General features: G+C 34.0%; 4 protein-coding genes and 1 long non-coding RNA gene across 6 annotated transcripts; 2 read left to right on the forward strand and 3 right to left on the reverse strand.

Annotated features, from left to right (window-relative positions):
* Window positions 1-11,344: 11,344 nt before the first annotated feature.
* LOC132295776 (uncharacterized) lies at window positions 11,345-17,365 on the reverse strand. The gene is made up of 2 exons (XM_059794061.1): window positions 17,201-17,365; window positions 11,345-12,504 (listed from the first exon to the last, which is right to left on the reverse strand). The coding sequence occupies exons 1-2, from the start codon at window positions 17,363-17,365 to the stop codon at window positions 11,638-11,640; spliced, it is 1,032 nt and encodes a 343-aa protein (XP_059650044.1). The 3' UTR covers window positions 11,345-11,637.
* A 7,248-nt stretch (window positions 17,366-24,613) lies between these two features.
* LOC132294080 (glyceraldehyde-3-phosphate dehydrogenase, cytosolic) lies at window positions 24,614-27,589 on the forward strand. Its single transcript, XM_059791807.1, has 12 exons — window positions 24,614-24,802; window positions 24,902-24,934; window positions 25,112-25,212; window positions 25,328-25,443; window positions 25,560-25,659; window positions 26,070-26,216; window positions 26,325-26,385; window positions 26,483-26,580; window positions 26,736-26,878; window positions 26,991-27,074; window positions 27,166-27,255; window positions 27,386-27,589. The coding sequence occupies exons 1-12, from the start codon at window positions 24,799-24,801 to the stop codon at window positions 27,429-27,431; spliced, it is 1,023 nt and encodes a 340-aa protein (XP_059647790.1). The 5' UTR covers window positions 24,614-24,798; the 3' UTR covers window positions 27,432-27,589.
* Window positions 27,590-28,218: 629 nt separating this feature from the next.
* On the reverse strand, window positions 28,219-40,758 carry LOC132294081 (ceramide synthase LOH2). The gene is made up of 6 exons (XM_059791808.1): window positions 40,376-40,758; window positions 34,957-35,162; window positions 33,896-34,051; window positions 31,543-31,728; window positions 31,257-31,435; window positions 28,219-28,684 (listed from the first exon to the last, which is right to left on the reverse strand). The coding sequence occupies exons 1-6, from the start codon at window positions 40,490-40,492 to the stop codon at window positions 28,665-28,667; spliced, it is 864 nt and encodes a 287-aa protein (XP_059647791.1). The 5' UTR covers window positions 40,493-40,758; the 3' UTR covers window positions 28,219-28,664.
* A 2,188-nt stretch (window positions 40,759-42,946) lies between these two features.
* On the forward strand, window positions 42,947-53,981 carry LOC132294083 (uncharacterized). Of its 2 annotated transcripts, XR_009477963.1 has the most exons (4): window positions 42,947-43,143; window positions 43,731-43,915; window positions 51,113-51,199; window positions 51,293-53,981. It is a non-coding gene; the product is annotated as an uncharacterized LOC132294083 (long non-coding RNA). The 2 variants fall into 2 exon arrangements; XR_009477962.1 differs by having other exon boundaries at window positions 42,950-43,143; window positions 51,113-53,981.
* LOC132294082 (abscisic acid 8'-hydroxylase 4) lies at window positions 47,101-50,226 on the reverse strand. The gene is made up of 9 exons (XM_059791810.1): window positions 49,925-50,226; window positions 49,509-49,830; window positions 49,092-49,241; window positions 48,744-48,992; window positions 48,508-48,597; window positions 48,338-48,416; window positions 48,098-48,204; window positions 47,866-47,984; window positions 47,101-47,495 (listed from the first exon to the last, which is right to left on the reverse strand). The coding sequence occupies exons 1-9, from the start codon at window positions 50,122-50,124 to the stop codon at window positions 47,333-47,335; spliced, it is 1,479 nt and encodes a 492-aa protein (XP_059647793.1). The 5' UTR covers window positions 50,125-50,226; the 3' UTR covers window positions 47,101-47,332.
* Window positions 53,982-69,811: the final 15,830 nt, after the last annotated feature.

Here is a 69,811-nt window from a genome sequence, read left to right on the forward strand (position 1 = left end):
ATAAACAAAATGTGAGAAAGAAATTATGTATAGTATTTATTAGCGACAAGATCAAAGTGTATAAACTTAGGTGGTTTGAGCCGTTGAATAAGAATAATTTGAATAGAGTAGGAGGGAAAGGGAGGATTCGAAATTAATATAAAATGAAATTATTGAAAATAACTTTAAAAAATTAAATATTATAAAGATATGACTTGAAAATAAAAGAATAAAAAAATAGAATTTATGTGAAGACTCTATTAATATGGGATTAAAGTAAGAATAATGATATTATTTTTTTATTTACATTTTGTTGTGAAAAAATACATATCCGTACATCATCTAACCGACCATTTTGCCCTCAAGGAAAATTATGGATAAATTTTACTTACTACTCTTGAGGTTTGTCAATATTTCACATAGATTCCTCTATATTTCATAATCCCACTTACTCTCTTATAGTGTGTTATTTTATCATTTTGCTCATCAAATGTTTGTTGTTATTTTAGGCATTGGTGATTGACCGGGGAGGTGAGTGCTTAAAGGCAATATAAATAAAATTATAAAACGTAGAAGGAATCAATGTGAAATATTAACGAACCTCAAAGAAAAATAAATAAAATTTATTAATCCCTAATAATTTATCTCGTGGGACTTCAACCTCAACCTTCTTTTATTTGGGTTAAGTAGTTTTAACATTATAATGCCATCATTTCTACTTCGTCGCATAATATAAAGTCACTATGCATCAGGTTTTTTTAATTTAAAGATTAATCGAATTAAAATTATATTATTTTATAAATGGTTAAATGTAAAGAAAGAAAAAATTATAATATACAAAATGTGCAAATCCTTCAGGCTGTTAGGGTTCACAACAACGATTTTCTCTCCTTTCTCTATCTCCCCTCTCTGTTAGGGTTTCTGAGCTCCGCCTTCCCTATTTTCCATCCGAGAGTATGGTTTTGACGGAGATTCTCACTCAGAGTGTGTGGTTTCGATGGCGATTCTCACTCATCCACATCAGGTTTCAGCGATATAGTGATTCCATAGTTTCAGAGGGAAAGGGAGGTTTTGTGAGAGACGTTAAACTGAGTTTCAACATGCTCCTCGCTACGTCGAGGTCCTCTGTTCATCAGAGTTTGGAGATGTCTCTAAGAAGGTGTGATTTTTATGCGACGGTTTCCCTCTCTTGTCCAGTCCGTAGACCTTGTCGATTGCCTGGCTGGAAGGGCACATGCGATAGGAGGCTTGTAAACTTGGGGTTTTTGCGCCTTGGAGGAATAGATACCCAATTTATGTCGAGCTTTCCTTTTGATTTGGGTATTGCTCTCCTCTCTTGTATTTCTTATTTTATTCTAATGTTTGTTCTGATTTGCAGTTTTATTGCTGTCCCGTTGGATGGTGATCGACTCAAGGATATCCAATGTTCTAATATGATGGCTATGGGTGGAGGTTTCCAGCAGCAAGCCTGTTTGTTGCTTTTTGTACAGAGCTCTATGGTTTGGCGGTAAGGGTTTAGAGCTTTGTCTGTAGTTGTCTAGATTATGGAGTCGCCGTTGGGTGATGAGGATGATAGTGATCTCCCAGTTGTAGGATGCCTCTGATCGAGTTTTTTACCTTCAGACGTTCTTGGGTTGGTCGGAGGGGGTTCACTGGTTTACGACACGTTGCGTGGGTGGCTTTGCTATTGTCGATGCGTCTCTTGCACCGGTAGACAATGGGCATGTGCGGATTTACATTATGTTTCTGGCCCACCACTTTGACTTCTTTTTAGGGCAGGCAAAACCTATAAGCTTAGTTTACAAAGTTTTTTTCTGTGTGGTTCTCCTTGAATGTCATTTGCTCTGATGTACTTCAATATCTTGCCCTTCTTAAGTTGTTTTGATGCTAACACTCCCATTTTCTCTGATATCTGATACCCTTTAAAGCTTAAGGTTTTTGTTAATCTTATTGGATATTAATCTTGTTGTGGGAGGTTTTATATCTCATGTATCAGTGGTTCCTTGATCTTGCCGTATGGCATTTCTTTGCCAGGTTAAAATAAATAATAATAAATAAATAAATTCCTTCAAGCTGTTAAAAAAAATCCTTACATTTTTCTAATTTAAGTAAATAAAGTAATTTGGTCAAAATTGAACAATGAAATGACTAAACCGCCTTAATATAATATATATAAAAGAATAGATAAAATACAGTTTTCTTGGGATGATAAAGTTTGTCCATTTTTGTTGGACAAAAATAACATCATTAATAACTGTGGGCATATATGTAATTTCAAAACCCATTCCACCTTTCATATTCTTCTACAGTCATGTTTACAGAGGTAGCGGCGGAACGACAACTACCACCACAACCTCCACCATCCAATCCCCATAACCGTCACCACTATCTCCACCCCACAACCCAAGCGGCGCCACTAGGACTATCTCCGCCGCCGCCACCACCACCATCCTTAACCCTACCCCACCACCACCACCACCACCATCTCCAGACCACCACAATGCATATTCCGGATAATGAATCACCATCACTACAATCATCCTCAACCCCATCCACAACTATCCCCACCAGTATAATTGCCATCACCACTATGTTTATTCCGGCCAATGAACCCTGTAGTCTACAGTTAAATCCCCATTGCACGGTGGCGCCGATCTATGGAGTTGACTCATCAGTCATCACGTAATCTAACAGACATATACAACTCCTCATCTGTATTCGCCACCAACCCCTCATGTCTCTTGCATCGTAACCCTCCAATTGGCGCGATTTGCTGTGGAATTGAGGAAACTATTCACGCAATTAATCAAATCCATTACTAAATTCTTAGGTGTTGTTTTCGGTTAATCAAACCCATTACGCGAATAATCAAACCCATTATGTATATGTGTTGAGATTTTATCTCTTGTAGTGCAGCTGTACGATTGAATTATTTGCTCCTTGATTTAGGGTTAATTGGTAGGTAATTAGTTACCTATTTTAGCTAATCATATTCCATAAAATTGGATGTAATACTCATCGAATAAATGATCGAATAGAGTTTTTAATGCTCATATTATTTCTCTGAATTTCAAGATGGTATCAGAGCCATCATTGAACCGTAACTTTGAATCCCTTTGAATTTTTTTTTTTTTTTTTAAGTTCACATACCCATACACAGACCCATACACATACAGACCCATACCCAAACCAAAAATTACCAACCCTGAAATTCACCAATCTTCATCACAAGCCGCAGCCACTGCCATCACAAGTCTTAGTTGTCGCCGGACCAATCTCCATCACAAGCTGCAGCCACTGCCATCACAAGTCGCTGCCGTCACAAGCCACAGCCGTAACCAAACCGCTGCACCTCGACGGATCTGTGTTGCATCACCGGTTCTTCGCCAAACCAAACTGCTGCCTGTCGACAACGAACCACTGCACTTCGCCAAATCATCTTCGTGGCCGGATTTTCTTCACTGACAGTCGCCGCCAGATCTGCAGCCCTTGACTACCAAACCGTTGTCCATATCGTCGCTAAATCCATCTCAGATCGCTGGCCGCTCTGCCGAACCGAACCAGCCGCCGTCTCAATCATCGCTGTCGGATCTATCGTCGCAATCGTACAAGGAGGAGAACCTCCAGCTGCTCTCTCATCCTTTGAATATATTTTGTTATATATATATATATATATATACATATATATTATAAATATATAATATTTCAAAAAAAACAAAATTCAAAACCCTCTGTTTGGCCACAAGTGTACTCCTATTCCAATTCTGGATTAGACTAAACCAGTTTTTGTAACCTCATTTGAAAACTGGTTCTATGATAAACCAGTTCCAAAAAAAAAAAAAAAAAAAAATTGAGTGAAAAAAATATTTAATCATCTAGAGCAGACAAGTCTACCTACAAATGCACTCATTGCAACCAGACTGGTCATACCAAAAGTCGTTGTTTCAAACTTGTGGGATATCCGAAATGGTGGGATCTTCGCCGTTGGAAGAAGAATTCAACAAAGACCTCCACTGCAGCAGTTGTTAAGACAACAGATATTGGTGGTAAGAATTTCAATATTTCTACACATGTTGCTAATAGTGCATGGATAATTGATTATGGTGCAATAGATCATATGACATTTGATTCTAGACAGGTCTCACCTCTTACTTCATCCTCACACAAATTTATTTCTACTGCCAACGGGACTTCGACCCCAGTTATTGGGGAAGGATCTTTAACACTCACTGATAATCTGCATTTAGATTCTGTTTTAGTTTTTCCATCTTTAGATTCTAATCTTTTGTCAGTTTCCCAAATAACCACAACTTTATCTTGTGTTGTCATTTTTTGGCCTGATTTTTGTGTGTTTAAGGACATCCAAACAAAGCAGACGATTGGCTTTGGTATTCGGGGAGGGAAACTGTATTACTTGGACTTGATGTCTAAAAGTTACGACAAGCTACGACAAGCATTGACAGTGGATGATTCTGAGGGGGAGAGAAAAAAATCTGAAATTTAGCTATGGCATCGACGTCTAGGGTAAGCTTCCTTTGGCTATCTGAAAAAATTATTTCCTAGTTTGTTTGCAAAATGTGATGTTTCTAGTTTTCGCTGTGATGTTTGTGAACTAGCAAAGAGCCATCATGTTTTGTATCCCTTATGTTTGCATAAAAGTCCACTTCCTTTTATGATTATACATTCTGATGTTTGGGGGTCACTACTTTAGGTGGATCCCATTGGTTTGTTACTTTTATTGATGATTGTACCAAGATGACCTGGTTGTGCTTGATAAAGTCCAAAGGTGAAGTGAACTTATTGTATCAGAAGTTTCATAAAATGGTTGAAACTTAATACAATGCACATGTTCAGGTTCTCCGTAATGACAATGGTGGAGAATATCAAAGTTTTAACCTTCAACAATATTTGGAAACATATAGAACTATTCATCAAACCACTTGTTCCAATACACCCCAGCAGAACGAGGTTGCAGAGCAAAAAAATTGACACTTGTTGAAGGTTGTTCGTGCTTCATTGATAGAAGCACATATGCCATTATCGTATTGGGAAGAAACACTTACCTCTATAGCATATATCATTAATCGAGTACCTTCCAGCTCTATTGTCTTCCGGACACCATTGCAGGCTCTCACTGACGCAATTGTTGCCCCAACCGTTGCAAATCTACCTCCTCATGTCTTTAGTTGTGTAACATTTGTACACCTCCATAAGCATCAATGTAACAAACTAACTCCTCGCGCATTGTGATGTGTTTTTCTCGGACATACTACTCATTAAAAGGGGTATCGCTGTTATCACCCTCCCACTTGACGAATGTTTATCACAATGGATGTTGTCTTCCATGAAGACTCAATGTATTTTTCCTCTGTGTCTGAACTTTAGGGGAAGTACCAGAACGAAATTCAGACTCTAGATTATGATTATCACATTTTTTAGGACAGTGATTCTAGTGTTAATGACTCACAAGTTGGACCAACCAATCAGGAATTAGGCGAATTGGATTCGAGTGGTATAAGTTTGGATCAAAGTGGTGATGAACGCCCAGAAATGGACAGTATGGCGCCAACCCCATTGAGATACCCCTCGAATCCGAGACACGGGTTGATCAGGCCCAGGCCCAAACCCGAGGGAATATCAAACAATTAATATTTTATAATGAACACGAAATACAAAATAAATTAAGAAATGAAATTAAAGCTGGAAGATACTAAAAATAGAATCCGCAAAATATTATAATTATTAAAATCCATCAAACCCAAACTCCAAAACTCCATCAGTTTACAACTTGGGAATCCATCTCTAGTGGACCCCTATTAAACATCCAAACGGAAAATAGAACAAAAGTAATAAACGTCCAGAAATAAAACTATAGAGAGAGCCCTACATCGTCGGAAGAGTGAATAGAGACCTCTGCTCAGTACGAACACGTCTAAGCCTGGAACTGTCGTGTACCTAAAAAATAGAAGTGGGTCAGGCCCACGCGCAAGTTCTATACTACTACAATCCAAACAGAGGCCCGATACGCATGTACATCCTAAACAATTCAACAATAGCTAATAGTCCGTAAATATATATATAGTCACACTAAAGGACTCTCACTGGACTACAGGCCGGTCTCAACCTGAATAGAGGTAACATACTAAAACGCACACGAAGTGGGCATATGTACCTATACCTAAACAGGGTACACCTCCAACCATCGTAGCCAGCTACACATCCCGATGCATATACACTCCCTAGCCATCGGTCCTGAGGCTCTAGCTCATACCGAGGCACCATAACAGTACATATATAAAATCCATCCAAAATCCCTGGTATTGCCGCTCAACAAGTAGTTGCCATGACAATACAAATCCACGGGACTTAACTTTTAGTTAATCCCATCCTTATTCCAAGTAGGTGGGTAATGGTATTGTTTTAAAAACCAAACCCATCCTTAGTATGCCACCGTCCCATACCGGTGCCTACTTTCCAATCCTCCAGTAGTCAATAATACCAATAAATCAAGTATATATCAACTAAATTCCAACATCCAACATTCAATGTTAGCAGTGATAAAATAAGCATTGATAAACAGGGTCACAACAACAACATATACATGCCCAATTTAAGTTATTCCCTTTGGTCTGATATAAAGACAGAATTAATTAAAACTTCCATTTAACACCTTACAAATGACATATAGATATGTAGGGTATATATCACAAAATCCTAACCTCCACAGTTGATACTAACTGTGATAATGTAAGCATCAAAATAATATTCACAGTATGTATGTAAACATGCTCAAATTATAGTGTTCCACAAAACCAATCTAGTGTTAAACTCAAATCCTCCTAGTATTTAAGTTCCAACAGTTGCTATTACAGAAGTTAAGATAGCTATCATCTAGACCCATCCTTCCAATAATTTATACTAGCAGTGGTAAAGAAAAACGTGAACCACAGAACCACAATGATCCACAAATATGCTTAGTCTAGGTTGAACAAGCATACAACACTACTGTAACTACCAGTTTCATAGCAAAACAGATATCATTTTAGTTTGGTTTAATCTTCATTAATCCTGGAATCATTTAAGAGTGCAAAGAGTATGAAACCTAAGGGAAAGAGTAAGGATAGAATCTTGCCTCAGAAACTTTTGTTCAAAGTTTCAACGTCGTCTTCTTAAAAAATCCCGGCAAGTTCCAAAACCCGGTTACTGTTCACGAGTACGAAATACTGTTCCCGAGGTCAAACTCTGATCTCCACCGTTCAGATTGTGCATCACTGAGTCGTGAAACTCTCCTCCAAAATTTAGCTCGATCGGACCACGGACGAAGCGGAATCGGATGTTTGATGAAATCTGGGCAGAATGGAAAAAACCTGTGCGACCTAGTTATTGTTCATGAGTACGAATCACTGTTCCTGAGGTTAAACTCTGATCTCCACCATTCAGATTGTGTGTCACTGAGTCGTGAACCTCTCCTCCAAAATTCAACTCGATCGGACCACGGACGAAGCGGGATCGGATGTTTGATGAAATCTGGGCAGAATGGAAAAAAAACCTGTGCGACCCAGTTACTGTTCACGAGTACGAATCACTGTTCCCGGGGGTAAACTCTGATCACCACCGTTCAGATTGTGCGTCACTGAGTCATAAACCTCTCCTCCAAAATTCAACTCGATCGGACCACGGACGAAGCGGGATCGGAGCTTTGATCAAGCCTTGGCAGAATGTGAAAAACTGCGTTTTTCCTTCTCCACTTCCACAAAACGTGTGCTTTGTTTAAAAAAACCCTACACAGACGTCTACCTTATACTTATAGAGTTTTCCTAAACCCTAGGTTCATTTAAGTCCAACTCACAATGCTAACCGGCCCATCCAATTGACGTAGAAACCTACGACGGCTATAATATAAAACCCTAATTTATACTGTAATTAAAACCCTAGTTAGATGTATTTACCTAATTACCCTATTTACCATTAAATACTTAACAAATAATCTAATTGAACAAAATAATAATTAGTAAACACAATTAAACCAAATAAGACACACATAAAATAAGACACACATAGAATAATTAAACCAATTACACTTAAACCATTAATGCCAATTAAATAATTAAAACACTAACAAGTAATTCCAATCAAATAACTAAAAATAAATATCATTTAAATAAATTAAATCACCACAAAAGAAATAATTAAGCAACTAATAAAAAAAATAATGACACATAATCAAATAAAATGCACTTAAATAATAAATTAAATACCATTAAATACCAGGAATATCCTTTTTAAAATTAGGGGTATTACACCCGTCGTCGTCCGAGTTCGAGTCCCTCGCAACTGATATATCAAACCAATCGCCTGCTGAAGATGTTCCTGATTTAGTGCCTGACCCACTCAGAAAACAATTATCACCGCGTCACACTAGAGGTATTCCTAAACCCATATATGAACTCGAACTTTGTAATAAAGTTAAGTATCCCATAAGCAATTATGTGTCGAGCCATCGTTTGTCATAATCAAATTTGTCATTTGTAAATCAATTATCTATTGTATCTATTCCTAACAGTGTGCAAGAAACCTTAGCTGACCCTAGGTGGAAAGCAGCTATGAACGAGGAGATGAAATCCTTACAGAAAAATGAAACTTGGGAATTCATTGATCCTCCACCAGGAAAGAAACCAGCTGGATGTCGATAGATTTACACTGTAAAGTATAAAACAGATGGCACAGTTGAACGCTTTAAAGCAAGATTGGTGGCAAAAGGTTACACCCAAACCTATGGAATCGATTACACAGAGACGTTCGCACCTGCAGCAAAAATAAACACAGTTCGTGTTTTATTGTCTTTAGCTGCGAACTTGGATTGGCCATTACAACAATTCGATGTAAAGAATGTCTTTCTGTATAGTGAATTATCTGAAGAAGTCTACATAGATCTCCCACCAGGATGCATGATACTCGACAAATATAGTCGGAAGGTCTGCAAGTTAAAAAAATCATTATATGGGTTGAAACAATCTCCAAGAGCATGGTTTGGAAGATTCACAAAGTCTATGATAACATTTGGCTGTCGTCAGAGCAATTTAGACCACATGTTATTTCTGAAGAAACAACAGGGTAAGATCACTACACTCATTGTATATGTAGATGACATGGTGGTTATAGGGAATGTTCCTGAAGAAATGAAGGCTCTTAAGAAGTACTTGTCCAGAGAATTTGAAATAAAATATCTAGGTCCTTTAAGATATCTTTTTGGGATCGAAGTATCTCAAACTAATAAAGAATCTTTTTATCTCAAAGAAAATATGCCTTAGATATATTACAAGAGACTGGCATGACACAATATCAACCAGCTGAGACACCAGTGGAAGAAGGACTGAAGTTATGTATTGAGTCCAACCAAGTACCTGCTAATAAAAGAAGATACCAAAGACTTGTAGGGAGATTGATGTAACTAGCACGCACGAGACCGGATCTGGCCTATGCATTGAGCATTGTTTACCAGTTTATGCATGATCCTGGAGAGCAACATATGAATGTAGTTATACGCATTTTGAGGTATTTAAAATCTGCTCCTAGAAAAGAAATTTTGTTCACTAAAAATGCTGGTTGTCAAAACATAGCTGCATATACCGATGCTGACTGGGTTGGAACTATAGACGATAGGCAATCTACTTCTGGTTACTTTACTTTTGTAGAAGGTAATCTTGTTACTTGGAGAAGCAAGAAACAAATGTTATTGCTCTCTCAAGTGTAGAAACTGAATTCAGAAATATGGCGCAGGCACTTTGTGAAACATTGTGGTTAAGACTTCTATTGCGGGATTTGGGTTATCTACCTAGGCAACCTATTCGACTATATTGTGACAATAAAGCAGCATGTGATATTGCCCATAATCCAGTTCAACATGATTGTATGAAACATGTTGAAATAGACAGATTTTTCATTAAGGAGAAGTTGGATAAGAAAATTATGGAGTTGCCTAAGATTCGATCTGAGGATCAACTAGCCGACATTTTCACCAAAGCAGTCTCAAATCAAGTGTTTTCAAAAATTTTAGACAAGTTGGGCCTGTGTGACATCTATGCACCAACTTGAGGATGAATGTTGATGTTGTATCTCTTATAGTACAGCTGTATGATTGAATTACTTACTCCTTGATTTAGGACTAATTGGTAGATAATTAGTTACCTATTTTAGCTAATCATATTCTATAAATTGGATGTAATACTCATTGAATAAATGATGGAATAAAGTTTTTAATGTTCATATTCTTTCTCTGAATTTCAAGAATATGTACTATATATAATCTTAAAATTGTACATTGTTTATCAAATAATTTGCTTTAAAAATGATCGGAACACATTGTTTTTGTTCAAAGTGTGATTTTCCAACAACAATTAGTTGTTGCGTGAGCAAAATAGACGCCATTGAAAAAAAATCTGTGTCGCACACCGGGATATTCTCTGTCGGAGAGAGATATAATGTTTATATATATAATATACATAGTATTATTTTTATTTTTTATTTTTAGCTAGGGGCGTTTTGGAACTTTTATAAAAAAAATTAGTCAAAATCGTTGATTGGGTGACAATTTACTCAAAAGGTTGACAATATCACAATACAGATTTATATGCCCTTGATTTTGAGTATGGACGTTTTTTTGCACATTTTCTATTTGGACGTGAGTGTTTTTTTGTATTTTACCCTTTTAAAAATTACTACACTCTTGTGATGAGAATACTACACATATCTATCATATTTAACATTAAATAACAACTAAGTTAGCGGGTAGGTTACGAATATGAGACAACTTAATAACTTTTTTATAATTTATGGAATTTTTAAATTTGACTGGAGGTTTTTTATGCACGATTTTAAAGGTACAGAGAAAATTTTAATAATTTTAAACTTGATTTCATTTGTTATTACAGTAGCAAGAATTCTAACATGAAATAACAATTTGAATTGGAAAGTGAAATTCAATACAAAATTTCAGCCCAAATTCAACCTAAGCTTAACAAAAATTCGAAATAAGTTGTGCTTGGGTTGATTAGGCTGGGTTGGGGTTGAAGATTTCATATCTCACTCGAGTCTCCAGCCCGCTTGAGTTGCATAAATAGATGTGCACTAGAGGATTGCTTTTGCAGTGAAGACTGAAGAGGGAGAATTTTGTTTCCAGAGAGAAGGTTACCCTGGATGTGAACAGAGTGAATATACAGTGGGCTGGATATATATACACACAGAGAATGCAAGTAGGACCAAAAATGAATAAAGACAATATGTATAGAATGAGGATTTATCGTCACAAATATTTGGATTAGCGCAATTAGCATGAAATTTGAGTTCTAGTACAATTTAACAACGAAATAAGCTTTGTAGCAGAAAATTCGATGTTAATTGGCATATCATTGTTTTGTTGGTCACGTAGTGACAAGATACAAAGAATAAATTAAAAAAAAAAAAAAAAAAAATTACTATGAACTAATTTCATCAAATAATCCATAACTAGTTAATGTAAAATTTTTACTAGTTATACAATTTTCCGTTACAAAAACAGAGGAAAGAATATAAATGAAATGAAAGAATGTAACTATGTAACTAGTTAATTAGACACTAGTACTACACAAAGAATTTGTAAGAATGTGTCCAGTAGCCGAGTCAGATGACATTCCATTGTAGAATCTCATCTTCTCCGATCACTTCCCAGAATTCCTTTCCTTTCTCCGTCTTCATTTCCATTTCCGTCGACATTTCCCTTTTCCTGGTATTTCCTTCCTGTTTCTGAGTCGACTCTGAGCTCTGCCCCAATGTGTATGTGCTATCAGGAAATGGAAAATTAAGCTTGGCTCTTGGTCCCCGAAAATCAATGGCGGCCTTGTCGTAAGCCCGGGCCGCGTCCTCCGCCGTCTCAAACGTGCCCAGCCAAACCCGAGTGGCCCGCCGCGGATCCCTGATCTCCGCCGCCCATTTCCCCCACGGCCTCTGCCTCACACCTCTGTAATTCTTCTTTTTCTTCTTGATCACTTGGCGAGTAATAGTACTAGTACTGCTCTTCTTGACCACCTCTTCTACAATCGGCGGGAAATTATCACAACCCAAGCAGCCTATGATTTTGCAGGACTGACACGTGTCGGGTTCGGAGAGGCTTAAGATCGTATCGGATTGATCGGTACTGCTGGACATGCATGTAGTGGAACCTGGCGAAGAAGAATTACAATATTCAATTGCCGGGAAGAGTAGGAACTCGTGAGTGGTGGAGGAGGCGCCACCAGCTATGACGTTCTTGAGGGCGGTGACCATAATAGAGAGCTCTTGCTCCGGGGTGAATCGTCGTGGTCGTCGTGGTGGTGGTGCCGGTGATGGGTGGGCGGTCGGAGCTCCGTCGTGCCTGGGTCGCTTTGCTGACTTCTGCATAATAGAGCTGTGGTTGTGAAGTGTGGAGTTTTGGTGGTTGAGTGAGATAGTGAGTGAGAGGTGGAAAATATATATGTTTTGGGGGAGGTCAACGTGGATGTCACGTGCACGCTAAATCCACACGGGGTTGATGTTTTCTGGATTGATTCAAGTTGGTCCGAACTTTCCCAAACTATACAAATCTCATTATCACGTGGGGTTCCTCCCGAGTCCATACGTACAGGATGACGTAGGTCTAGCCATGTAGGTGATGGTTCAGCTTGGAGCTGAGTTGGCAATTGTCAATCAATGAGTGTACTTTCATACGCGGTCTTTTGGACTTTGACGGTTAAGAGACTGTTCCTTTCCATAACAAAAAGTCAATGCGTGGCAAATGTCAAAATTTTCATTTACTTTTTATTTTTTCTTCCTTAATCAATAAAACAAGATTGGTGATTTAACACTATTCATTTTTTTTTTTTTTTTAATTTTTATCTCATAATTAATCTTATACTTTCTTTATACAAAACCTAAGTGGTTTATATAAAAGTGACATCATGCGAATGTATCATTTCAATTGTGTAAGTTTTATGTGAATCAAAAATTCTATTTTTTTGTTAGTAATTTCGTGAATAACACTTTAATAAAAAAATAAAAATCAATTATTATTTCTTCCATCGTTAGTGTTATGAGATGTCTATGTCTACACGAAAAATAAAGTTTGTCTCTAAAATATTTAAAATAATTGAGCAAATAAATTATTATATAGTTCGAACAATTAATTTTGACTAATTACTCCCTAAGCCTCAAATTTTAAATGTCTATTTTTTAGAATTTAACTATTTAAGAGGATGGGTCTTAACATTTTTTTATTATTTGAGTAGGGAATGATTTATCGAATATATCCATAGTGAATTCAGGTGAGGTGATAGTTTTATTTTTATGAGGTGAATGTAAAAATGTTAAATTTATAATATTGTAAAAAAGAATACTTAAAAAAAAATTATGTGAACATTTAATTTGAAAAGGTAGTCATATGTACTATGTAAGTAAAAAACTTAATAGTTCCCACAGCATTGGTAGGGATTTTTAACCTAAGTTTTTAAGATTTGATTTTCGAATTATATTTTTAACTTGAATGGTAGATGTGTTGTGGAATTGTTACGTATACATAATGCATTTAAAAAAAAAAATTGTAAAAACTGAATAAACTACTACTGTAATAATTTATCACTCCTGTGCCCCACCAAAAATAGCACTGCAGAAATCAGACCAAGATCCTGTGTCCAGCCAAAAAATGGAGCTTTTTTTTTTTTTTTTGGTTAAAGGGCCAAAAAATGGAGCTACACAAAATTGTTGAACTAAAGCCGAGAGAGTTGGTGCCTGGTGGTGGGGTCTTTTCTGGCTTTTGTCCCCCACTTTGATGTTCCCTGGACATATATAACATGTGCTCTTTTTTAAAATAGGAAATAAATAAAATGGTGTAGAGCAAATTAAACGTTTCATACGTTTTTAGGTTATGTTTGGCTGTCAAATTTAACAAGAGAGTGTCGTTCTCCAAAAATTGAATAAATTTTATTTGAATGTCCTTTTAACAAATCAAAAGATGTGTCAGTGCACTTCACCCAAATAGTAAAGGTCAAAAACCGTAAGTCAACAGGAGTGAGAAGTGATTGAAGGAAGAAATGGACGATTAGGCAGTGGCACACTGTTTTTATCGGCTGACCTCTTCCAGGTGGACCCATTTACCAATTCAACATTCCACTAAAATATCTTCCAAACAACGAACAGTGAATATGCAAACATATTCAATGAATAAAAAAAAAGAGAGGAGAAAAAACATTCTCCCAACTGAGAAGAACTAGATTGACCGATTCGGACAGGTATATTATTATTATTACTATAATTAATCATATCATCATTCATTCTGGACACAAAAAGATAAATAAATTAAAAATCTTGTTTGACTGTTCATTTTTTCACAGAAGTCTACTCTCGGAGCAACGGATCATCTATTTACTTCAATAATAATAATAATAATAATAATAAAATAGAAGAAGAAGAAGAAGATCATTGAGAATTATACAGCAATAACTAATTATTTTATACAACACAGGGTTATCATGGAGCCCACATACTAAATGGTTTTGTGTCTCTTCCCAATTTAGATGTCGTTTTTAAAGAATAAAAATTTTAAAAAAAATATGTGAAACATACCTTGTCTCTTTGAAAAGTTCCTAATTTCTTTGAAAAATTATACTTAATTATTTGAAGTTTTTTTAAGAACATAAAATACCCAAATAAATCATTAAAAGGAAGGGACCATTACTGTTCCATTCTTTCTTAAATCCTAGTATTAAATTTGGTATTTTTTATAGTTTTTACTTTTCAAATAAGAATCAAACATGGACTTATGAATCATAAAGAAAAAGGGATAATAATCAAACATGGACTTCTGATTCAGAAAAAAAAGAAGAGAAATTTGTGATGGATTACTGTTAGTTGGTTTTAGACACCATGAAATAAATAAATAAAAAAAACTCAAATAAGTATAATTTTTCCAAAATAAATAAAAATAAAGTTCTTTCGGTCGGATTTAGTTTTTCCATTAATTTTGGTCTCATTATCTTTCTTCTTTTTTCTTTTTTCATTCTTGTGATTTTGGTTTCATCCCTTATTTTTTTTAATTGAATTTTTGAAGGAGATAATATATTTTCCTTGGATATGGCCTACAATACTAAAAGGTAGAAAAAAAAATTATTATCACCATTATCATAGATGGAGTTGAAAGACTCATAAAGATTTGATACTTTATCCATGATTCCCGTACTAACAAGATCAATTAGAATGACTCATGAAGATTTGATAGTTCATCCATACTTCCTATACTAACAAGATCAATTATTTTATTCAACTCCACCATGTCTTCATGTGTAAAAATTTTCATAAGTTTTTATTATTAGTTACAAAGATCAATACTAAACCTAAGCAGAGATAGAAAGAGAAATATGAGAGATATTTAATAGAAAGAATTGAAAGAGATGCTAGAAGTGACCCAAAAGGTTAATTGGGGATTCTATAACTAAAAGGGTATTTGTGGTATTTGAAAATAAATAATTATTTATTTATAAAATTAAGGATAGAATTGTTATTTTCTTAAAAAATGTAGTGTAATTGTAGAAAAGTGGAATACAAATATCGCCTCCCATAACTAATTACTAGCATTTTATACAACACATAGTTATCATGGAGCCCACATCCTAGATGGTCCTGTGTCTTTTTTCCTACTCAGAGGAAGATGAAACGTCGAAAACAAAATAGAAATGTAGAAACTTCAGCCCATTTCTAGTGGTAAGAATCAAGCAAATGAAGTCGTCAAAAGCAATCTTCCCATAGCTAACACCACCAATAAGAACTAAAATTTTCAGCTCATAAACCTATAAACAAACTCCTCAAGGGTACGTATGCATATTACAATGTGCAAAAAAATTTGAGCTGAATCTTCCTCCTATTCATCATCCTCTAAATCTGTGGGTGGGTAGAGTGGAGTTAGTAGCTGTTAAATGAAATTAGATAAAGATGATCAAAATATGTTAACAAGAAGAATGAAATAATAATCTAGTTATATGTAATTCATTGTAGGCTCGCGAGCTTTTAACATCCTTATAGTGTACATATAGCTCATATAATCTCGTTTATTGGAAGAGTAAATAAGGACCTCCCGTTGATTGGTCGTTAATGGGGTGATATAAATACTAAAATGTCCTTCCTACAATTAAAAATAAATAAAAATTCAATTAATGTAAAATTATTATTATATCTTTTATTTTTGAGATTTATATACAAAAAGGAAGGGCATTTTGGGAATAAAAGGGTAATTTTAATATTTATTAAGTAATCCGTCTTATGCCAAGCACATGTTCTTCTAATGTGCATTTTTAACGGTAACAGTCGAAAAGTCCTTTATAACATTTTTATATGGGAAATGATATTTCCTCCGACTCAAAAAACCGAAACTTCATCTGATACCAATGTGGCATAGCCAAGGGCGGATTCGGGATTTCTCATTGGGGGTGGGCTAATATTAAACATAAATTTAATAACAAAATTTCTTAATCAAAAAATAAAAAAATAAAATTATAACATAATATAGATAAATATTTGAATTCAAATATTATAAAATATCTATTTAAGTTGTGCTCGACGAGTTTTTAAAGACTCGAATTCGTCAATGATAGATTCCAAGTCAATTTTTCAAACAAGCTCCCGTTCAAGGTTGATAGTCATGTAGTCAGCAAGAAATTCATCTCCAATCCTGCTACGCTCGCTGTTTTAACATGTTTTATGCTTGGGTGGGAGGCTGAAGTAGGCTAATATTATTAATATATTAGGGCTGGGCTAATATTAGTACAGTAAAAAAAAAAAAAAAAAGAAAAAAAAAATTGGGGTGGGCACTCCCTCTGTCAGCCTTTGCATAGCCACGTCATCTCACCAAGTCCACTGGTTTTCTCTCTCACTAAAAATCTATCCTAGTTTGGTAAAGCCAAAAACCCCCTCTTTCTCCTCTTAGTTTTTAGTTTATTCCTTTCTCTCTCTCATAGATTAGTCTTTCGGTTTCTCGATTCTTCTCATATTCTCTCTTTCTCTCTTTGATTTGATTAGGGTTTATATGTGAAATCCAAGAGAAAATCATAATTAAAGAGAAAGGGAACCAACAAGATGAGGAATTTTAATGCTCTATTTTTATGGAATCCACAGCCACAATTATACCCAACGGCATGGCGTGATCAAAAATCGGTATTGAAATATAAGAAGGTCGGTGACATACTGAACTTCGAGCAAGGAGTTTGGCTATGACAAGGAGGAACCGTATGGCGACGCAAGGAGGAAACGCAGTTCCGACGTCGGAATGGCGTAATTGAACGGCGATGAGAACGAACGGCGACAAAGGGCTACTCCGGCGAGCAGCTGGTCTGAACTTACTTGCATGCATCGAGTCTGAACAACGGTCGTAGTGACTATTCTGACAATGAACAGGGACTACTCAACTTCGGTGATGGCCAACGATTACTCATCCTCGGCAACAGCGGTCAGAGAGAATGCCGTTAGCGACCAAACAAACGTCGCGCAATGACAATGAACCAGGCGAGGACAAATGAAGCTCCAACGACTTCGAACGGCGGCGAGGCTGTGATTGTATGATCAATTCTGGCGACCTTTGCAGTTGTTGGCAGCAGACTGAAACCCAAAATCCAATTTCACCATCATCTCTTCGTTCGTTTCATCAGAACAGCTTCATCCCAGCTTTGGCTTCGCCTAATAGATTTATTTTTTGCAGTCGGTCTTTTAGAAAGAGAAAGTAATGGGGATGGGGTGGCATGATTTATGGGGATGCCGTGTTATGCCAAGTATAATTCAAAGGAATTTTAGATGATTTGTGTGGGAAGATGTATCGCGTTTTTTTTTTTAATTCTTTTCAAAGTAAAAAAAAAAAAAGGAATATTATTTGCTCAAAAAATAAACATTTGAAAAACACATAATTCTGGCGCCCCGCTTCTTCCCTTTCCCTTTCCCTTTCCCTTTCTTCCCTTTTGGTTTTCTTATTTCTCTCATTCCCTTTTCGTTTTGTTCCATTATTTCCTTTTAATTTCTTTAATCCAAACCCTAATTCGTCTCTTTTGTTCCATACAAAACATATTGCTTTTGAATTCTTTTTTTATTCAAAACCCTAATTCCTCCCTCCTCTATTTTTTACTTTTTTATTTTCTTTTTTGAATCAAAATCCAGATTGACATAATACTTTCAGAAATTGGTGATTTCTTCAATAAGATTCTCCTCTTCATCAACAGGAAATAAATCTACAATAGATCTGAGGTGGTATCTACAATTAACCTAATTAATGCTTGATGGTTGGTAAGTCTTAATACATGTTATTAATATTGTGCATTTAATAGTATTATTCAAAATACTGAAAAATTTATGTTTTGAACTAAACATTGTAGATTTAGAACTGAATTTATGATTCTTTCATTTTTCATCTGTCATTGTAGTGAATCTAAAATCTTTCATAATTGATTTTTTGAACTGAGTTGGCTTCATTAGGTGCCAATGTGTTATTCAAAAAATTTGGTATTAAATGTATGCGGCAATTATACATTCTAGAGGTTATTATTTGATATTTATGAGAGATAAAACATTGTGAAGTTTAATAAATAGGCATACTGATCACTTTCACCATCAAAAATAGGTATTGACACAGTGCTGAATAACTAATATCACACATAAATTTATGAATTTTTAATTCTTTCATTTGTCATCTGTTAATCTAAATTATGATCTTTTTTAGTTGAAATTGACATCGGTTAGGCATTCTAGTATTTCTGAAATCTTGGATAATTGTAGAGTTTTCTTATATAATCTTCAATAAGCATTATAGTGAATGTAAAATATTGCATAATTGATTGTTTGAACTGAGTTGGCCTTATTAGGTACCAATGTGTTATCCAAAATTTTTGGTATTAAATGTATGCGGCAATTACACATTCCAGAGGTTATTATTTGATATTTATGAGAGAAAAAACACTGTGAAGTTTAATAAATAGGCACATTGATCACCTTCACCATCAAAAATAAGTATTGACACAGCACTAAATAACTAATGTCACACATAAATTTATGAATTTTTAATTCTTTCATTTGTCATCTGTTAATCTAAATTATGATCTTTTTTAGTTGAAATTGACATTGGTTATGCATTCTAGGGTATCAAAAATCTTGGATAATTATAGGGTTTTCTTCTATAATCTTCGATAAGCATTCTAGTGAATGTAAAATCTTGCATAATTGATTGTTTGAATTGAGTTGGCTTCATTAGACACCAATGTGTTATTCAAAAATTTTGGTATTAAATGTATGCGGCAATTACACATTTCAGAGGTTATTATTTGATATTTATAAAAGAGAAAACATTGTGAAGTTTAATAAATAGGCAAAACTTTTTTTTATTTTTTATTTTTTGCTTTGTATAAAGATTTTGCTTCCTAAAAGCTAAGAGAAGTACTTTCAACATCTATGCAAATGAAGACATTGCATAGAATTGGAAGAATCTCTACTGTAATCCCAGTGATTTGACTTTTGAATAATTGTAAAGTTCTATGCTTTCATATTAGCCTTAACTATATTTATGTATTTTGCGCATTTATGATTTTTCAGAATATTCCTAATTATATCCATACTTTTATCTGTGTTTATATATGTGTGTGTGTGTGATGTGAAAGAAAATTAGCATTTTCTTACTTCCTTTTGTTTGGTTACCTATGGGTTATGAACATTGTGATTTTCTTTTAATTTTTTGAAGAAATATCATGGCAGGGGTTATCTGTATATGGACTAGAAAAAAGAAGAGGACTGCGAAAAATGGCGAATCATTAGATCCACTACATGCTATGCTTAATTGTTAGTTGTACAATTGAAGAGTTAAACAGTTTGTTGTGCATAATATTTGAGATTCAAGAAGTTTTTGAAGATGAAGAAGTGGTTAGGAGGTGTGTTGATTATAGCTCTTACTATGATTTTGTTTATTCGATACAGCTACATGGGACGAAACCAGCCACCAAAGCAGTCGGCATATGATTTCTGTAATGGCCATCCAACCAATGATTCGAAGTTAAATACTACTGATAGTGATAATTCCGCTCAAACCATCCAGCCAATGATTCTAAGTTAAATACTACATTAAGGGTTTTTTTCCCATAAGATTCACAATTTATAATGCGAGAAAATATATTTATTATAATTAGTGTTAATGCATCCAAGTCCAAATGGAAATAGATAAACACTGATAAATCGCAATTTTAGGAAATGTGTATGAATTTATTTAAGGTATGCCATACGAAGGGAAATATCTTTATAGGAGACGGTTTTTTAGTAGGACATAGGAAAAGATCATGGAGGGTATGACATGGTGCATGGTGGACAGAGATAGTAATGACAATGGGGACACTATCCTAGACTTTAGTGGGCTATGATCTTGTGATAGTGATACATATTTTTTGGCTAAAAGAAATTTATGTTTTATATCCTTTAAAATTGGATCAAATGGGTCAGTTAGAATTTTGTTTTAAATAGAAGAACTGATAAACTAATGTGACAAGATTTTTAGGTTACACTAGATTAGAGTATATATACATACAAACACACCTTTGTATGCTTATGATATCCATAAAAAATCTGATTAAATGAAATTAAACATAGACAATGCTACAAGGGACTCACTTATAATCTTGTTGCAAATTTAGACATTTTCCCTAAAATCTTGCTTTATGGTTTTGTTGCTCTCTGCTCTCTGGATCAAATGGGTCAGTTAGAATTTTGTTTTAAATGGAAGAACTGATAAACTAATGTGACAAGATTTTAAGGTTCCACCAGATTAGAGTATATATACATACAAACACACCTTTGTATGCTTATGATATCCATAAAAAATCTGAATAAATTTGATTAAATAAAATTAAACATAGATAATGCTACAAGGGATAATCTAATTTGGTTGGTAATAGTATAACCACAAACTTAAACACAATCTCCATCTTTCATGTCCTCCCCATAGTTCAAAGAGACATAAAAAAAAATGGCATTATTTTAACTTTAACATGCCTTGATCTTAGTTGAAACAAACCTACAAAGGACATTGTTTTAATTTTGACAAAAGGAGAGGGCTGGGGTGGCAATTTAAAAGGAAAAATAAAATAAAAATTATGTTTTATGCACAACAATACTCTCACCCAAATCCATTTCTATTGAAGCTCCATCATCTGCCATACCTTTGTAAATACAATTATTGGATTACGCTCACACACACACACACACACACACACACACAAAAGACTGTAACTCTATGAATGATTTTAATCACCTCAACCACCTTAGTATTCTTGATTAATCTGAGTATTTAAAAATTAACAACAATGTGAGAGTTCTATTACTGCTGATAGAATTCCTCTCAAGAATAAATAATGAATTATGTTTAAAATATTGTCAAGCAGAACTAAATAATCTAACCAAAATAATTATAGTCAATATCATCGACATTCTCATGTAAATAATACAACTCACCACTTTAACAACCCAATTCGTAACATTCTTAGGAGATCAAATCTGATTAAATTTGATTAAATGAAATTAAACATAGACAATGCTACTAGAGATTCACCTATAATCCTGTTGCAAATTTGGACTTTTTCCCTAAAATCTTGCTTTATGGTTTTGTTGTTCTCTGTTCGAAACCCTTGCTTGAATTTAGGGTTTGTGGGTTGCTGAAGTTGATACAGCAAACAAAGATTTCAACAACACTTGTTGCGAAATTGAACATTTTTTTTCCCTAAAGCTTCCAATTTCAAGGTTTTGTCACCCCTTGAGTTTAGGATTCTTTGGACGGTAAAAAAGGGCTTTTTGTGAGTTTAGGGTTCTTTGGACAGCAGAAGAGGGATTTTTGTTTTGTTTGATGAGTTTAGCCTTTTGTTTTGTTTAGGGATTGTGTTGATGACTCATCATCAATTGTTATTTCTTTTTCTTTTTTTAATAAAAAGTTCTTTCCGTTAAAGATAACGGAAAAAACCATTTCTATTGTTAAAATGGACCCTACCTCTTATATTATAATTACAAAATACGTGGCCAAAGCAACGCCTCAAGAATGTAGACTACAGGGGACCGCATGGTTATAAACAACAGAGGATTTGCGCCCGTGTTTTAGATACGTAGTAGCCCTTCATTGTATTATTATCCTTGTAATTGCTGTTTTGACAACTACGATAATATAGATGCTAGATATGTCCAGAAAAAAACTCCTATTCTGATGGGATAAATGAGAGCAGAGTCCTTCCCCTCTCTATGTTCTGAAGTGGGTTCTAATGATAAAGTAAAGTTAATTTAATAATGTTAGTGTCAAAATAATGATTTGTTCTAATTTGCACAAATTGAAAAAAATAGAATTTTTTTTCCCATTTTTAACAATAGAAGGGTAATTACACTTTTTGTATATTATGAGAGAGTTTTTTACATTTAATCCTATTTAAAATAATCAATTTATTTTTCTACAATAAAAATAAAAATAAGATTGATTTGTGGTTCAATTGAACATTCTAATTTTAAAATTCATTCAAAACCTTGATCAAAGCTTGATAAATGTGTTTTATAATAAGTACAACATAGTATTTAAGGACTAATGAGTTGGTGGTGGAACTCAATAATGAATGGTGCCACCACCTCCACCTCATAAATCTTCTTAAGTACATGTCAGGCAACTTAAGTCCATTAAAATAAAGGGTTAAGTGTAAAAAATTTCATGAATTATGGAGAAACTTGCAACTAACTTCCTAAATTATAAAAGATACAAAAAAACTCTTTAAACTATGCATAAAAATTACAGATCACCCCACTCGGCCAAGGTCCTGTAACAATTAGCCATTAAATTTGGTTCATTTTTTTTAAAAGACCATACTGCCCTTATAAATATGAAAGGACAAGAGTGCCCTTAAATTTCCAACCTTTGCCTCCAATATCCAAACATGGCTTTAACCGGCTGGGTTGGTCACCGGAGAATATATACAGGTTGTGAGCTCGCGTTCTGTCAAAACTAATCTTTACTGGGTCATACTAGCTTGGAGCTCGCTGCTGGGTCAGTCAAAACTCACCGGAGCGGGATGAATGGAGGTCGCTGCTGGTCAGTCAAAACTCACCGGAGCGGGAAGAACGGCGGTGCTTGCGGCGGTTTTGAAATCAACAGGTATGAGCGTAGAGAGAGGGAACGAGCGATCATCAGACGGCCTTAATTGCCCTTCGCCTCAGCCACGAACACCGACGATGGTGAAGAGGATGTCGGTGCTTGACGGGCAGCAACAATAGAAAACGTGATTAAGAACGGCGGTGGAGCAAGGGAAGATCAGTACCGAACTGGGTTTGCCATTTTTAGGTTCAGCGAGCGGTGAGGATTGGTGGTGAGCACGGATTCTCGATTCGAAGTTGTTCATGTGGAGGTCTCGGTATGAGGAAAATTCTCCACGTTGATGGTGGTGGTGAGCTGGCCGCCGGGCGATTCCAGTCATCCTCTCTGTCTCCGGTAACTCCCCTTCTCTCAACATCTATGAATGGTCATCGTCTTCTTCTATGTTTTCATGTGTCAATGGGTTGAAATTTTTGGGATTTTCTGAAATTAGGGTTCTAAAGAATTAGGGATTTGGCCTTCCCTTCTTTACTCTGTCTCCTATGCAACTCTAAAGAATTAGGGATTTGACTCCAATTCATCCATCCATTAACAGCTGGCTCATCAATTTTTTTTTTATTAGTAATTGGAGATCATCCTCTTATTCTCCAAACTCACGCTAATCATTAGCAGGAGTAATGGTGACTGATTTCCCAAATCCATCACGTTTATGCCCACTCATAAGTCTCATAAGCAACCTTCAACAAATAGTGGCCCAGCCATATTAACATCACTCACAACTTGCTTTACATAAACGACGACTTCATTCTCTGCAACTTTAAGAGGCGAAACAACATATTTTTTCTTCGGATCAATCCCTCGAGAATTACCGTCTGGTGTTGTAATCTTGTTCACAGCTTATATACAACACACTCTCTCTGCCGCAAGTCTGTACCATCACCGCCGATTCACCAAGGGACAATTTTTTAATAATTCAACTCAATCCAATACAGAAGAACACCCATTTTCTCTCTCTACATATATGTACACGAATGAATATACAAATAAACTAAGTAGATATTCTGGGTTTGATTGGGTTGTATTAATTGGGATGTATATACCTATAAATCAAAAGGGTATTTTGTGTATTCTGGGTTTGAATCACACCTTCTCGCTTGCCATCATCGTCGCTGCCGTCCTCGTGTTCGCCAGTAAGAAATTGTCGCTGGGAATGTCGGGAGAAGCCGAATCAGACGACGTCGTAAAACCTGCAGCAATTTAAGTCAACATTAAATTTGCCACGTCAGCAATTTAAGTCAACATTATTTTAAACTGCGTCGTTTTTTAATAAGGGCAAATTTGCCTTTTTCTTTTTTTTCGGTAACCTGAGTGGGCAAATTGTAAAAAAATAAAAGTTCAGTTTCTTTGCATGATAGTCGCATGATACACGTCCTAACCTTCTGGACTATTCCTTTCGAATATTCCATCTACCCTTAAATGACGAAAGTGTGACTATAAGGAATAAATAATGAATATAGAAACCGAGCATAATAAAAATTTTTGAGATTCCAAATTATTTTCCAAAAAGAAAAGTATACATTACCTAGAATAGTGAACGCTTGAATAAATTTGATCCCCCCAACCTCTCTCACATCAGTCATCTCTCTCTTCGTTGATTTCTCTCTCACTCTCTGTACAACTTTTCGTTCGTTTCTCGCTCTAGATTCATGGGTAATAACAGTAATACTATTTCTCTAATTAACTGATCTCGTCATTGCTTCTCTATTTACATCTATAATAATTTTTGTGGGTTTTTGATTTGTTTTACAGGTTCTGATAAGAAGATCAAGATCGGAATCAACGGTACTTGTTTTTTTTTGTTCAATCTTAGTTTGCTATTTTATTATTTTATTTTTTATTTTTTATTTTTTTTCTTAAAATAGGTTTGGTTGATTCTTGTTTTTAGTAATGATATTGATCTTGATCAGTAGTTGTATGCGTTGACTGATTTGATTGATTTCTTCTTAAATCCACTGTTAGGTTTTGGAAGGATCGGTCGTCTGGTTGCTAGAGTTGCTCTCCAGAGAGACGATGTTGAACTTGTCGCCGTTAATGATCCCTTCATCACCACTGATTACATGGTACCATAATTTGTTTTTTTTCTCTCTCTCTCTCTCTCTATACACACACCTATATGTTTGTGTGTATGTATGAGCATTTACTTAAAGTGTGATATTGTGACTGCGATATGTGTAGACATACATGTTCAAGTATGACAGTGTTCATGGCCAATGGAAACACCATGAGCTCAAGGTAAAGGACGATAAGACCCTTCTCTTCGGTGAGAAGCCCGTCGCTGTTTTCGGCGTCAGGTATTGATCCCTTTTTTTCTTTTTCTTTTCCCCATTTGTGATATTAAAATCGGAGTATTCAGAACATGAATTTGAGAGAATTTATAATTTTATACAAATTGTGCATGATTCTTCAGAAACCCTGAAGAAATCCCCTGGGCACAAACGGGTGCGGAGTTTGTTGTGGAGTCTACTGGAGTGTTCACTGACAAGGATAAGGCTGCTGCCCACTTGAAGGTTTGCTATGATCTCCTTTCTGTTTGTTGATTTCACTGTTAGATATATAATAGATCTCTGTATACTAGCAATTATATTGTTGAATTTATTGCTACATGTAATGAGTATTGACCATTAATTGGCTTTCATATGATTTTAATATAAAACCCCTTTTTACTTTTTACCAAATGGAGAACATTTCTGTTTTAATGGTGATTGGGGTCTTCAGTGTAGTCAATTTTTGATATATATTGATAAGAATGGAATTGAATTTTGACCAATGGTGTATTACATATGTCCAATGGTATAATCCGGGGAGGCCCGGTGTGGCAGTGTTTGTGAGAACTTACTTGATCAAAAATGAATTGTTGAACTTTGAAGGTTATATTCTTGCATGGTAGTGATTGAGTTGGAGTGTTTGTTATAATCAGGGTGGTGCCAAGAAGGTTGTTATTTCAGCCCCAAGCAAGGATGCTCCCATGTTTGTTGTCGGCGTCAATGAGAAGGAGTACAAACCTGAACTCAACATTGTCTCCAATGCTAGCTGCACTACCAACTGCCTTGCCCCCCTTGCCAAGGTATATTCTTAAAGATGTTCTTTATATTTATTTATAAGAAGGTTTATGTATAATTGTAAAACAAGTACATGGTTTTTCTAATTTTATTTCTATCTTGGAAAATTTCAGGTTATTAATGATAGATTTGGCATTGTTGAAGGTCTCATGACCACAGTTCACTCCATCACTGGTGGGGGGTGTTTTTGCTTGTATGATTAGTTGTATTGTTAATTTAAGATTGGAGTTACAAATTGGTATTAATTCTTCTTCTTTGATATGTTATTCAGCCACTCAGAAGACCGTTGATGGGCCATCGAGCAAAGACTGGAGGGGTGGAAGAGCTGCTTCCTTCAACATTATTCCTAGCAGCACTGGAGCTGCCAAGGTAATTTTTATTCGGGAATAAACACCACCAGATTGTATTTGATAAATCATGTACTTGTTTTTAGTTGGAAGATTGTTTCTTCAATAGTGACTTTTGTATTTGGTTTGGCATCTGTGATGTGAATTGACTTAAAATGATTTAATTTTATAACATAGGCTGTTGGGAAAGTGCTGCCAGCACTGAACGGTAAATTGACCGGAATGGCTTTCCGAGTTCCAACTGTGGATGTTTCAGTTGTGGATCTCACTGTAAGGCTCGAGAAGAAGGCCACCTATGAGCAGATTAAATCTGCCATCAAGTAAGTCTTGTCGAGCTTAATTGTTTGTGCAAAGGATGAAATTGATTCCACCCTTGATAGATAATTTAAGGAATGTTACTAATTCTTTGTTTTGTTTCTTAATTTTCCCCAGGGAGGAATCAGAGGGCAAGCTCAAGGGAATTTTGGGGTACACTGAAGATGATGTGGTATCCACTGACTTCGTCGGTGATAGCAGGTAAACTATTGTTAATTCTTTGGGTTTCCTACTAATTGCACGAAGTGTGTGAAATTAAATTAACGTGAGCATTTGATTAATGGAAATACAGATCAAGCATCTTTGATGCCAAGGCCGGGATTGCTTTGAACGAAAACTTCGTCAAGCTTGTCTCTTGGTATGACAACGAATGGGGTTACAGGTACATTTTAATTCTTGTATTTCATGTATTAATAATTAAACTTCACATTCTTGATCTTTTTGTTGAAATATGATTTTGTTGATTGATACAATGGTAGTATATTCTAACATAACTGTTTTCTTGTTGGCAGTTCACGTGTGATCGACTTGATTGTCCACATGGCTTCTGTTGCCTGATCTGATGCTTCTCAAGGAATGACCCACACCTTTTCTTTTTTTAGCAAGTTCAGTCTAAGGTCTAATGTTGCTGGTGGTTCTGTTTTGCATGTTTAGTCGGCATGATGCTGATATATACTCTAATATGAGTTAAGAATTCTTTTTTCGCTATTGAACAATTCCCAATCTCTCATAAATTTGCGCATTAGTTTTTTTATTTGATGTCCGTGATTGTGTTTTGGATAGAAAGAAAAATCTATGGTTTTGTCTTTATATCTCCACTATAGTTAGATGTCTGTGTGGATGATCAATACAAATCACGAAATGACCCAAGACCTTTTCTCTCTCTCTTTTTCCTGTTAAAATTCACTAGTCTCTCAGAAATTGTTGTTTCATGTTTGAGATATTTTTTTTAAAGATTCACCAATGTTTTGGATTAAAAAAAATCATGGGTCCAGTGGGCATTTTTTTTTTTTTTTTAAATCTGTTTCTGCTAGTAGCAGTCGGATGAGTGCAAAACAGTTTCACAACCAAAAAAAAAAAGGGTACAATATTGCCTATATTACAATGGGTTTTGATATATAAATTTGACATAAATCATTAACTTCACACCACAATGATACAAGTTTATATCAAAACCCATTATGAATAACAAATTCCAGAATTACTTCACCCCACAGTTTACATATTCAACGAATTATAAAAATAAAAAATAAAAAAAGGAGAAAAATCATTCTCACAGCTGAGACAGGTATATTATTATTATTATAATTAATCATATCATCATTCATTTTTGGACACAAAAAAGAGAAATAAATTAAAAATCTTGTTAACTGCTCTGTTCATTTTTTCACAGAAGTATACTCTCGGAGCAAGGGATCATCTATTTACTTCAAAAAAAAAAAGAAAAGAAAAAAGAAGAGATCATTGAGAATTATACAGCAATAACTAATTATTTTATACAACACAGGGTTATCATGGAGCCCACTTACTAGATGGTCCTGTGTCTTTTTTCCTACTCAAAAGAAGAAAAAAACAAAAAAACAAAATAGAAATGTAGAAACTTCAGCCCATTTCTACGGGTAAGAATCAAGCAAATGAAGTCTCGTCAAAAGCAATCTTCCCATAGCTAACACCACCAATATGTACTAAAATTTTCAGCTCATAAACCTATAAAAGAAGGCGAATGAAACTCCTCAAGGGTATGTATGCATATTGACAATGTGCAAAAAAAGTTTGAGCGGAATCTTCCTCCTATTCATCATCCTCTGAATCTGTGGGTGGGTAGAGAGGAGTTAGTAGCAGTTTAATGAAATTAAATAAAGATGATCAAAATATGTAAACAGGAAGAATGAAGTAATAATCCACTTATGCTATTCATTATAGGCTCGCGGGCATTTAACACCTTTGTAGTATACATATAGCTAATAAAATCCCATAACGTTTATTGTAGGGGCAAATAAGGACCTCCCGTCGATTGGCCATTAATGGGGTGATAAAAATACTAAAATGTCCTTCCAACAATTAAAAAAAAAATTAAGTTAATGTAAAATTACTATTAGATCCTTTATTTTTGTGATTTATATACAAAGGGAAGGGCATTTTGGGAATAAAAAGGAGTATTTTTTTATTTATTAAATTTAATCAGTCATGTGCCAGGCACATGTTCTTTTAACGGTGTATTTTTAATGGTAACAGCTGAAAAGTTCTTTATAACATTTTTTAATTCTTGAGAGAGTTATATACCCAAAGTAAAAGAGATGTATGTTATTTGCTCAAAAAGTAAACCTTAGGGGTGTTTTAGATACTTAACCCTTCATTTTATTATTATCCTCCTAATTGCTGTTTTGACAACTATTATAATATAGATGCTAGATATGCCCATAAAAAACTCCTATTCTATGTTCCGAAAAGTGGGTTCTTTTAAGGGTAAATTACACGGACCTTCCCTAAAAGACAAACCTTGTAAATTGTAACACGGACCTCCCTTTTTAAGGGTCACCGATGGAAATTGCTTATGTCATGTACTTATTACTATAATGTCAATTTTGCCCTTGGTTGGAATGGAAAGACTATTTAAACCTATAACGTGAGGGAAATTACAAAAGCACCATCATCTCTTCAAACGTAACCCTTGTGCAGTCTCCAAACCCTTTTTTCTTTTCCTTCTTTTTTTTTTTTTTTTTTTTTTTCCGTGGGTATCAATAGATGTTTGATAATACCCATTTATTATATTTGATATGTTGTTGTATTCCTATACCCAATTCAAGACTTCCACGTTTACCATTTAATTAACCATTCATTAAAATTGAAACACGTGAGGAGGCGCGTTGAGGGATTTAAATATTAAAGTTACACCTTTTCTAACAACTTAAACTTTTGGAGTAGATGGTTGCTAACAAGATGTATTCCTATACTTTCAAGACTTCCATGGTTTCACTGTGAGGGAATGGATTGATCGAGAAGGAACAGACCTGTGTGCTTGTCTGTCACTAACTTGTGGCCGGCATAGATCAAGTCACTCCACCCATCTCTCTCTCTATATATCACTCCCCATATCTTTGTTTCCATCTCTAAATTGGTCACTCTCTGTAATGGATTAACAATTTGTTTCTCTTCCTGAAACTGAGTTGGAATTAGATCAATATTCCTTTTTTTTTCGGAAAGTAGTATTCCTTCCTTTTCATTTATAGAAGATTACACTTGCATATTGTTCTTTAACACACAATTGGAGCATATTCATGGCGTGTTTCTAAGTCCATTCGCAAACCAATTGTTCCACGTATTGCACCTGTTGACCAGCTTCTCGCTAAGACACCTAATCACTTGCCCATTAACAGTGATTGTGATTGATTCGGTTGGGGAACTATTTCACTCTGAATTTGAGAATATACCATGTGATTTTAAGCTCCAATCTTCATTTTTTTTCAAGATACTTTTTCCCATGGAAAGTTGTTTTTCAAGATTTTGGGAAAGTTGAAGTTTTTGTTTTTTTTGGTAAGTTGGGGCAAGTTAAAGTTGCAGGCGAAGAGGGTGAAAGGTTGTTGGAGTAAATTTTTAGATTTTAGATTATATATATATATATATAGAGAGAGAGAGAGAGAGGCATTAGTTTGGTTCTTGGGATGAAAAGATTTGTTGGATTCTAAATTTCGGTAAGTTGGGCAAGTTGAAATTGCAGCCAAGAGGGTGAAAGGTTGTTGGAGTAAATTTTCAGATTATATAAGAGAGATTAATTTGGTTGAGATGAAAAGGCTTGTTGGATTCTAAATTTGATATGATTTAAGTTTCATCAGTAGATAGGGATGGGCAGTATAGTAACTTCTCATTGTTATCTCAGGGTATTTAAGTAAAATAGGCAAATCTGTTAGTTTATTGACGGTCGTCAGTAATAGGGGGTCTGTGTTACCAGGTTTGCTTTTTAGGGGAGGTCAAAGTAATTTTGAAAACCAAAGAGGAGGTCTGTGTAATTATGGCAAACCTTAGGGGAGGTCCGTATAATTTATCCGTTCTTTTAAATAGAAATAAAAAGAAAGCCACTTTCAGAAATGTGGAAAATAGCACATTTTATCTCATACCATAATATACTGAATGGGACAGCAACAAAGGCAAGTCAGCAGAAAAAACTACTGAAATTGTTAAGTCAACTTTTTCTATCTCAGACGGAGCCTTTAGGAAAAAAACACAAAATCTCTCATATTAACTCACACAAACCCACACGCATGCCAACACACACACTCACAGAGCAATTCATGATATTTAAGATAAGATCAGTAATATTTTATGTTTTGTCAGAAAACAGAGTATGGAGTCTTAAATTCAGATATGAAACCAGGAAATGCTTACCAGACCGTATATCTTCACCAACTTTTCCTCTATTTTTCAGCTGTCTTGTGATCATTGCGCATATAAGAATCCACCAGTATACGTGGAAAACAAGTAGGGTCAGTAACATCGTATTGAAAACATAGTATAATGATATGAGATACGCATCCGTTATCTTCAAGACCTGGCAGACGTGATAGCTGGGATTTGCCAACCAAACAAAGGAACATGTGACAGCAGGCACAATATAATGGTAACTAGTGAAAAAAAAAAAAAAAAAAAAAAAAAATCTATTTAAAAGACAAACCTCGAGGCCTTGATTATCCAAAAAGGAAAGACTATCAGCCTTAGTATAAGCCATGAAATAGCAAAAAGTCCAAAGAACACACTAGCTCGAAGCTCCTTCCTAGAATATTTGAAAACTTTAGCAGCTTCCATAAACACGTCACTTGCATCATGCAATGCAAGAATAACTGAGCCAATCCGGAAGAAGCTGTAAAATGGACATATATTAATTACTCTTCCCATAGGAAATGCACATAAAAATATCAATCATTTTATTTTGACATCGATTGAACCTGAGCTTGGACTGGATATACTAGCTGGCAACACTAGGTAGAGATAAATATTTTAATGGACTCAGATGCCCCTTTCAAGAGCTTTCTAATTCATTAATGATAGTTTTATGATGATTATTACCGTCTAGAAGTTTTAACTCTGGAGTGCTTGGTCATGGATAATTCAGAACAAGCAAGCTTAACTTTAACACTAATAAAGTTACATCACTATGTCCATGAATTATGGTACTAACATATGACAAAAAGGCCACTGATGGCATGCCATTTTAGTGAAGAATACTTGAACTCTCAAATTAAGGTATACACCACCACCTTATACATTTCATCACTAAAATATTTAGCATATTTCAAAAATTAAAAAACCAGGTAGATGATTGCAATAGCCTAATGCTATACTACGTACAACTCATTATATTGCTTGCAATAGGAAAATTATTCACACATACTCGTTATACAGTGTTAATTTCTAGCACAATCTTCAAATATTGAATTTATTGATATTAATCGATATAGCAAGAGAATTTGTGGTGCACAACTATGTCAGCTTATAAGCAAAAAGGTTCATGACGATCATCATGCATTTTATCAACAGCAGAGGGAAAAGATAGGGTATTTTTTAAGTTCAAACGTATGGTGAATGTCAGAAAAGCTTGGCAATCATATCATCATCATCATCCTTGCCTTAATCCCATATGAATGTACAAACATCTATTTCATCTAAAATTATGGCAAATAGATATGGGCTTCTCACCAATCCTTGGTGCAATCCTACGTTTGTGGATAACTCACTAGTGTCACCACACACGGTACAAACTTTAGTTTTTGTATTCATATACATATCTTGGATAGTTTTTATGATTTGTAAGGAATCATATGATAGTATAAAAAACATCAGGGCCAAATTTAGAATACCAGGTTCACACAGTCACCGAGTAGGTCATTCTTATATGACGAACACCAACGCCACAAGACCCATCAATAACATATAATTTTTTTTTGATAGCCCAAGTATACATGGACTTAAGAATCAAAACAAGTGGTTTTAACCTTTAAAGGAAGAAAAACTTCAACAATTGCTGAATCCAACAGAGAAATTATTATCTTGGAAGTTGGATCATGATCTTATAATTCATAACTTATGAGTAAATCAACATTATCCAGTGTCACATAGGTCACTGATACCAAATATTAGTCAAACAGGCATGATTTGTGCAAGTTCTGAATACACTTGAACCCCTCAAAATGCTTCTTTTCCTAAATAAATTGGAAAAAAATGATAAAAGAAACTGAAACTTACAAAACCACATGCTTTGACTCAGAATCTTGAAATCGGGACCATTTTGCTTCCTTCTTTAGGTTGTTTCCCATATTCAACTCTTTCAGATTAAACTAATAGGCAATAGCATTTACAATGACATTACAAAGTTTGTTCCCATTAATCTAATATGTTGAGAGGGTGGAGTTAATACATACCTAACCTTCGACATTATTTACACAAAATGATTGCCCTCACTTACCCAAAAAAAAATGACTACCCTCATACTCAAACCTACTTTCTCACCCTTGACAGCCAAAGCTTTTATCACCGCACAAGAAAATTCTTAAATATTGTTCAATAATATTGAGCTCAATTTTTTTTCATTTTTACTTTGAGTAATGATTAAATTTAGAATAACTTAGATTCTTAATTTGAGGTATTTCATGGATCCCTTTAAAGTTAAAAGAATCTTCCTTCTAAACTTAAATAAGGGAAATTATACCTTATAGATATATATTCTGATTTATTTCCAATAAATATATGGTGAGATTTACATGACTAATTATCAGACTTAAGGATCATTTAATTCATATCTTTTAAACTGCAATTCAGCAGGACCTTACTTTAAAATTATGGAAATCATAGTATTAGAAATATTGTTGGCCAAGTCGTTGTAGCACACAGTGATAGAGTTGTAGCAAAGTGATGAGTACCAGAAGTATCAAGGATATGCTATTAGCATTGACTAACTCAAAGATTACCAGTGAAAGCGCACACAAAAAAAAAAAATTAAATAAATAAATGAAATGAAATCAGAAAGTTACCTTGTAAGGTATGAGTATCCAATCAGGATAACAGTGATTACATGATGAGACATCATCACAGAGAAATCCTTCCTCCGAGTTTCCCATGTGAGTAAGGCAGCAATGCTGTAGATGTAGAACCCACATTGGCACATATAGTACATCTTTAGGGAAAGCCTGAAATGAGAAATGTGGCAGGTCATTCAAGAAAGTTAAAAATGTTATTCAATCATTGCGGAGTTGTAACTCAAATAGAGAATTCACGTGGCCGATACCATCCATATGGGATAAAGGCAAGGATAATAATGAGATTAAGAGGTGTCATAGAATGAAACTTTTAACTGTCAAATTGGGAACATATGATAAGGAGACCTACGCCAATGCATTTTTCCAAAGCAGCAATTGCGAAGTTAATTTTGTTTTGCAAAATTCAAAATAGCAACCCATCAAAGGACCATATCATGTCTCCACTTGAGACAGTGACAGATTACTGCACGAAGCAATATTTTTATCAGCTGAAGGAGGGTAATAATTATCTTAAATTTGTGAAGAGGGTGAAACTACCAGCATAGACAGCTATCTAAAGTTGTATTAAAAATCAACACAAATTATGCTTGCCACGCTGAACTAAATGGTTGGAGCCTCCTATGCATGAAGTCTTAGAGTAATTATGGACAAAGGGCAGCTATTTTACAGGCCTTCTCTTTTTTACCAACTTCTTCGTAACACAGTGCTTTTTCAACTATAGAATTAAAAACTCTCCAAGAGGAGAAAATTCGTAACTTCTGTCAATCTCAATGCACAATTATATCTTCCCTTGCTATGCCCCCCCACCCCACAGATCAAAACAGAAACAACTTTTGCCACATCCTCCTTAAAGTTCACAAGTTAGTGAAAATTATTCCTACTGTCCAGAAAACTGGGCAACACTATCTGCTCTTATTTGGCCAAGTGTTCATAAGAAGAAGCTAACAATTCAAAGATTTGCAAGTTGCAGATTAAAGTGCTTTCTGTTATTCTAAAACATTCAAGAAAGGAGGTTTGTCTGTCCCATAAGAAGTCCAAGCAATTTTATTACTCACCTTAACTCTTGATTTGGCCAGCTGCTGAAGTACTCTTTTATATCTCTGAACCATGTCTCATCGTAGGTAGTTGTTAGAACCCATGTTTCAACAGTGGCATAGTAAGTTAGCTTCCACATAGACTCCGAGCATTTTACAATCATCCGTGCAGCCTCATTGCGCTTCACTGGACGGGCTCCATTGTTCAACAACCATTTGGCAAGCCTCTGCAGAAAATGTGAAGAACAATAAAGAAGATGTATGTTACAAATTACAAGAAAAGTCACGGTTTGAATAGTGAGAAAAAAAAAATAACTGGACAATTTGTTGCATAGGTATATGTAAGCACAAAACTTTGTGCTTTGCTATAGCAATCTATTGAAGCTCAATAATGGAAAGCTTCAAAGAATGTCATAATAAAGGTCGAGTTCAGTAGTCTATTAAAATCCAAGGTTTTGAAAATATTTTCATTTCCAACAAATCAAAATGTCCAAAATTTTAAAAACATGCAAACTTGAGAACTACTTCTAATGGTCATTTGCAGAAAGATTCTCAAAAGTTGGTTTTCAAAATGTCCTGTAAATATGTGTTATAATGTCATTTTAATTTTTCAGCTAAGGAAAGCTGAAGATTAAAAAAATATAAAAACAATACCGCTCAGGCCAAACTTTATCACATCATGGTTTTGTTATCTGCCAATATGTTTCACATAATACATTGTATTCCCAATGAGTGCAGAAAAAAGATATTGATTTGTTACATAATTTTGTAAATGCACATCCCCATGCATGGAAGAATTATATATCAATGCACTCTGATGTATGTACGAGATACCCCTACATTTCGACATTTATCCATTAGAAGCTTACACCATGTTCCTCAACACTAGAAGTAGATGAGTTTATAGGGAAAAATGATGTACACATGAACAAGAACAACATTAAATTTTTTACTGGGGTTCAAATCATTGAAAAAGTTAGTTTCTGGAATTAGCTTGTCACCAACACTGTATCAACACACCAGAAAAGGCATAACGAGCCACATCTAAACCAACATGATTGTCTCTTTGACAGCATCCCTTCTCGCGCCCTTGCATGTACAACACCAATTTGGGAGCGCATCTTCTTTCTTTGAACCAGACTATCAATCATTAAGCTTTTCTACAAAGCAGAAATCAGACCCAACAAAAAATATATAAATTAAAAAGTATACACACACACACACACACACACACACTCATCAGTGGTGTTGTCCCCTCTCAACACCTTGTACTACAATCTCACAACAAAATTCCTTTCCTAGGGGCCTTCTAACTCAACATGTCTTCCCTCCCTCTAGTGATAGTGGTGCCATATAACAGACTTTAAAAGCAAAAATAAATAAATAAATAAAAACCTTATCTATTGACTCTAACTGCCAGTCGTAGCCTACCCTACTAAACCGAGGGGGCATCTGAAACTACTAAGATTCCAAATATATATATATATATATATGGAAGGCCAACTTGAAAGCAATATCCTCACAATAGGTATGGATATATAGTGCAAAAATTTCACCCTTTAAACATCTCCTACTCACAAGCCCATACTCTTGAAGAAAGCCTTCTCACCTATACTATACTTGATTGCCTTCCATAGTTGCTGAATTCATTAATTTCGTATGAAATCCAGTGACCCCCAGTACTCTCACATTGCCTGATCATCACCACCCTCCATATGCTGCCCCTGTCAGGAGCGCATTTCCAGGCCATTTACTCTGCAAGAATTTGTTAAGCAACCTCAACTTCTTCACACCTTCCAAAAAATATCAAACTGTCTCCCAATTGACCAAATAATATTCAAATATCATCCTCCAGACCTATAGAAAGTTCCTCGGAAACTTTTTGGGACTAAGGCCAGGATGGTGAAAATGGACATAATATAGATTAGGTTCTCAGAATAATTTATTGATGAGAGTAAGTCTACCCTGTACCCTCTTTAACAGGTATTGCCCTTTCCAAGCTTCCAAAAAACCTGTTCTCAAATCTCTCCACCACTGACTTTCAGATAGATTTAACCTAAAAGATGATCCCAAGACAAGACCTAATATGAGGTGGGGAGTGACCCTATTTAACCTAAAAGATGATCCCAAGACAAGAGTTGGGGAGTGACCCTACCCTACAAAGTACAACATAAAGTATTCACAAGAACTTCCATCTCCTAAGCTTCCCAAACAAGATAAGATCACTCCACCCATTGTGCTTCTAAAACAATCTATTTTCTATAAGCCAAAGGGTGGTAATCAAATGACATGTCTAACAAAATAGATGTGGATGAAATGAAAAATACAATATACTATTTAAGAAGAAGTGGAGTATATCGTAGCTAACCGCACAATGGACAAAAATCAACCTGTCGCAGCAGATGGAGGGTATCCTTATCACCCTCCTGCTCAATATATGAAATCAATGCCCATGTGAGAAGTTGAAAGCCGCACAAGTATTCTAGACAAGGTAAGCAAAAGTTGTCAAAGATAGTTTGACCATGTGCCATGAAGATGAATAACATGTAGAACCAAAACAGAGCTATTCAATGAATTTTAAACGTTATTTCTACTCAGAGGAGGTGAAAAAAAAAAAAAAAAAAAAAAACATGGATTGATCATAAAAGCAGTGAGAAATGCCACGATAGCCTATGATTTAGAGGAGAATATGCTCCAAAATGGAGGAATAAGAAAATGGTATCGGAAGAGCTAACAACATAGAACTGTGAGGTTTCAAGTTTAGCTGGATTGCTGAGTTGTTTCTGGTAATTATCCTTGATTTGCATGAATGAGGGAGGTAAAAAGGACCAAAACAATAGTTCACATTTTCTAATGTATAACTAAATATTATTAAATATAACAAAGGCTTCTGTCAAGGATCACGTACACTCGACGCATACAAAATGCCAAAACAATAAAAATAAAATACAATTTAAGGAGTTCATAAATTTAGAGTAAATTCTCCCATTTGACTTTCCCACTTCCTTGGATGAAAAGTTTGCTAGATAAAGTAGCTTTCAATTTGAAGCTGAGGAGCTCCATGTCCTCAAAAATTATTTCTTTCTTCTGAATGCTCCAAAGTAAAGGCTTAAAGCAGGGGAAGCCCCAGTCCAGTTCACTTCTTATATTTGTTCATGACGAAAGTTCAGTCAACCATGTGCACCTATACCACTAAGGGCTATAGCCTAGTGTATCTCCTCTACCTGTTAAAGTGGAAGGCCGAGGGTTCAAGTTTTATTCAAGACAAAATGGGTATGTGACTAAACTTGCCAACACAAAACCATGTGCATCTATTGTTGCTTATACAATAATTGGTAGCCATAAGGTTAGTTGCAAGCAAAAACAACAATTGATGTCAATGCACTTGTTTCACATTGGACTCAAAAATCATAATTCGAGCAAAGAGAGCTCCGGCTGTTAATTTCGGCCTGGACCAGTTCTTCCAGCAGATGCTAAAAACAACTTTTGATCCAATTACTAAGATAATTTTTCCACTAAATGATGTACAATTAGACGTACCTTGAAAATATGACAAATAAACTACTGTCATGTTGCAGAGGCATTCCATTTAAGCAACACATTGCATGACCTTTTGGATGCTTGAAAACATGGACAATATCTACATATGGATGCGGTGAAAACTAGGGAAGGATAACCGTGTGAGCGCGATAAAGAAGTTGGCACAAGATAATAGGGTTAAAAAAGAGATTTGGAATGTAGTAACCCTGATAGATAAAGCAATAAAGTTGGGAGAAACCATGAATAGAAGGTGGGTTTTAAAATACTTAACAGAAACCAAGTGGATAGGAGAGGAAGGTAGGGAAATTGAAAAATAAAAGAATATAAACTCTTACACTAGAAGACATACACATAGAAATGAAGTAGGGACATTGATAAAAATTTAAAAGATGCCATGACTGTTATCAGAAGATGGGTTGGGATAATAACACATGTACACAGAGCATATAGACAAATGACCCACAAACTCAGTAAAAGAATCCTTCAAAACTGAAAATCTCCCCGTAGCGGAAGAAAAATAAGATAAATAAAACTCAACTTTATGTGTTTAGCTTCAAGATAGCCATTTCAGCCACTTTAAAAGTGGTCTATTCTGATTTTTCCAAATGCATTGGCACAAATAGAACAGGACTGCCAACCACACATCTCTTCATCTTCTTTAAGATGTTTGGCACCTAAAGCTTCCATATTTATCAGTACCTCAGTAGCTCATCCTGAGATTGGTAAAGGAATGCCAAAGCTGAAACTTCAATGACCTATAGCAGTACATGTATCATGTACCTGGGCAGGCTAATTTCTCCCTCTAAAGATGGTCAGAATCCTCAATATTAAATCAACGGTGATTAAACAATTAAACCATATATATAGAAGATTGCAGAATAAATATCAAGTGCCTTTGGTAACCATGCATAATAAACTTGTTTGAAAGGAGACAATGTCATTCCGTGATTGTTGAACTCTTCTTTGCTTGAAAATTCACTTTCTTGCATTTCTAAAGACCCACTCAATGCCCTAAGCTAAGACTATTTATAGGCCGATTTTACATATGTTGCAGTTATGTTTCGAATTTATTAGTTTTAATTAACTCTATTTAATGAAGACTTTAAGTTTTAACTTTAAAATTCTAACTTCAAAGAGGAATACTTTCTCTATCTAAATAGTACAAGTCCTACGAAGCCTTTTAAAAAACATATGCATATAGTCTCAAAACAAGAATCAAGAGAGATTTAGCATTAAAGTTTTGAGAGAAGTATTTTAAACAATTGAGTTTGAGTGTTATTGTTTTTTCACCCCCCTCTCAAGGAATTGTTCACACCAAAGAGAAGTGCAACCTTCATGAACATACAAATTTCATATCCGGGCTTAGTTGAATCCCGGAGATGCTGCTGTCATTCATCTACGGTTTGCGCATGGGAGAGGCTTCAACTATCTTCGAGAAGCGATTACGCGCTTCTAAGCCTGGATAAGTAGTATTGCAATAGATTTGTTCGAACAACATAATTGAATGCCTTGTTTGCATCTCTAGCGCATGATACTTCAGGGTGAGCATTGAAGCCTGACCGCAAGCTATAATGAGAATGCCCCGGAACATTTTAAGTGGAAATGTACAATGTACGGTGTCATCTAATTACTCTCAACCGTTCAAGCTTTCTTACACTTTCTTTTCCTGCTTACATTCTAGAAACCAAAAAATTTTCTGTCTTCATGTGTGTATGTGATTTATATATTATGCATGCATATAGTTACTAAATTAGCTTATAAAAAGTACATTGATATGCAACAATAATCAAAATCTTAAAAGAGGCTCTCCATTACGAAAGAATTCCATTTCAAGATTCAATAAAGTAGCAATAAGAATGCAAAAAATTATACAAAATGTGACACAAATAGAAAAACTTACACGAAATAAGAATCTGTCAAGTATAACCCTGAGGGCAACGAAACCAAATGCGAATAGGATCGCGAGAATGAAATGCCAAGCGCTTGGGTCGCTGCTGTGAATCCAAATCGAATCCATGAGAGAATTCGAACCTCTAATTCAGGAACACGCATTCATAGTCAATCCACGACCACGAGAAACTTCAACTCCGCATCAAGAAATATACGCAGATAGAGAATGTACGCAATCGACGATATATATATATGTGTGTGTGTATAATTGCTGTAGAGAGATTAGAGCATAGAGGGTTTAGTAGAGAGAGAAAGAAGGGGGCAATGGGGCGGTGTGCGCACCGGAGCGGCTTGCCTGAATACTAAACAATGTACGGTCGAAGGAGGGATGAGTTGGTGATACCTGATTTTGAAAAGCAAAGTTGATACGGAAATGGTTAAGAAATATGTAATTAGGGAAATGAAAGTTGGAAAAGAAATATTTATCAATAAAAACAAATAATTTAACATTAATAAGACAGAAAAAATAAAATAAAATTAGGGTGAAAATTTTCCTTTTGCCTCGTGAATCATAATTACCATCTTATTTTTAAAATAAAAAGTTTAAGCAAAATTTTAGTATATATATATATATACATATATATTTTGCAGTCTTTAAGAAAGTAGAAATATAATAATAGTGTTTAGTAGTAATACATACTGAGTATTTTGTTATAGGATGTAATAATAATAATATAAGAAATTAAGAATAAGAATATTAATAAAAAAACAATAATAATAATAAGTCATAATAATAACAATAGTAATTATAATAAGAGCAATAATAATAATAATAATAACAATAATAATAATAGTAGCACTAGTAGTAAAATAAATTATAATTGTAACGATAATAAATTGCTCACTCCACCCGCTGTAAACTGTTTTTGCAGTCTCATAAATTAAAAAAATAATAATAATTCAGAATAATAGTAAGTAAATGAATGGACATGAACATATATATATACTCACCTACAATCATATATGTGAATATATATATTAATATATATATGTATTAAATCATCATTCATAAACCCATAAAAGTTTTTGCAATTTCATAAATTATAAATAGTTCAATATAATAGTAAGTATAATAATGGACATGAACATATATATATATTATCACGTATGCATCAAATCAAACTCATAAATTATAAACAGTCCAAAATAATATATGGCAAAAGTACAAAAAATAATATAAAAAAAAAAACTTTTAAACTATTGGTTGGCTAGTTGCAAGCTGCTCTTTTGATCTAAACTTGTGAGAGGGTATTATCGATATTTGACACTTATGACCACCGGAAAGGAATATTTTGTAATTTAAAGAAGGTTAAAAAGCCTCTAATAAAATTGAGGGTAAAGTGCATTAAACCCCTTTGAACTATTGGAGTATGTGCAAGAAATCCCTGAACTATAAAAGTTACAAAAAAAACCCCTGAACTATTGGGTATGTGTAAGAAACCCCCTTAAACTATATATTTTTTTGCAGTTTACCCCATCTACGCGAATTGATTGACTGAAAGGGACGATGAAGCCGAGAAATTTGTGGCTGAGATCGGAATGGTAGATGTCGTCTGAGGAATGTTTGGATAAGCCAAGGAATCTGTTGTTGGGATCGGTGGGTCTCTTGCGATAACTCCATCGTAGCCTTTGCGCCACCCGCTAGATTCGTTGGCCGTATATATCGTACTTCTCTGCACCGTTGCGTCAGCCCACTGCCGTCACCGCCTTACCTGTTGTTCAGCTCACCTCCCTCGCCAGTCCATTCCAAGCTTGCCGGCCCATTCCGCCATCTCCATAGCCGAGCACACCGTCGTCCGTGTTTCGAGCACATAGTCGTCCACAGTTCATCGCTGAGCCCCCTTGAGCTCACCGTCGCCTCCACAGTTCACGGCCGAGTCAACCGAGCTCTCATCACAGCCGATTCCCCTGCGCACAAGCCGCCATCATTCGAGACCGAGCCATCCCGTCGACCTCGAATTTCTTTGGTCTCTTCTCTCTCTCTCTAGCTCTTTGTTTTGGGTTGTGTTGGGTGAAAAGTATCTTTTGGTAGAAAAAAAAAATAATAAAATAATAAAAAAATTGTAAGAAGTGTATAAGTTAAAACGACGCAGTGTGTTATAAGAGTAAACTAGTCTTTTAAAATTTTCAGTGCCGAAAGCTGATGTTATGGGGGTAAATTGTAACAAAATTATAGTTCGGGGGGGTAAATTGTAACAAAATCATAATTCAGGGGGTTTCTTGCAAATTACCAATAGTTTAAATGGGTAAATTACAACAACAATCATAGTTCAGGCGTGTTTTTTATAGTTTAGGGGGGTTTCTTGCAAATAACTAATAATTTAAAGGGGTTTAATACACTTTACCCTAAAATTAATGAGCTAAGGCTACGTTTGATTTGCATAAATGAAATGAAATGCAACTTGAAATGAAATGCAACTTAAGAATGGAATGAAATGAGAGATTTTTTTTTTTTTTACGCTTTTGTCTATAAAAATGCATGAAAATAAATAAATAAATAAAGTGTAAGGATTTGATTTTAAGCAAATAATAATAATAATAATAAAAATAAATAAATAAATAAATAAAGTGTAATGATTTTATGTTAGACCAAAAAAAAAAAAGGCCGAAACAGAGCATAGAAGAAAAAATACACGCCGATCGCTGAGAAATACCTCGGATGAAAGCGTCTCTCTCTGATTGATGTGATTTTGGTGCCCGAATGAGCTTCATCACATTGTAAGTGCTCTCTTCATTACACTCGCCCATTTGATTTGTGGTTGTCTTTTTTAGAATCTCTGATTCATATCTTGCACAAAAGCATAAAAGTTTGAATTGAATGCTGAGAACTAATATAATTTCTCATTTCTAAAAAAAAAATTAAAACAAACTTTAGTTTACTCTTCAGTGTGACAAATACAAATTCTAATATTTAAATTTGCAGACGAAGCTCTCTTAATTCCTCAGTTATAAACAATTTATATATGAGCATTCGTATATACACAATTTATGTAAAATTAGTGCGCATGCTAAACCTTTTTTTTTTATTTTTTAAACTATGTTGGAAATGTTTGGATTTATAAATCTTGCCTTATGAAACTTTCAATGTCACTCCCCCAAATTTAAATTCAAGATCATCTAGTCCTATAAATAAGTTTTTTTTTTTTTTTTTTTTTTACTTGTTTAAATTTAGGGTTATCCCAACACAGAATTTGAATCTGGGTTGAGTCCTTTAAATTGTGTTCTTCTCGACTCCGATCTAGAGTTGTATCTTGTTCTTCATCTTGGAAGTTAATATGACCAATACAATGATCATTATGTTACAGGTGCCGAAAGAATCATTTAGAAGTCCAAGTTTTGAGTACAACTCTCCAATGTGCAAAAATAAAAGGTTCCTTGGCTAAAATTGAGGAAATATCCCTATCGAATGTCATTTGGACTGCTGCAAGTGTATAGAGGAGGTTTTGCAAAGTAATGGAAAGGATTTGGAACTTGGGAAGCTTTGGTTGAGGTATGGTAATTTTGGGATTTAAATTGTTACATGACATTGGTACAGCTTTATCGACTATCTTGACATGTAATAATTTCTTGTACTGCTTATCAGAATTATGTTGTTAATTTGTTTTATGAACCAACGATCTCATGAATAAAATCTCTATGGTTTCTGATTTTTCAGTTTTATTGTACAGTTCCCTAATTTTTTCTTTCTTTTATGATAAGCATGCACGCAAATTTAGATTGAATTCATTCGTAGTTTCTGAAGGAGGCACAGGCTGTTAATCTGTTGCTGGGGCTTATTTCTTTTCATTGGTTCAATCGACAATGATTTTGGTGCTTTGTGAAGGTCATATTCTTGTAGATATGGACCATTTTCATAATTCCTATTGGATGAATTTGACTGCTTAAGAATTTTCAGCTATTGAAATTGGCAATGTCAGCCTATTGTCATGCCACGTGAGCTTGGAAAGGTCCAAGTCCATGACACTATGCTGTAAAAATCTTTTAATGGATAGATGATAATTTGAAGCAACTTTACAAATTCACTTTACTGTTGGGTTTAAATGGCACTAGAATTGTGCTAAAATTGAAATATAAGACATTGGCAAGGTTATATTGTTTCCTGAGTTGGTTTACAGAGGTCAAAGGTTTGAGATGGTAAGAAAGCAACACAAAGCTAGTGAGATTAGGTTGGCCTAGTTTGTCACCATTCTCTTGTGGATATATCATGTGATTCAAGACGCTTTCAACATTTTTGGTTCAGTTACGTCACTGCTTGAAGGTTCGCGATACTACTAACCATCAAGATGAATGATGGAATACTTGCTACGTGGCTTGTATTTTTTGGCTATATATTAGCCTTTTTGGGAGAAAATGACACTTACTTTTGATGACTGAAAAAATGACATATTGCTAAATTTATCAAATCATAAACCTCATTGGTACTGTAAGGGCTTAATCACATGATTATGATGTTCAAATTAGTATAAAAGAGCAATTTGTTGTAAGGATGAGGAAATTTAGTTAAGGGTTTATACTTGAAGGTTCAGGATCTTACCTAATAATTGAGGTTACTTATGGAAGTTCATTTGTCTCTCTTGATAATTCATGTGTTCGTATCCCCCCTATTTCAGGAAAATAGAGAGAAGTTTTTTTAGCCACCTTTAAGTAATAAGGAATCAATTTTATGGTCAACGCCCTTTTTTGGTTAAATAGGTGTAAGTCATCTTCATTTGGTTGATATCATGATCATCATCACCATCAAATGTTACAATTGTTTGATAATTGTAAATTAGTTTTGATGAATCTATATAATAAATCTGAATATGTAATTTAACTTCTGTATTCATTAGGTTCTTGATTTTATGAATATTCTCTAAGGCACCAAGTCTTTATTTGCTGGAATATAATGCTTACAAGTGCAATTGTTATGCTGCTGAGAAAAAAAAAGAGGAAGGTATTTTTGAACTTAGATTTTCCCTTACTTTTTCCTCTGAAGATGATGGTCAGGATGGCTGTAATTTTGTTGCTACTGAAGTGGTGAAGTTCATTGGAACTACCTTACCACAGTTATTATGGTGATTATTACATCATTGTGTTATTAGATGATGATTTGGCGGTAGTGATTTTATGGTTTTTCATGTTGGTAACATTCCACTAATTATAGTAATGATAATAATGCAGTGGTAATGAATGATGATACTCTAACATTAGTGGCAATGGGAAGAAGAAATCCTTTTGTTCCCTAAAGCATCCTTAATCCAAGTTGAAACATAAAAAATCATGGTGCTTGAGTGATCCTATTAGAGAATAATAAAATTGTTTCCATGTGAGTCATGAAGTTAACACGTACTTTTACCCCTAAACAAAAACTAGGAAGCTTCTGGACCACGCTTGGACGAAACACTCTATTAGACATAGTGATGTTGTGGGCCAAATTTGGTGTCGGGTCGCAATGCAACCTGTTGATTGAGGGGGTCGGGGGCAGCGCCCTGAGAAAAAAATTTGACCAAGTTTTTTGCTTGCGGGTTGTGAACCTTATTTAGTACTCTCTTGTAGCCCAATATAAAAGTGTTTTTTAAGGTTTGAAGTGAGACATCAAGAGACACTGAAAATCACATAAAAGAAAGTGAGAGCGAGAGCTAGGGTTTGGGGACTGAAACTTGTTCGCATAGTGAATTCTTTCATGGGATCTTCACCGTGGATGTAGGTTTTGCCAAACCGCGCTAAGTCTTTTCGTTCTTTGTGTGTGGCATGTTTATTTTCTGTCGTGTTTCTTGGTTGTTTCTTGGGCACAAACCCTAATTCTCGAACCAATGAATAAATTTTCCCCATATAATGTAGAAATTGTTCCCATTTCCTTTGGACACCTCAAATAAGCTTGAGAAACGTAGTATATTATGCTAAGATTTTCTACATTTCTAGGAAACAGTTCAAGGTCTTCTTTCTTTTTACTATTGGTTAGATGCATGTGTTGAATGTTGAGCTTCTTTATAGTCTTCACTGAGAGTTGTATCATCTTGGCCCTGATTCTCTTCAGGCTTTAGTTTGTTCTTTTCATCTTAGAACTCTTGTTAAACTTGCATCTTGAAACTGGTTTTCCACATTATATTCCCATTACTGTACGGACTGTGAGAGAGATTATCAGTGAGTAGCATTTTTTAGGTTAGAAACTTGGAATCATCCATGCTAAAGAGTTGAGTTAGAGCTTGGGGTAGTACACTGCCGTTTAGGTCTGGGTCACCACCACCTTTTGGATCCTTCAAAATATCACATGAGGGGACACTGGCCAAGGCACAACAGCTTCAGAATGAGCAAGGGGTAGCTACAATTGTGTGCTTTGGTATGGGTCCCTCCTCCACAATATAAAAAGAAGCTTTAATTTACTTGAGAGGGTGCCCTCTATCCAAGGGCATTTCCTTTTTCACATGGCCAATTGATAACTAAGGCGTGTCACTTCTGAGACCTCTGATACCGACCTCCATGTGAAGCAATACACATTCTCGAACCATACAGATGAGGTGACATGTCATGAATTACGTAAAGCGTTATGCTATTCTGACCGACCAGGTAGAATGTGAAGGGTGACCAATTCTTTCACAACTGTCGGATGCGCTAGTTTGGGTCCTGCATAAACTCATATGATGGCTGTAAAACAGGTTGTGAGTTTATTATTTTCCTTACATAAATGATGTCAATTCTTTGATTAATAAAGGCTATGAAATTTTGTACACTACTACTCTTCTTTATTACTAGGTAGTCGCATCGTAGTTACAAAATTCCAACTTGTAATTACAATGATATTAGCGAGAAAGATGGACCCATAAAACAGAGGGTCGAGATTTAAAAATTATAATATCTTCTTACGTGCAATTATCTTATTAACTAGCACTAAGTGCAGTTTGAAAACAACGATTTACATGTCATCATATTAATTAAGAGTAGCTTTCTGAATATAAGGTCGTAAAGCGATTTCCTGCTGGAGGCATACTTCTGGGGTGCTGGAATCTTCCCAGAATTTGGCTGGTAGACCATGTTGAGGGACTGGGAACGGGCGATACTCAATCCCACTTTCGGAACCCACCACCTCCCACCTGCAACCAACATCATCAAATACAAACAAAAGGAGCCTTGTCAAAAAAATTGCTGTGTCTAATGCACATCCTAACTTTATGCACTACTTGCACAGATCATCTACCATTTTGTCTCTTTAATCCATTCAAACTTATTTCATGAGCCCTTATTAATTGGCCCTGACAAGGAAATGTCTATGATTTCTCACTCTGTTTCAATTTGAGCTATATTGAGGTTCTAATTGTTCAAATTATTAAATGTTTCAGATACAAAACATCCAGGAAACATAAGAAAGCACTCCAATATATTTTACAAGTTTTCTTAGATCTTGCTGGAATGTTGGTTCTAAGGAAAGAATGCATTAGTGTAGTAAAATATATTGTATCTTACCTGAATTTGGTGACCAGGTGATGGATTAAAATAAGCATCTGCAGCTTGGCAAGCTCGTTCCCTGGACAAGCATGCACTCCATTACCAAACGGCATAAATGTATGGGGTTTCGGAGCAACCTGTATCCATCCATAACCAAATAAGTAATATTAAGAAAACCATTGAATCTATTTGCCTCTCACTTCTCTAGAGAGATCAGTGTGAGAGTCAACTTTCCAGCATTATCACATACCTCAAACCTGGATGGATCAAAATGTTGAGGATTGGTGAAGAGTTCGGGATTATGGTGAATGCTCCTGAACAATGGCATCACCTTCCAACCTTTTGGAATAAGGTATCCTGTCAAAACACATCAATCCCATTAAGTATTTAAAGGATAATTGAAAAAGAAGCATGCTAAGATTACAGAATTATAGCCTCTTTTAATCTTTATACCACTTTAGGTCTAGTTCAATATACTTTGAATCCTTACCCTCATATTCTACATCAACCACTGCTTCCCTAAAGGTGAACGAAATGATGCTCGCCATCCTCAAGCTCTCCAATATGACCTGAAATTAGAGATATATACAGTTCAGAAAACTCTCTCTATGAATTTGCTTCCAATCAAGCACATCACAAGAGTGTGAGCAGTTAACATACTCTATAAGTAAGCGGCATATTTCTAGTCTGAGCCCATGTCAGGGACTGCTTTCCTCCAGTGTTCAAGTCATATATCGCCTTTTGCTCTGCCTGAAAAGAAAAAAGTAAATAAAATCATCATCATGATAATTTTATGCCATTTCATAGTAAGAATATCATGTTTAAGATAAAAACGTAAACTACATAAATCATGGGGGCCAGCAATGGAGTTTGTAAAGCCTGAGTGGGGTTCTTACCTTAACAGCTTCTAGAACTTTCTGATCATCATGGAGGTATTTGAGAATCCATGTCAGGACACTAGCTGTTGTATCTTGTGCAGCGAACAGTACGCCAATGATGTTATCTGCAATTTGATCCTCGGATAAACACTGACCCTTTTGGTCTTTGAAGTTCAGTAGATTACCCAAGAGATCCTTCTCTAATTGTCCCTTCTCCTTCCTCTCACAGATGATCTCACTTAGAATCTGACTAAGCCTTTTCCTCGCCTTCAAAGTTTCATCATCAACAGAGAGATGAAAGAAATTGTTAGTTTAATATGCTCTAATCAGAGACTAGAATAGCAAGTGATATTTGAAGTTGCTTACCAAGAGTGCTTTGTCGTATGCAGTTCCTGGTATTTTTGTTGGAAAAGAATTGTAACCCTTATCTACTATGCAGTAGTTCTCCTTCAGTTCTTCCCTATATTTTCCATCCAAGTGACTAAAGATCAAAAGAATGCCAACTTCAAAAGTGAACTGTAGAAGATAATAAATCCCATATTAGGAAAGCATATTCCAAACATAAAGGTGGAGGACCCATTGATCACAAATTTATGGAGAACTCATTAATGGAAACAAAATTCTAAGGGCCCATGAAACAATATGTGAAAAAAACAACTGAATCACAAGCCCCAAATTATTAAAAGATAAGGCAAGCGGCAGAGACAGCGTGAGTTTCAACATAAAATAGTGTTTGTAATAATGAAGTAATAATATATGTTAGAAGTGTCAAGTCAAACAAACCTTCTTCATCTCATGGAAGGTGTTAATGATCTGCCCACCAGCCCGTGACTCCAAGGTAGAAATTGCTATGGCTTCGATGTCAGGAATCAATTTTCGAATTGCTTCTGGAAATAATGAGCTTTGAACCAGCTTCCTTAGTTGACTGTGGTAGTCTCCTTGGTGGAAAAACAGTGCAGAAGGGCCAATCAGCTCCTCTTTGCTTTTGGGGTATGCGGGTTTGAACAAGCGAGCCTGAGTCACTAGCACAAACCGTGCGGCCTCGGGACTTGCCAGCACAACACAAGGGCAACCAAGTATGTGAGTTTTGAATATGTCTCCATATCTGAATAAAATATTGGCACTTTGAGTCAAATTTCATGCAGAGGAAAACATGCAATATAATGAAATTAACTATAACATTTAAAGATGGTGTTAACCTTTTTTGCTTTTTAGCAAAGAATACATTTGGGTTTTGAGAATAGAGTTGGAGAGTCTCTCCTATATAAGGCCACCCCATCGGTCCCGGGGGAAGCTTAGTAGTTCGTTTGGGATTTCTCTTTCGTTTTTTAGGTAAAAATTTTGAAAGAAGATTCCCGAGAAAAAGGAGAATGTAACTAAAGAAGGACAAAATCTCCATTAAATGTAACAACTCTCTCTCTCTCTCTCTCTGTGTTTTTGTTGTAGCAGTGATATGGTTAGCTTTGGGGTGAACAGAGTGGAGTTATGATGAGGAATGCTGCTTGCGGGATCAAGTTGGTGGAAGGTATGAGTTGGGATGGGGTTTATATAGAATGGGGAGTGGAAGTTGATAGAGACATATCTGGTATGAGAGGAAGCTTGCCAATTGTAATCAGGCCAGAGTTGTCCTAATCATGGTAAGATACACAAATCCAACACATTACACGTAAGACGACGGGAAGTAAAATTTTGCATAAGAATGTGTTATGGGTGTCAAATTCTATGGATAACAAACAGCTTTTTAAGAAAGTTTTGGAAAAAAAAACTTATCAAAAAAAAAAAAAAGAAAGTTTTGGAAAAAAAAAAAATATTAGACCAATATTTTTGTTGTAATTGTGATGGATGGAACATATTAGGTTTCAAACACTGTTGCATAGTGGATTCTTACCCCCTTTTCTTCATTCCTATGTGGATATATGTATTGGATGTGGTTTGTTGTCTTGTCTACTGTATGAAATCAGGTCTAGATAAAAACTAAGAGTGGAATGTCTAATACAAATAAAGACACTAAAGTTCTGACTTGGGATATTTCCAATTATCAGCTATGAGCCTATGAGCAAGCATGCTTCAAATATGCCAGTTTTGGAAGTTGAGTCCGGTTTAGGAGTTGCTTTTGCTTTTGAGTAATGGAGTAAGTACCAGTTTGGGAGGCAAATTTGAAACAAGAAATATGGTAAAGATGCTTTACAAAAGTTGCTTATGCTTTACATGTGCTTTACAAATTTTTCAAAAGTCCTTTGCATTCAGTCATCTACTTAATTGAGTTTACGTGTGATGACTCGAACATTGTTTGGTATTTTTGTCTGCATATTTTGTTTGACCTACATGTTGGCTTATTGCTTACAATACCTCTATTGTGACCCATTGTTTTCCCTTACAATCTACAGCTACATCCGTACGGTTGCATATTAATCAAATACGAGTTCTACACGGATTGGCTACAATTCTGCCTTGAGTATATATACGATCCCATGGTACATTTTCTGCCTTCTGTTTATACAAACCATTTATATTTGCCATTGTGTATTTATTATGACTACATTGATCTATTAGTTTTGATGCAACAGTTTTATATGAAATACATTGGCAAAGTTGTAGCATAATGGTTGAAGTGCTACTAGCATGACATCTTAAAAGGAGCGGTTGGATCTTTATTGTTCGCCCATTAACAAAAAGAACTATGTTAAATGCGGTTTCAAAAGCTGGGTCCCGGTTTATTTAGGGTAAGGGTTAAAACCATAATATCATAAAACCCCGTTGTACTATGAAATTTATGCATATAACCCCCTTGTACTAAGTAAACCTCGTGAAATCCCTTTTAACTCCTGTTAGTTTGCCATCAGACACCAACATGCTTACTCTCCATGCGACCAAAATGCCCATGTATATATACCCTTCTCATTTTTTAAATTAAAATTAAAACCGTAATATCAATTTTTTCATTTCACAATTTGCATAACAAATCTGTCGCGGAATGGGATAAAATGATCACTTTAGTCAGAACAAGGGGATGTTATGATTTTACCCTTAAGAGTAAATGATGTTAGAGGGTAGTTCTGGTTATATGTTTCATAAAGAGGATATAGCCAGTTTTGTGAACCATTTAGCTGCAGTTTGTTTCCAACAAAGAAGCATTAGGACTCCAGTCATTGGGCGGTTTGGTCCTATGTCAAGTTAGTTCACTGGCCCCAAGCTCGCCGTTAAAAAATTGGGACTTTGCCAACAGGACAAGATAATAAATGGCGACGGCACAGAAATGATACTCTCCTCGTCCCAATGTCCCTTTTCGATATGGAAAATCCTAAACCTACCAAGAAATGATACTCTCCTCGTCCCCAATGTCCCTTACGGGGGCCTTTGAGCTCTTACCTCACTCTGGAAGATTCAAGAGATACCAAGAGAACAATACACCAAATGTATGTCTACTTTAAAATTAGAATATCGGGAGAGTACAATCATTTGGCGGAGATTTGAGTTCTCACCCCTTTAATAACTAGAGAGTTAGGAGTTATTGGGGTTTGGGGAGAGGGGATTCGAACCTAAAAATATAGGGTAGGGATACTTAAGGTCTGACCATTTATCACTCGAACAACACTGTCACACCTTAGCTCTTATTTCTAAAAGATTGAACAGATATCTTTTAGAGTGAGAGGTAAGAGCTAAGGTGTGGCGGTGTTGTTCGAGTGGTCAATGGTCAGACCTTAAGTATCCCTACCTTATATTTTTAGGTTCGAATCCCCTTTTTCCAAACCCCCCAATAACTCCTAACTCTCTAGTTATTAAAGGGGTAAGAGTTCAAATCTCCGCCAAATGGTTGTACTCTCCAGATATTCTAATTTTTAAGTAGACATATTTTCAGAGTGAGGTAAGAGCTCAAAGCCCCTCCCCCTGGTGCGGGTAAAGTAAACATTCAAGACAAATATTTTAGGACAACCGAAAAAAGAAAAGATGAATTATTATATTAGAAAGGAGGACGTATCAAAATAAGTGTATTTCAAGTTACCATTTCGCCAGTATATATGCAACACATTCATTGTTGTTACCTTCTGAAAAAAAAAAAAAAAAAAAAAATCACATTCATTATTGTTCAAATGAATGCTAAATTCAAAACTTTGTCCAAAGGGTTACGATCTATTTTGTATCCTGTCTCTTCGTTTTAAAAATAAAATGAGACAAACTTTCCAAATCCAGTGGGAAAGAGATACAAAAATGATATAAAGCATGATAATACTTTACATGAATTATTGAAATGTGTAATGCATGTGTGAATGTTCATGATGCATGTGATCGTAACATGGAGGAAGAGATACCAGAGTTGGGGATGTGTGTGAGAGAGACTAATGTGATCTGGATCACTCCTACTACTTTTATTCTTTGTAAAATATTAGGTACAATCATTCACACATTTTATTCAATGTGGAACCACACCTTCCAAAATTGCATCAACAATTGCAAGTTATACAACAAGGGTATTTTTATTTTATTTTTAAAAATTAATTTTTTTAAAAGAAATTTGTAGAAACAACATTACAATTAGAGCACAGGGAGTTGAGTAATTTTGTATTTTTTAAAAAATATATATATATATATATATATATATATATATAAAGTTTAAATCGCTCATAATCAAAGTGTAAAAAAATAAAATTTAAATCACACAAAATGAGAACATGAGAACCAAAGTACGTCGGAGGCAAAATGTGTGACTGGTCAGCTAACTCATTTGGATAATCAAGCGAAAAAAAAAAAATCATTTGGCCCAGCATCGCAGGGTATTTAGCATTTTCAATTAACAATGGCAAAAACAAATGAATAAAAAAATAAAAAATTAACAATGGTACTCTCTAGTAGGACCTAGGAAGGCTAGGATCTGGCCCAGTGGTGAGGGGTTGGTTGCCCAGTGAATCGGCAATGCATTCCAGCTCACACATTCGCACCGCCGAGATCTTCGACTTTTCAGGTCGAATGGCCCTCGTGTCATGTCCCATTCAGGTGGACCCACGTCGGTGGCGTACGGAAAAGGTCGGATTCGAACCTTCGCGAGATTGGGACCCAGCCTCCCACGTGACGTCAGGTGCTGATCACCTAAACGCTAGGTGGTACGACACGTATAAAAATATGAATGGTTGGTATTCGCGATAATTCCGGGACTAGAAGGAACTGTTGGTACTGTGCGTGCGAGAACTCCAGAAGGAACCAACAGTTCACCGTTTGATAAGTCTACTTCTCGTTGACAATACATTGGATGGACGGTTGATTTGGCCCTTTCAAGAATACTATAGTTACCAAAATTGAGACCAAGGGTGTACCACTCATAAAGAAACCCCACCCTCTCCAGTACAGTACTGGAGAGCCCAATTCACCATTGGCAGCGGGACCCATCACGTGGCGTGCCAACCATCATTATTGGTTAGTTGGCTCGTGCCTCAGGCCTCTCCGGTACATTTGGGTCAATGTAAAACTTATTATGAGTATTAAAAAATGAGTTGTTTCAATCACAAATAAATTTTATGAATGTTTATCTTTACATAGTCAATTTCAAGTTTAGTAAAAGGAGGAGATTGCATTAGGTCCACCAATAAATATGAATTTTAGGGATTTTTTTTTTTTTTTTTACACGAATGTTAGAGAATAAAAGAACAGGAATCATGTAGTGAAATTCAAGTAGTTGGTAAAAAAAGGTTTAATTTGTTGCAGTCATGCAATGGTAAATATTGCAAAATTACCCACACAAGGAAGCAATTTATGTATGCGACTATTCATTATGGGCTTTTGGGTGAAGTAAAGCAAGTGTGATGACTTGTATTTGGTTGAAAATTCAATTTAAATGTTAGGGATTCAAATTATTTTTTTGAAAAATAAAATTAAGATAAATGTCATGTCCTTTGATATGCCAATTTATTGGTCGTCACCACTTGCACAACTTGAGTTTCAAAAGGAAAAGAAAAAAAACATTTAATATGGTTTGATAAAATGTATAGGTCCACCAAGAAAAACCAATTATCTTCTATAAGACCCAGGAGCTATTTGCAAGATTTCTCAATCATTCTGAAATACTCTCTCGCGCACGCGCAAAGTTTTCATTTTGTACACCTAAATAGAAATATGTGTGATTTATTCGTCAACTACCCTTATGGTTTTAATCTTAAATGATGCATCAAATCAATGTAGGATAATTATATTTTTTGATAAAAATAACCTTGTTATTGTGAGAAGACCAAATTATCCATTAGTTGAATTGAAATTACATCATTCAAAAAGGACAAAAATACCATTTCTCTTTATCTCTACGTCCCGCTATGCAAAACTTTTTTCTCCACTATTTGAATTAAGTTTTACATGGAACATCAATGGTCCGTCAAACCAATGTCTTACATTAATCTGTGTTTTGCATGTAACTACACAACTTAGGCCATATTAGGAATAACCAAGACCATTAGCATATTCATTTTTTGTGTTTCAACTATGATCATGTTAGTATATGCTTGTGTATACATTGGTCATGTAGTGTGGTATTTTTTGAAGTGTGGTACAATATATTATATTATTCTTACTAATTCACCAAGTACTTATACAGACCAACAAGTTATAAATATTACATCATATAAGTTCTTAAGCACCAATGCCAACAAGCATATTCATGTTCCAAATTGCTCTATTGTCTACCGCCAAATTGCGTTGTAAGTTACCCTCATCACCTTCCTTCCAATCTTTTTTTTTTTTTTTTTTAAATAATGGTTAAGTGCCTTAAGGTCATATATGTAAATTTATTTCATTTCCAAAAGTCAACTAGTCAATTTGGACCTTACTGTTATATTGTCCATACTTCTATTTAAGTGCATAATATGTAAACCACATGGGTGTTGGATGTAATTTGCCCTTTAATCAAAGGCCTTGTGGTTCAGTGGTATATTTTCTACTTTCCAAAATGAATGGTAAAAGTTTGAATTTCTAAAAGAGAAAAATGAGTGTGTGAGTTTCTTGCCAATAATAATAATAATAATAATAATAATAATAATGCCAATAATAATAATAATAATAAACCATAGGAATTTTTATAGCAATATGTACGACTCCTATATTGCAATAACATTAGATACCCCAAAACTCCAACATCCATAAATCAATTTTTTGAAGCGCAATCATTTGTTATTATAGGGGTTGCTACACACGGGTCTTTTTTTTTTTCGTCGAACCCCAATTTAATATGTTGTAAGAACTCAAAACGTTATACTATTTCCATCCTAATTTAAGTGTTATGTTTTTCGAATTATTTGTGAGTCACGTTTTTCATAACAGAACACTTAATTTGAAATGGAGAGTAATTTCGATTTGATGTATTACACTTGCAAACATGAATGGTCAGGCGAAACAATTGAATTTTCGTCCATTTGTTAAAAGGAAAAAACCACCCAGTCAAGTGAAAATTAAACTTCACCTAATCAAAGTGAATACAATGTAAAATTTGATTAAATGATCAACAACTTGTTGGGACGTTATACATAGGAATTTGCATTCTTTCTTGTGCATAGTAAAAGTTGGATATATATCATCCCATAAATGGGCTCTACTAATAAGTGTGATCTCTATCTTTTTTTCTTTTTTTATTTATATTTTATATTATTATTATTATTGTGCATTAGACTTTCATTAAATAGGGGAAGAGCACTGAATAAAGGATTTGCCGTCAATCATTGATTTACGCGAGTGCTTATATAAAACTCACTCTCCATTCGGACTCTTTTCTTACTAAATCTAACATCCGAGAAGATCCGTTTATCAAGATTCCATTATATTTTCAACAATTTTAAACAATAGAATTTGAAATTCTCGAATCAAATCAAATAAGATATACTCATTGGACGGGCCAATGAATAAGAAGATATCCAGAATAAGAGTGGGCCAAGTAGGGCAAACCAAAACGAATATTATTTCTTCCAAACTCAATGATTATATATATATATATATATATATATGCACATGTATATAGACTAAATAATGGTAAAAATGAAGTGAATCTGCAAAGAGATTGGCTGACAATAGGAAAAAGAGCCAAGTAGCAGTACGGCACTGACCACACGATTCTTCTCTGTAGGATAAAAGCCCCATTGCCATCACTTTCTCACCCGTGATAGTGGGCCTCCTCTGGTTTCTCAGCTTTCATTCTTCTCATATTAAATCACTCCATTATCAACATTTTACAAAAATATTATTGTTATTATTATTATTTTATATAATAAGTTTATATGAACGCATCCCCTACTAATCTCCAGAACACAAGAAAGATGCTATCTATCTTGGATTAGAACTATTGGTATTTTTTATTTACACTGTAATAAATTTGAATACCTTGAGTTTGCCTATCCAAACACAAATATTATTGTTATTATTATTATTTTATATAATATGAACGGGATGTACATCCCGACTAATCTCTAGAGACTCAGAATGACGCTACCTATCTCGAATTAGAATTATTGATATTTTTTATTTATATTGTAATAAATCTGAATACCTTGAGTTTGCCTATCCAAACACAAATATTATTATTATTATTATTATTTTATATAATAAGTTATATGAACGGGATGTATATTCCCGACTAATCTTTAAGGACTCAGAAAGACACTATTTATCTCGAACTAGAATTATTGACATTTTTTATTTATATTATAATAAATTTGAACGCCTTGAGTTTGCCTATCCAGACTATTTTGATACAGTATACTAGGCACGCTTTGAAGGAGAATGGGTTTGTCACGGCTTGTCGTTTGTGCTCCAACAGCACAAAATCTGTCACCTTTTTCTACATACAACACCCGCATAAAAGGGCGGGGCCCATCGATTTTACATGAGCATCATCTATTTATCCGACGGCGTAATGGATAGAGATAAAGAGGAAAAGGTTTAAATAAACACTTTTAATTCCTATCCTATTCGTAAACTCACACCAATCCATTCTAAAGAATAGACTCAAATTTGCTGACTCAAAAGTCTAAACCTCAAACTAATCTATCCATTCACTTTATGACTAGCAAATTGGCATCCCACAATTGTATATGTATATGTGTATACATATACTATAAACACTTTTCGGTGTTTCCCATTTTGTTCCAAACACATTTTCAGAATTGTAGTATGAGATGTCACAGTTCATAACAATGTGATAAAGAATTTAACATAGAGAGCTTGTACTACATTTACGTGAATACGTAAAAAAATTCACTCAAAAATAAATGTACAAGCCTACCCTAGCCCTAACCCTAACCCTAATATACTTTTTATGTCTTTTCACGCTCTGTTCTGGAAAAGTAAAAAGAAAAATGGTTGGAACTGAGTCTCCGGACCCCCTTTGATTACTTTTGGGTTTCAGACCATAACTGAACAAGGAGGCTAAATTCAAAACTCACAATCCAAGCAAATACTGTACCAAATTGACTTAAGAATATGGACAAATTGACCCAAGCAAAGGAGAGGAGAAGTAATGTCTTGTTTGATGACTGCAATGGGGGTGGGGGTGGAGTGTCCATCAACAAGCCAACCATATATGCAGTCCCCTTATTCAATATTCCAAGTGGCAATAATGCCAAACTGGTGGTGGCAGAAGAGTACGTTCACTGAGAAAGAGAAAAGATTCTCAACTTTTCCCAGAAAACAAACAGAAACCAAGTGCTTCCAGATACCCAGAATGATGCTCATCTGCCGAAATTAGCCAAACAAGATATATAAAGCTGATCCATATTTTGATTGCACTTTTGGAATATACGGCCATTGCTGGTGATTCATATCATCCCACTCCACCCCACCCACTCAATCACCCTCCCTCTATACTCCACCAATACCTCTCTGATATTGTTTTAGAGTTTTAGATAGGTAGAGTGTGACTTGTGTTCCCCCACCATTGGCACAGGAGTTGATACCTTTTTTTGGGTGGCAGGAGTTGGTGCCAAGATTCCCTTGGCTCAAATGGAGGCTCAAATAGTTGTTTTTCTGAGAATGAGGATGAGTCCTCAGGTGTCACTGTCCATTCATAATTGAGACCATGGACCATCAGAAACCCACATCTTTTTGTACCTGGTGGTGGTGAATGCAGTGCAGGTTTAACCAAATCTACTCTAGATCTTTCTTCATTTGCCCCATACTACAATTACTACTACTTTTGCCCTACCAATACTTACAACCATTCATCTTCTACTTTGAAAGCCGCGAAATACCACTTTACTACCATCTTTGGTCCTAGATAAGGATCCTCTCTATTCCTAGAGGGGTACTGCGTACCGACCAACCATTGATACGACATCATTATATATATTTATTTGAATGATTCATTTCCGTAACTTTTTGTATACTACTTTTCTACTAATTGGTTAAGCAAGTTGTTGGCTTATCAGTTACTTAAATATCTCTCCCTCTAAGCCTAATTTATTTATAGATGCTTGCAGAAGCTGTGTACCTCAATCTAGTTATTGTTACTTGTTAGTGACCTCGTCATCATCATCACGTGGTATGAAGATGATAAGAAGAGTACCATTTGGGACAAGCTTAGTGAAAATGAAGTTTGTTCTTTGTTTTAAAATATAAACGTTTTATCAATTCTTTTAGAAGAAACGAATAAAATTTTTGGACCGAAATTGCCCAAGACCCAGTGGAAATAATATAGTTGCGAGTTCCTGGTCCAGCCTTGAGAAAGGCTTCTATTTGGGCCAGACCCAGTATGCAATCAGGTAAGTAAACGCTACCTATTGTATAAAATGTTGTTCCAACCGGACAAATCTTCTTTAGACTGCAAAACAAGTTATCAAAGCCCAGAAGTCATATTTAGCATGATACTCCGTAAAAAGAAATGAGCTAGTACTAAAGTTACTATTCTTCACACGATATTAACAAAAGAAAAATAAGAATTCAGGAAACAAATCTTTCAATTTTTGAAGTTGTCATTGTTAGGGTATTTTGGGACTTAATAATAATTCGTGATGCATATGTAATTATTTTACTTAATTCAATCAAAATGAAAACTGAATTTTGAAAATAGATCATTTTGTTATTTAAGATTCCTAACTCTACTACTATGTAGTTTTTTCTATAAAGAAAATGAATAATCTAAGTGGCATCAATGAGCTACAAAACTTTGGGCAGCTTTGAAGATGGTGGTGACCTTCGTGATGAATCCTCATTCCCAAATTGTGTTTGAACTTTAATGGCGGTAAATTGTATTGATTGCTTAATATGCAAAGAGAGAAATTATAAGGGAGTACAATTTTTTAATAAAAATAGAGATCGCTTTATATAACATATATACGTACTTAAATCGATTTTTATTATTTTATTTTTTTGAAGTCTCGAGCCTCTATTTTGATAGAGGAGGAAGTAGGCTAGTAGAATTAGACTACTAAACAATGGGTTTATATATATATATATATATATATATATATATATACACACACTAGTAAAATGCACGTGTTGAATGTTTTGTAACTTATCGATATATTCGTTGTATGATATTGTCGGATATTAAATGAATTTTTATCAACGATGTTTAAAGTGTATTAATTGTCATCTTAATGAATTCCTAAACTATAACTCTTTGAAAATAAAAGTATTCATATGAACAATGTTTAGAGAGTAATAATTGTTACCTCAAAAGAAACAAAATAAGATTTTCCATTAATAAATGAATGAAAACTATAAACATTTTAAAAAATATATGAAAATTAAAATTCTATAATTTACAAAACATTCATAAATAAATACTATATAAAAATTCTATATATTATAAAATCCGAAATGATACCAACAATATTTAGATTGTAATAATTGTCACCTTAAAAGAAACAAAATATATTAGAAAATCCAAAACTATAACGGTTTGAAAATAAAAGTATTCCTAAATTATTTATTTCTCAATCTTTATCTTTTTTGCATATCTAATTTCTTCATGAAATGAATTATTGTCAAGTGTCAATTCTTTTAATTCTTCCACCGCAAAATAAGTTTTTACAACTTCTTGTTGAGTATTGTCTATCTTCACTAGAAAAAGAAAAGATTTCCCGCTTGTCGCTTTGTTACTAAATTCATCCATGTCCAGCAAAAAGAAGAAATATAATTTAGAGCTATTAAGAAATTCAAGTAAGTATTTTTTTTAATTTAATTAAAATTTTATGAATAAGGGTAGGAAATTACCTCAATTTGTAATTGTAGTAAATCATCTAGTGAACAATTAATGTTTGGCAATCATTGAACACTATTAGGGTTGCAAGTGTTACAATTTGTTCCATACTTCGCACTTTAATTATCATCATGAATCTGCATATGAGTAAAAATAAAGAATTATGTATTTGTAATATTATTAAACCATTGAAATAAATACAATAATAAGGTTTTAGGATATAATAATACTTTTGAATACATTTTGGGTCAGTTGTGTTGCATTGAGGACAATATATATCTTTTTCAACTTTTATTTTCTTGTTGCATTTCTCACAGGCGTCGTACCACGGTTCGTGGTCATTAACGACATTTTCAATTGTTGCTTCAAAAGAGTAATTTGTTTTCTGCAAGCTGTGCAACAAAATAACTTCTCAATATATAAATTGAATATAAAAATGTAATGTACGATTAAGAAAGATTAAGAAATATACTGAAATTAATACCTCAAAGGACATTGTAGATTTTTCTATTATGTCTTGAAGTTTGACTTTTTCAGCACCATTGAAATTTTGATCTTTTGTACTGGAAATCAAACTTCTTATATCTTTGTTATTTATGTTCTCTTTGGACCTGTCCACATATAAATTATCTTATAAAATAATTAAATAAATAAAACAAAAAAACATGTTCTCTTTCTACAAATAGTGTATATTTTGCACCAAGAAATCTGCAATATAAAAATATAAAAACAAATTTTATCTGGCATATATGTTTAGTTATATATGAACATGCTCAAAGAAAAAGATTATATATAGCAATTAATTTAAATAAAAATAAAAAAATTTATTTTTATTTTAATTTTATATATGTACAAGAGAGAACATATATATGGAGAGTTGATAATTAAATGAAAACTAACCCATATTTTCTTTTGCATTAGTGTACTTGTTCAGCTTCTTGAAATCCACAAAATTAAAGTTTATTATTTCTAAGCTTACTATTTCAAGCTCTTCAACTCCAATTGAGGTGTTATTAAGAAACTTCAATTCATACTCCTTGTGCACACTCCTTTATATATTGAGTACATTTAAACACAACTATCAAATAGTCAGTCAATTTAAGCACTAATTAAAGAGGCAATGAAAAAAATAACAAAAACTTTCAATTAAATTTATTATATTGAGAGAACAATAACAATATTCAAATTTAATCAAAAAAAAATTATATGTAAAAGATGGCTAGCACTAATTAAAGAGACAATGAAAAAAATAAAAACATTCAATTAAATTTATTATATTAAGAGAACAATAACAATATTCAAATTTAATCAAAAAAAAAATTATAATTACAAAATTAATGAATTACTCTGCCAATATGGAGTGGGGGTAACACGTACCTTGCAAAAAAAGGCTCTGATCTTGGCAAAACTTGGACTAATAAAAAGAAGAGAAACACAATTGATTAGGTTTTTTTTTTTTTTTTAATATTTGTATACATTAAATGTATTAAATGTAGCAATATATATAATAAAACAATGAATGATCAAAACATAAGATTAATAATAAGAAGAAGAAGAGAAAGACAATTGATTAGGTTTTTTTTTAATTTTTGTATACATTAAATGTAGCAATATATATAATAAAACAATGCATAAGCAAATAATAAAACAATGCATGAGGAAGACATAGCTAATGAGTTACAGAAAAATGATGTGATTAGATCAAGGCAAAAAAAAACTTATATATATATAAAGAGTATAGATTTCAAAACCTAATAATTAAAATTCACGGAAGGGCTAGACACAAAATATAAAAACAGTCCATTACTTTATAAAATTCAAAAGCTAATAATTAAAATTCAGAAATTTGATGTGATTAAATGAACGGAAAAAAAGACTTATATATGTAGAAAGAGTACATATTTCAAAACCTAATAATTAAAAATCACGGAAGGGACTTTTATATATATAGGAAGAGAGTGAAAATTGATGTTATTAGATGAAGGGAAAAAAAGATTTATATATATAGAAAGAGTATAGATTTCAAAGCACAATCTCTGCTGTAATCCGTCAAAGAGTGTTTCATAAATGTTTTAAGACCTAAATATCAAAAACAGTATCATTGGTCATGACCAAAGCAAATAAGTGAATTAAAAGCCTATGATAATGGAAGGCCTTAAGATATAATGAGAGGTTCACCCAATAGTTACGCAGCATGGCAGGAAAGATGTTTAAAGTATCACTGGTGGATCCTCTTCCGTCTTTCCTCGGTAGATAAATTTGCATAATATTTTCTATTGTCTGAACATCTTTGATTTTGTTTATGTGTGGGTGCCATTCAAGTGTGACTAACAAATTTAAACATATGTATAGATAAAGAGATATGTTAGACATGCTTTTATAAAATGTAAAAAATGTTTACCATTAAAGAGACAATGAAAAAAATAAAAACAAGCTTAGAATCAAATCACCACTTTCAAATTATCTAATAAAATCAATCACCACTTTGAAATTCCCTAATAAAATTCAAATTACAAATTACCTAATAAATATATACTATTATTAAAAGAGTTTCTATAAAACTCTAGCACAAAATAATGTTTAAGGGAGTGCTCTGGTTGAACAAAATTGTAAGGGCACCTTTGGTTGGTCAGACTTGAATAAATTATTTATAAAATTACAAGTCCCATTCAGGTTGTAAGAACTTTACGTTCCCTTCTATTGATAATTTAGCAAATAATCTTAGTGATATATGGCATGTCTGGTGCAGATTTCACGAACTCTAAAGATAGAATGCAACTTTTTCCTAACTTAGCTTTCAAAATAAATTAAACCAAATGATTTTTTTTTTTTTTTTTTTGTTGTTGAGAATATCAAGCAATTTTTTGTCCACCAACACTATATGTTTGTCTTTAGAGTTATAACTGTTTATGATATGGATGTTTACAACGATGGGGAAGTTGAGTGAGTGGATTAATAAAGATAAAAATAAAGATGAGAACATCTGATTCTAACAGAGAAGGTAATGAATTGAGTGCATTTAAACACAACTATCAAATAATCAGGCAATTTAAGCACTAATTAAAGAGACAATGAAAAAACAAAAAAAACCATTCAATTAAATTTATTATATTGAGAGAACAATAACAATATTCAATTTAATCAAAAAAAAATTACATGTAAAAGATGGCTAGCACTAATTAAAGAGACAAAGAAAAAAAAAAATCAATTAAATTTATTTTATTGAGAGAACAATAACAATATTCAAATTTAATAAATAAAAAAAAATTATAATTACAAAATCAATGAATTACTCTACCAATATGGAGTGGGGGTGGCACGTACCTTACAAAAAAAGGTTCCGATCTTAGCAAAACTTGGACTAATAAGAAGAAGAGAAAGACAATTGATTAGGTTTTTTTTATTTTATTTTTGTATACATTAAATGTATCAAATGTAGCAATATATGTAATAAAACAATGCATGATCAAAACATAAGATTAATAATAAGAAGAAGAAGAGAAAGACAATTCATTAGATTTTTTTATTTTTATATACATTAAATATAGCAATATATATAATAAAACAATGCATGATCAAAACATAAGATTAATAATAAAACAATGCATGAGCAAAAAATAAAACAATGCACGTACCTTGAAAATTGATGTGATTAAATGAAGCCAAAAAAAGACTTATACTTATAGAGAGAATATAGATTTAATTAATATCCAAAATGGACTCTTTTTCTCCCTCGCCATGAATCCCTTCATGCTGCAATCGTGTTAGGTTTTGAATTTTATTACGTTTTCAATTCCTTCCTGCTGGGACTGTTATTATAATTTATTATATTTTGCGTGCTATAATCGTGTTAGGTTTAGTAGTTGTAGTATAGTATAATTTGAATTTTAATTATTAGGTTTTGAATATAATTTGAATTTTAATTATTATATGTTTTGAATTTTAGTATAATTTGAATTTTAATTAAACTCTTTATTGATTGTGGGATATAATAATTAAACCCTTTATTGTGAATTAAACTCTTTTTATGAATAGGTTTTTATTAATGAGGGTAGTATAGTATAATTTGAATTGTGAATTAAACTTTTTTTATATTTTGTTAATTAGAATTTTATTAGGTAATTACTGTTATTATAATTTAGTAATTTATTTGTAACAACCGTAAGAGACGTGTTATATATATATATCGTAAGTTATATATATAAAGGAAATAAAGCTACGATAAGGAATGCTTAGGTTATTTGACTAGTTTATCTAACGTAGGTTATTTGACGGAGCTAACCCTATATCATTCAGTTTAGTTTGAATTTTAAAGAGTTCTTATTGAACACAACCACTATTTATATATCTAGAATTAGTTGTATTTAGTTTTTTTTTATCTACGCTACTATCTTTGGGATTTTTCACGTTTATCGGAGAGAAGGCAAATTTGTCGTAGGGAAGCAAAGAAGCTTAAACCGATTGCAATTACAGGCAAGTTAATTCTTATTTTGATCTCGTGTATATAGTATAATCTATTATGTCATCTAATTTTAATTATAGGATTAATTAACTCATGTTAGGAATGTGATTATGCGTATTCGATCATGTGTAGTATTAAAACACCGCGATCACTGGTTTAATAGAAAATTGAGAAATATGTCAACGTAGAGTGCTTTCTTAGGATTAAAGGCGTTGTTCTACGCACATATGGAAATTACACCTGGATGACTCCTTTAATAATACATCGGGGCACATGGAAGAGATATATGAATGATTCTATATATAGGCTATTTTATTAATTCTTGTGATTAAATAACCTGCTAGTTATATCTGAAGGCACCAAATTTTGAATGATAATTGGTGGATTATGGAAGTAAGTATTTAATGAAGAATGCAAATCTTAGTTGAGTGAACTGTGGATTTTGACGTGGGTATGTGCATATAGGTTATGATGGAATTATTTACTATATAATTATATAGGTGGACAATTGCCTATATATGTGTGTGTGTGTGTATATATATATATATATATGTACCAAGGCATGTGTGAGATTAAGTTAGCATATCCAATAGATATTACAACTAGATTGTGGGAGCAAGTGAAGCTATGTAATCATATGTAGTTACATCAGTAAGTTTAGGACTTTGTGATCCATGACTGAGAAATTGGAGTGAAGGAGTTGGGGAAGTAGTGTTTTGACGGACATTAATTATGAATAGAACTCCATGCAAATTAGTTGGGTTAGAATATATGATATTGAGGTTGAAATTTAGAGTATAAGTTTGCAATTTATTGTAATTAGGACTATGAGTTGGTACTAGTATGTTGGTATTAATTAATTAATTAATTATTAATTAAGGTGTTTGATTAACTCATAATATTATGAGTAGGAATTATTTAAATATATTCAGTGTTTAATTGATGTGATTAAACAAGTTGGAGCAGGACTTATATAATGATGAGTTTGTTGAGTGCAGTCAGGGACTGTCTACGGGAGTGAATTACTCTTTTGTTATGGCCATTGGGCTAAAGGTGTCTTAGTATGTGGACGTGGTCAGGGGCCATCTGGGTGAGTAGACGTACAACCCAGCCACATGTGTGTATTTGGTAGTCAGGGACTATGCAATTCACACCATTTATTCGGAGTGGAGCCAGGGGCTCATGTGAGGTAATGGCATTAGAATGCCAACTGATTGAGGGGAGCCAGGGGCTCATGTGAGGTAAGTTGAATTTTAGTAATTTAAATTCTAGATGGGCTACAAGTTTACAGGTTGAGTTACTGTTATAGAATGACGACAATTAGTAGATATTTCGTGGTCACTTATATATGTATATATATACGGATTATAAGTAAGGATTGACTTGCTGAATCATGATAGTGTTTACCAATTTCTTGCTGAGTTTGTGAGCTCACTCCTTTATTACTTTCAGGTGCACATGGTTTTAGCTTGCAAAAGAGGCTTAATGGGAGATGGAGATTTTTCTGGATTTTCCACATTTTGGTTTTATTATTATTTCCCAGCAAACACTTTGTAATAAGATTCACTTAGTTGATGAAATTCTATTTTGTTGGGGATGTAATAGATTTCTGTTGGATTTTTAAATTAAATGTATTCTTACTAATTTAACTATGGATTATTGTGGATGTATGATGTGAGTCACGTACCAGATTTTAGTATAAGACAAGGGTTCTTGTATTAGAATTTTTGGGGCATGACATTATTACCGAGGAAGCATGTGGTAAGTTTCAGAGCTTTGGGGGTTCTCAAATTAGGAGAGGTTGTTTTGTATTTTGCTTTTCCTGCTTGGTTGGTTATTACATATTGGTTGGTCTTTGTCGTTTGATGTATTAATTTTGCTTTCCAAGATATCATTTTTAGTGTGGCTTATAGCAATAAACTCACGAGTCATTTACATCAAGGATTTTATAAAATAAAAAATATGAAAATTGACAAATAATTTAATATATGGACCATTTGGTCAAGCACAATTGATTATAGATTGAATTTTCAACAGTAACTCTAAAGCTATTCTGAAATGTTCAGATCAAATATGGTACTTAATTAAATATGTTTGTTCTCAAGTATGGAAAGAATTTCTTGGTCCATTTGGATTTGGTTTAGGTTTTGAATCCATTCCTACTGCAAACGTGGGATATAATAATTAATGAGAGTAGTATAATATAATTTGTTATTTAAAATTATTATATTTTGTGTGAGTAGTATAGTATAATTTGAATTTATTATATTTTGTGTGAGTAGTAGTATACTGTAAAATTTAGTACTACACTTGATCTTAGCCAAAAGGCCGAAAAAGTGTGATTATTATTTCTTTAGCTTAATAGTTTTATAAGAGACTTTCATGTAATTCTTTTTACTTAAAACCAATGTGGGACTTTGTAATCTGAATTGAACTCTTTTATATTTTGTTAATTTTAATTAATTTTAATTTTATTAGGTAATTTTGAGTTTTATAGAATTTATATCCGAGAAAGTAGTACTACACTTGATCTTAGCCAAAAGACCAAGAAAGGTTTGCCAAAAGGCCGACCCAAAAAAATTTAGTATTACACTTGATCTTAGCCAAAAGGCTGAGAAGGTGTGATTATTATTTCTTTTGCTATATAGTTTTCTAAGAGGCTTTCATATAATCTTTTTTACTTAAAACTAATGTGGGACTTTGTAATTTGAATTAAACTCTTTTTATATTTTGTTAATTTGAATTAATTTTAAAAGCAGTAGTACACTTGATCTTAGCCAAAAGACCAAGAAAGGTTAGCCAAAAGGCCGACCCAAAAAAATTTAATATTACACTTGATCTTAGCCAAAAGGCCGAGAAGGTGTGATTATTATTTCTTTAACTCAATAGTTTTATAAGAGGCTTTCATGTAACCTTATTTGCACAAAGGCCGAGAAAGTAGTACTATATTTGATCTTAGCCAAAAGACCAAGAAAGGTTTGCCAAAAGGCCGACCCAAAAAAATTTAGTATTATACTTGATCTTAGCCAAAAGGCCGAAAATGTGTGATTATTATTTCTTTTGCTCTATAGTTTTCTAAGAGGCTTTCATATAATCTTTTTTACTTAAAACTAATGTGGGACTTTGTAATTTGAATTAAACTCTTTTTATATTTTGTTAATTTGAATTAATTTTAAAAGTAGTAGTACACTTGATCTTAGTCAAAAGACCAAGTTAGCCAAAAGGCCGACCCAAAAAAATTTAGTACTACATTTGATCTTAGCCAAAAGGCCGAGAAGGTGTGATTATTATTTCTTTAACTCAATAGTTTTATAAGAGGCTTTCATGTAACCTTATTTGCACAAAGGCCGAGAAAGTAGTACTATATTTAATCTTAGCCAAAAGATCAAGAAATGTTAGCCAAAAGTCCGACCCAAAAAAATTTAGTACTACACTTGATCTTAGTCAAAAGGCCGAGAAATGGTGATTATTATTTCTTTAGCTCTATATTTTATAAGAGGCTTTCATGTAATCCTTTTTATTTGAAACCATTGTGGGACTTTGTAATTTGAATTAAACTCTTTTTATATTTTGTTAATTTGAATTAATTTTAAAAGTAGTACTACACTTAATCTTAGCCAAAAGACCAAAAAAAGTTGGCCAAAAGGCCGACCTAAAAAAATTTAGTACTACACTTGATCTTAGTCAAAAAGCCGAGAAGGTGTGACTATTATTTCTTTAACTCTATAATTTTATAAGAAGCTTTCATATAATCCTCTTTGCACAAAGGCTGAGAAAGTAGTACCACACTTGATCTTAGCCAAAAGGCCGACCCAAAAAAATTTAGTACTACACTTGATCTTAGCTAAAAGGCCGATAAAGTAGTACTACACTTGATCTTAGCTAAAAAACGAAGAAAGGTTAGCCAAAAGGCCGACCCAAAAAATTTAATACTGCATTTGATCTTAGCCAAAAGGCTGAGAAGATGTGATTATTATTTCTTTAAGTCTATAGTTTTATAAGAGGCTTTAAGGTAATCCTTTTTACTTAAAACCAATGTGGGGCTTTGTAATTTGAATTAAACTCTTTTTATATTTTGTTAATTTGAATTAATTTTAAAAGTAGTACTACACTTGATCTTAGCCAAAAGACCAAGAAAGGTTAGTCAAAAGGCCGATCCAAAAAAATTTAGTACTACACTTGATCTTAGCCAAAAGGCTAAGAATGTGTGATTATTGTTTCTTTAGCTCTATAATTTTATAAAAGGCTTTCATATAATCCTTTTTACTTAAAACCAATGTGGGACTTTGTAATTTGAATTAAACTCTTTTTATATTTTGTTAATTTGAATTAATTTTAATTTTATAGAATTTATATCGATTAATAAATAAATACTGAAATACTGAAACACTTTGCACATTTTTCATGTAATCCTTTTTACTTAAAACCAATGTGGGACTTTGTGATTTCAATTAAACT

The sequence above is a fragment of the Cornus florida genome, unplaced genomic scaffold, assembly GCF_030987335.1.
Source record: "Cornus florida cultivar Cherokee Brave unplaced genomic scaffold, ASM3098733v1 CherokeeBrave_3.0.0_Hap2_Chr02, whole genome shotgun sequence".
Classification (NCBI taxonomy): Eukaryota; Viridiplantae; Streptophyta; class Magnoliopsida; order Cornales; family Cornaceae; genus Cornus; species Cornus florida.

What these genes read in the sequence shown, in the direction of transcription:
- LOC132294082 (XM_059791810.1), bottom strand. Translation starts at nt 50,124, where the DNA reads ATGGAGATTTTGTCCTTCTTTAGTTACATTCTCCTTTTTCTCGGGAAT. An exon ending in ATATGCCGCTTACTTATAGA is followed by an intron (nt 48,417 to 48,507) that starts GTATGTTAACTG and finishes CTCTAATTTCAG; the next exon opens with GTCATATTGGAGAGCTTGAG. An exon ending in CACCTGGTCACCAAATTCAG is followed by an intron (nt 47,496 to 47,865) that starts GTAAGATACAAT and finishes TGTTGGTTGCAG; the next exon opens with GTGGGAGGTGGTGGGTTCCG.
- LOC132295776 (XM_059794061.1), bottom strand. Translation starts at nt 17,365, where the DNA reads ATGCATGCAAGTAAGTTCAGACCAGCTGCTCGCCGGAGTAGCCCTTTG. An exon ending in AACTCCTTGCTCGAAGTTCA is followed by an intron (nt 12,505 to 17,200) that starts GTATGTCACCGA and finishes GTGTGGATTTAG; the next exon opens with CGTGCACGTGACATCCACGT.
- LOC132294081 (XM_059791808.1), bottom strand. Translation starts at nt 40,492, where the DNA reads ATGGATTCGATTTGGATTCACAGCAGCGACCCAAGCGCTTGGCATTTC. An exon ending in GGATACTCATACCTTACAAG is followed by an intron (nt 31,729 to 33,895) that starts GTAACTTTCTGA and finishes TCCATTTTACAG; the next exon opens with CTTCTTCCGGATTGGCTCAG. An exon ending in TGGTGAAGATATACGGTCTG is followed by an intron (nt 28,685 to 31,256) that starts GTAAGCATTTCC and finishes ACCCACCCACAG; the next exon opens with ATTCAGAGGATGATGAATAG.
- LOC132294080 (XM_059791807.1), top strand. An exon ending in GATCAAGATCGGAATCAACG is followed by an intron (nt 24,935 to 25,111) that starts GTACTTGTTTTT and finishes ATCCACTGTTAG; the next exon opens with GTTTTGGAAGGATCGGTCGT. An exon ending in CAGATTAAATCTGCCATCAA is followed by an intron (nt 26,879 to 26,990) that starts GTAAGTCTTGTC and finishes AATTTTCCCCAG; the next exon opens with GGAGGAATCAGAGGGCAAGC.